The 72,089-nt window shown below is 43.0% G+C and overlaps 1 pseudogene; it reads right to left on the bottom strand.

Moving 5' to 3' along the window:
- Positions 1–33,332: 33,332 nt before the first annotated feature.
- LOC112822992 (general transcription factor 3C polypeptide 6-like) lies at positions 33,333–36,664 on the bottom strand (annotated as a pseudogene).
- Positions 36,665–72,089: the final 35,425 nt, after the last annotated feature.

Below are 72,089 nucleotides of genomic sequence, written 5' to 3' on the forward strand. Positions count from 1 at the left end.
GGCTCCCAAACTGAAACTATATAAGGATGACCCTGAGGACTTGTTAAAACCCAGATTGTTGGGCTCTGCTCAGTCCCTATTTATTATTGAGGAGGCCTCAGGTGAGCTCTGAGACTGTGCAGTTCTAACAAATACTCAGGTGATGCTACTGCTGTGGTCATGGCTGCCCTTGGAGAAGTATGGAGTCAGTGACTTTCCTATCCACTGCTTAGCACATTGCTTACTGACAACCCATGCTCCATGTCCCAGGCCGGTTTAGATCCTCTGAAATAATCACCTAGCTTTCCTTTTGGGGTTGAAACTCCATGAGGGCAGGAAGTGGCCACATTTGATCTTCCGGGCTTGACACAATATAGTAAGTGGGCAATCTTAGAACATAGTGGGTGGACAATCCATATGTGTCAAGTGAATCAGTGCACAGGAGTTACTAGTTTACTGTACTTTTCCTTACAGTGCTAAATTCCATAAGGCTAAGACCTCTAGGTCCCTAAATATCTCTCTTTTCCATCCTTACTGTCACCAGCTGGTCTCTTCACTGGTCTATTGTTATAACTGGTCTTCTCATTTTCACTCTTATCCTTCTTCTAATCCCAGAGGCAGACAGACTGATATTATAATAACATAGATTGTAAAGATTGGCAACTACCTTTATTTCCATCAGTAGGGGTCTGGTTAAATAAATGATCACATATCCACATGGGTGCATAAAAGATTTCCTATTTTTTTCTTATAGTTGCATACCCTCTCTTACTGTTGTCATTCAGTTTAGTTAAATGCTATGGCCTTGGAGCAATAGGGCAGTTTGGCAAGACTAAGTGATGTATTCCAAATCTCTGTTTCATGGATCACATTTCCACCAAAGTTTTTTTTTTTTATTAATTGTCTTTTATTGACATAAATTGTGCCTAGAACTTCAGTAGAATATTTGAGGATATCAGGGTGCTCATTGGTGGGATATTTCTCATGGAAACTGATAAAGAGGCTACAGAGACAGGTCAAGGAAGATTTTGCTGGTTGTGTTAAGAATGTAGACCTTTTCTACAGTCAGTAGGAGATATGAGATGTATAAATTGAGAGAACCATGGTTGCCTAGCATTTTAGAGAAATTCCTCTGCTGCAATGGGAGCTTGGATTTAAAGGAAGGAGAGAGTACAGTCCGGAAACTCTCAATAGTCGGGTGAGCAATGATCAGGGACTTAGCTCAAGAGCAATGGTGGCAGGGTTGGAAAGGAGGGGAGGACATGGTGGCAAAATATACAGGGTTTGGTCTTTGCATATGGGATATGTGTGTGTGCCTGCAAAGTGTGTAAGAGAGAAAGCGAGTGTGTGGCTGTGCATGTGTGTGCACTCACATGTGTATAAGAAAGAAAGCATGCGTGTGCTGTGTGTGTGTGTTTGTGGTATGTGTGTATGTTATGGAGGTGATGCTTGTGAGGTTTGGCATTGTGAAAAACACTTCCCTAGTTCCCGGAGTGTGTAACTGGACAGTGGTTGTGTGGTATGTCTACTCTAAGACTATGGGAAAAGCAGCTTTTGGAGAGGTGAATGTGCATTCAGTTTGGGCCATGTGGCATTTGAAATACTTATAAGAGAAGTCCTGCAAAGAGTTGGATATTCCAGTCTGAGGCTCAGAAAAGAACTCAGAGCAGGATTGATAGACACTTGAGATAATGGGATACTCAGATGGGTCATCCCAGAAGAGCACGGACTGAGATCCAAAGGGTTTGGAGATTACCAATGTTCAGGTACCAAGCAAAGGGCATGGACTCCGCAAGGAGACAGAGAAGGAATCATGAGAAAGGAAAACAAGAGAGTGAAGGCCAGAGGAGGATTCGAAACCAGGGTACTGTGGATGAGGCAGTTGCTGGTAATCGCTGGAGAGAAATCACAGTGATATGGAGCAAAAACAGAACAGAGTGCAGAGAGGAAGGTGAAGCCAGGGAGGAGGTCAACGCTATCAGTAAATTCAGACGCAGAAAGGCAGAGAGCAATGAGGCTACAACTAGATATTTCCACACTGGTTTAACTGAACATCACTCAGTCTTTGCTCCGAAAACTGAAGGATTATGTAAGTACTTTTATAACAACATTTTATCACTGTACTGCTGAAAAAAATCTTGAAATCATTTTTAAAAGATTTTATATATATATATATATATATATATTTATTTATTTATTTATTTGACAGAGAGAGACCCAGCGAGAGAGGGAACACAAGTAGGGGGAGTGGGAGAGGGAGAAGCAGGCTTCCCCCTGAACAAGGAGCCTGATGTGGGACTTGATCCCAGGACCCTGGGATCATGAGCTGAGCTGAAGGCAGACACTTAATGACTGAGCCACTCAGGCACCCCTTGAAATGACTTTTAAAAAATGCAATGAACTTTGGGGCCCCTGGGTGGCTCAGTCAGTTAAGCGATCGCAGCTCAGGTCTCGATCTCAGGGTCATGAGTTCAAACCCTGTGTTGGGCTCCATGCTGGGCGTGGAGCCTACTTAAAAGAAATAACAAAAAATAAAAATAAATAAAAAATGCAACAAACCCCAAACTTCAAAAATAAGGAGAAGAAAAATTCAAGGTTGTCCTTGGATTTTTGTGGTATTTTCTTCCAAGCTGCATGACAATCATCGCAGGGAGGCAGGATGAGTGATCATTTTAAACCCTGTTTTAAGCATCTGCTAAAACTGCCTGGCAGCCAGATTCATTAAGTGTTGGTGTTGCAAGGGGCTGTGTAGATTCCCTCCCTCAACCTCACTCTGCAGCTGGGTGACCTTACACAGTCGTTTTACCTCTGAGGAGGCTGGTGTGGTTTTTCGTTGGTACTAAGAGGCCCTTGCATGAGAGCACCTCTAACAAGGCTTATTATGCCTTGACAGCTGGGAAGGACTCCATTTAGCTCAGCCCCAGCGAGGCACAGCTCAAGAAGGAAGTGATGAGAACATGGGAAATCCTCTCTTACTCACACCTTTGTACTTAATGCAGCAACCTGCTGTTCTGTGGCAGGCACCAAATGCCAGTGTATCACAAGCTGCACAGCTGATTAGATTTCTAAAAGTTCTCTGGCATCTTGCTTTTGCAATGGATTTCTTCAAGGTCAAAATCAAGTGGCTTTCAGAACCATCTGTAGTGGAAGGCAGCAAAAATTTTAAATATATGGATTCACAACTGGATTTCGTTCTAAACTGCTAGTTACAAACCATGGTAAAGCAGTAGTTGTCAATCTCTAGCTGCATCAAAATCACAGAGAGAGCTTGTTAAAACCCAGAATGTGGGGCCCCCACACCAGAGTTTCTGATTCAGTGAGTCTGGGGTGCAGCCTGAAAAATTTGCATTTCTCATGCGTTCGCAGGTAGATGATGCTGATGCTGCTGGTCCTGGGACCACACTTTGAAAAATGCTGGTGTAGAGGAAAGAACCCCCAGTCTTCAGATCCCAGGTGACTCATTGCCCCTGAGCCTCGGTTTCCTGGTCTAGGAAATGAGGACAAAGAGACCCAACAAACTCAAAGCTTAGATTTTTTTTTTTTTTTACAAAACCAGAGAGAGAAAAAAGAAAGGAAAAAGAAAACCAAGGTCATTCTTCCTCTCTTTTCTTTTTCCCTTTGGAATTTTCCTCTAGGCTGTGCACAGAGATCCGGGAAGATGATCATTGTAAGCATGCTCTCAAGCATCTGCTAAATGACCTGGTAGTCACAATTCCTTCAATCTCTGTGCTAGGAGGAGCTATATGAATCACTCCCTCCACTCTCCAAGTACAGCCACGTGGCCTTGGGCAAGTCCTTCACTCCCTTGGAAACCTCTTCTGCCTGATCTCATTGGGCAGAAATGGGTCAGGTTGCTAACTCTAAATCACCTCCACTTAAGGTAAAAGGAAGGGACAGCCTGGGACTGCCTTGTATCAGTTTTTGTTGTGGGGGGTGGGGTGGATATTACAGCACAGTGGTCAGGAATCAGACAAAACTAGTTTCAAATCTTGACTGTGCCTCTTATTACAAACTTGGACAAGTGAACTCATTGAGACCCAGTGTATCACTGATGTGGACGTAGGAATACTACAATGGCTGTGGGGATTGAGTGAAATCAAGGATGTAGACACTTGGCATGCTTTTAGACACATTGTAAAGAATCAATAAATGGTATACTGAGTACTTGGAAATTTTGAAACAGTGAGGTAGCTGCACAGCCAGTCCTGAACTGAATTGTGGCCAAGGGGACAGTTGAAGGTATGACAGAGAAAACCTAGACCCCCAAGAAAAATAACAAAAACGAACCACCCCACCTTTCCTTAGACAAAACCTCCTGAACGTTCCTTTGTGGCAGCACTATGTGGGTACGTGCTGCCCCAGGAAGAGGAGGAGAAATAGCTGGTACGTGACAGGGAGGCACCTGCAAAGCCGTCTGTCCACCTGCAGTAGCTCCCCTTTGCCAGATCCTACAGGCGTAGAAGAATCAGAGGGGCCAACAACGGAGGGGGAGCAAGGAGCGAGGGACGGAGACTTCGCAATTATCTCCCCGAGACTGTTTAGAATGTAATGTTCCTCTCCGCCCCCTTTCCTTTCCAAGTTGTAATTTTCTTCACAGAAAGAACACAATGGAGGACATATTCCAGACTGTCGAGAGCCTGCTACTAACTCCAACAACCCAGACACGGGAACAGATCAGGAGAAAGGAAAAAAAAAAAAAAAAACAGAGGCAGTTTATTATATTTTTTTTCCCTTCAGAGATTTCAGAGATTGAAGCTCAGAAATCCAGTTCCATTTGAACATCGTATTACCCGCCTACCTAATGGTTTCGGTATGATCTGTCCTCGGTGCTCAGTGCTCAGCAAGTTTCAATCCTTGTTTCCCTGCCAGAGGGTCCGAGCTCTACCCTGCGCTTTGTGCCTTAACCCCGATGCACTTGAGAGAATGGGGCTAGCAGTCTGGGTTGCAGGGTTTGCTCCCCCTGCATTCCCATGTAAGTGTTTAATTGTCCAATTTTCTTTTTCCTGGTCTCCAGGAAGTGGGGAGGGACTCATGGCTCAGTCTCAGGGTGCCAAGTGTCCTCAGAAGAGTGCAGAACAGAGGTTAAGAGGGACTCTCACTTCTCTGCCTTCCCCACTGCCTACTCCCTCCAACCCTTCGTTGCCACCCCTTTTTACCCCCTACCCTCTTATTCCCTCCCCTGCCACTCTGTGCCTAGCCCAATTTTTCCCAACCTTTTAATCTTAAACTCAGATGAGCAGCTAGGCTACATTTGGACACATATCACTGACTTGCCCTCCAGAAAGCTGGTGTATTTCCTCCAGCAGAACATAAAAGTCTGTAGAACCAGAACATCTGCTTGCTTTCTTTCTTTCTTTCTTTCTTTCTTTCTTTCTTTCTTTCTTTCTTTCTTTCTTTCTTTCTTTCTTCTTTTTAAAGGATTTTATTTATTTATTTATTTGACAGAAAGAGAGAGACACACATGAGAGGGAACACAAGCAGGGGGAGCGGGAGAGGGAGAAGCTGGCTTCCCAAGGAGCAGGGAGCCGGATGCGGGGCTCGATCCCAGGACCCTGGGATCATGACCGGAGCCGAAGGCAGACGCTTAACGACTGAGCCACCCAGGTGCCCCCAGAACATCCGTTTTCTTATTTTCTTCTTTGTACCTGTCCGTTGGAGCAGCTTTCTCAGGATATCTCTTGGTGCCATTAAATAAGTTCAATGCTCTTCTGCTAAATCTTTGTTTTCCAGAAGGTCCCATCACTTCCAAAAGGCTGCATTAAACTAAACAGTCATCTCAACGGAGGGCTTCCTAGACCAGCCAGCGTCCAGCTGACCCACCAGCTGACCAGCAATGCGTGTGAGTCCAGTCCTGTCCAGATGAGCTGAGCCAAGCCTACTTCCGGCCATCCAACCTGCGGGCTCAAGAGAAGAAAGACATGCGTGTTGTTGAAACCATTGAGGATGTGCCAGAAATCGCTAAATGCAGAGAACACAAAGATGAGCGAAAGATGATCCCTGCTCATGAATGGGTCACAAACACTCACAATGAGATTAAGATGGGAAAGTGCTACAGTATCTAGTTCACGGAGGGGAAAATACTGCAACACTGTGGCTATGCTAAAGGCAGAATCCCAGAATTTGGTCATCCCTGATCCAATCATTTCTTCAGAGGAAAATTGGTCATCAGTGGAAAAACAGAAAAAAAAGGCTTCCTTTCTGATTTCCACCTTTCCCTTCAGATCCCTTTGTAAAAGAAGCCTTTACATGTATTTGACAATGTGGAAAGTATAAAAAATTTGCCCGAGCTTAATTTACAGTTTATTTGGACAGACAGGATACAAATGCCGAGAACTTCAATAAGAATGCAAAGGTTCAAGGGCAGTGTTCATCAGTTAAAATGCAATTGTAATTTCGAATTGTAGTATCCCTCCTCAGATGATAACCCGATCCACTAGACTTTAAACTCCTGAGCTTAGAGACTGTCCTAATTCAAGATCATATTGCAGTGCCTCGCAGGTAAATGAGTAGCCTGGACAATTAGGTATATAATTTGCTTTTGCTTTAAGAAGACCATTTCTAAAAGGTATTTCTTTTACATTTCCTTTTGTTTTGTTTGTCTTGTTTTGACTTTATTTTTTTAATTAAAAAAAAATATTTTGTTTATTTATTTGAGAGAAAGAGAGAGAGGGAGAGAGCATGCATGGGGTGAGGGGCAGAGGGAGAAGCAGACTTCTGCTGAGCAGGAAGCCTGATGAGATCGATCCTGGGATTCCGTGGGGCTCAATCCCGGGACTCCAGCATCATGACCTGAGCCGAAGGCAGATGCTTCGCCAACTGAGCCACCCAGGCGCCCCTTGTTTTGACTTTAATAAATAGGGTCAGCGTTTCACGTCTGTAAAAGGGAGGAGAACTGACATTTGTCAAATACTTGCCATTTTGTAGGCACCATGCTGGGCCTGTTCCATTCCTAGTGATACTTAATCCTCACAGTGACTCTAGGAGGCAGATTTTATTACTAACATTTACAGATGTTAGTAGATACTGGGGCTCAGAGAGGTTAAGTAACCCACCAAAGATCAGACAGTGAGTAAGTGGAATAGAGTTTTCCTATTTAAAACTTACTCTTCCCAATGCCAGTACTCACCTAGGTCAGCCCCTCCCTCAATGACTTGTAAATCTTAAATTTGGTGATAATTTGAAAAGGCTTTAGTTTAGGAAGAGAGGAGGAACATCACGGCCCAGAAGAGGACTCATGCATTTTCAGCTGGAGAACAGTCAGAGTCACAGAGTTTATAGAGTCCCAGTGGGATAGATTAGCATGTGGGGTATGTAATGATAGGGTCCGCAAACATTCCTAGATTGAAGAGTTTATGCATGTCTTCCTGCTTTCACCAGCTGTACTTGCCTCTGACTTAATTATATGCTCAGGGTACAGATGCCTCTAGAATTGCAGGCCAGATCTTGCTTCCCAGGAAGCCTTATTGGTTAGATGACACTCAGCTCATGGAATGCAGGGGGAAAAAAAAAAGATGTTGGTTTGTCCCTTAGTAGTGGAGATATAGTTGAATCACTGTGAGTCAAGATTCATTCATTCACTCATTCAGAAATACTTATTGATTACATATGGTGGACATTTATTATCTTTGCTCACTGTAACAGAAAGGTGACCAGTCAGAGTACTCCATTCTTCTAGACAATGTAATTAGTCTAGGGTTTGGCAGATAACATAAGAGAGCAAGGGTTCAGTATCTGGAATTAACATGAACATTCAGAGAAAGTATCTCAGATCTTGAACTGAAAGGATCTTGAAAGTCTGGGGTTGTCAGGGGCCGTTTCACCCACCATGCTGAGACAGCCTGCCTGAGAAGGAAGCCCACATGGATGAAAGCAGAGTTCAGACATGGAAAGAAAGGAAATAGTTGAACACCTAGATCCTGCCATGCCTGAATCCTTAGATTGGAGCTTCATTGAATAGAGACCCTCGCTGCACTCAGCATTAGAGTTGGGAGCTGGTAATATGAAGACTATGAATTCCATTTCTTTATCTGATTTTGAACTTGTGGAGAGAAGATTCAGAGCAGCCTATGGGAGGCGTAGCTGATGTTATAGAGCAGGCAGAGTGCTTGGATTCAGAGCTGTGGATTTGAATTCTAGTCCTTGCATTTGTGCTTTATAATCTAATTATAGGATCTACTAATCTGGCCCCAGGAGTTGGGCAAGAGGCCACCTTCTCATCCCACAGTGAGCTCCCAGTCTAGTGGGGCATGAGAGCTTACTAACTGGTTGCACAATTTTGGAAAATTAGTTGACCTTTCTGACCTCAATTTCCTTATTTGTAAGTGGAAGCTACTGAGAATGCCTTCCTCCAAGAGTTGGAGTTGGAAGAATCAAGTGAACCAGTGGATATGAAAGCACTTTGTAGATTGTGAAGGGACCATACCCCAAAGCTCTGCAGGGGCAGGGCTGGCCTAGGTCACCACTGAGCAAACACTCACACACTGAAATAAGTACCAAGGGCCTAATGACCACAGGCTTGTGGAAAGAATAAAATAACTTGTATTATTTAGAAAATCCTCTTCAGCTGGATACTCAAAAATTCTTTTTCTTTTTGTAACCTAGCTTAAAATGAATCACTGGAGAGGGTCCAACTTCTTTGGCCATGAGGAATGCTGATCTTGAGTCTCCCATGTCATGTCCATGTTAGACTGTTAACAGTCTAACAAACCAGCACAACATTTACACTGGAAGCAAATCAAACCAAACCAACCCAACTATTTATTAATTGATTGATAGATCTTGAGTCTGTGGGTTAGCTGGACAGTTCTGCTCATCTGGGCTGGCCTCGTCTGGTCTCATCCCTTCTCATGCACCAAGGACCAGCTAGTGGGCCAGCTGGGGAATGACTGGTACAGGATGCCATCAGATGCAGTGTCTACCATTCTTCAGTAGGCTAGTCTGGGCTTCTGTTCATGGAGGTGGCATGTTTCCTAAAGACTGCAGAATTGTTCAAGGTCTCCTGAAGTCTAGGCTCAGAACTGACCCACTTCTTCCACATTCTGTTTTCCAAAGCAAGGTATAAGGCTAGCCCAGATTCAAAGGGGCACCTTCACCTCCTCATGGGAGGAGCTGTAAAGTCGGGTTGGAAGTGGTACAGAAACAGGGAAGATAGAAATCAGAGTATATTTGCTATCAATCTGTCAGATGGCCTTTGCGCCAAGATGGGAAAGTCATTTAATGCTGTAAACTCAGAAAAGGAAAACGTGGCTTCTCTCTTCTCTTTATCTGGCCCATGTTCCTTCTGTCCCCTGACCCTTCAGGGGGGCCTTTCTTGATCTCTGCTGCCTAGACCATCGTGGTAGCTGCCAAGTGATGTACCTGCCTTCAAACCAATCTGACAAAGAAGAAACAGGTGTTCTAAGGATCTAGACCTTCTCCCCTGGACCTCAGCCCAGAAGAAGGTACAGACATATTCTACCTGTAAGGCACACCAATGAATGCTTCTGTGCCTTCTTGCTGCAAATCACCTTCCACTCTGTCACTGAGGTTATTTTAATAAAGTTCTTCACGTTACCTACGAAAGAGTGATCCCACTTCCTAGTCTGGCATTCACAGGTTGTTCCCAGTCTCTTTTCCTAGGCTCTTGCCCTGTTACTTCTGGGTGAGGAACCACAGCTTCCATTTCATCAGTGTTCAGTGTTTCCTCCGGGGCCCCAGCCGTATTTTTTCCCCATGTAGCATTTCCTCCCTCCGCGCATGCTCACTCACACCTCTGCCTCTTGCAATCCCACTCTTGCTATTAAGACCTTGCTCGGTTGCCAGCCTCCTCCACTGAATCCTCCCTTCCCAACTACTTAGAATCAATCTCTTCTTTTTCTCTGGGTCGCTAATCACTTTTTTTTTTTTAACTATAGTATCATATCATATCTTTTTTTTTTTTTTTTACATGTTTGCTACAGGAAGTGAAAGAGGAGGGTTCAGAGGACAGCTCCCACTCCTGGGGCAGCTACAAAGACCCACTCCTTTTTCATCCTCCAAAGCTATCTAATACCACATTCTTGTGCCATGTACTATACTGGATTGTAACCCCCTGAGGCAGGCCTTGGTTCTCTCACCTGGGTATCCATCACAGTACCTGCGGTGTCTGCTTCATGATACAGGTGCGGTCAATGCCATTGACCTGACTTGAGTCTCTCCCAGCCACCCCCTGCCTGCTGTGGAGCACTGCCTCAAATCCTGGAGCTGGCCAGAGTCACGGCCACTTTCCAGGACTCTGAAAGCTGCACTTAAATTGGGATATGCCCTAGGCCACTGAATTGGCATGAGTTACAGGCCTAAAAAAAGTCCTGCTCTGTAGCAGGGGGTCAGTTACTAATTGCAATTCCTCCTCTGGCCGCTTTTCTGAGGCTTGAACTCACATTGCCTTGCTGACTTTATTTTTAGGTGTCTGGCAGTTTAAAAGGGTGCTACAACTATCCTTGGTTTATTATTATACTACGAACAGCCCTTGGAAACCCAGTGCCCTGATTACCATCACACGGCCTGTTCAGATGAGGACTCCTCTTTACTCCAAGTTTGAAACCCCTTGGTTTCGATGACTGGCTTTCAAACTGCTGCGTGAGTAAGAATCATCCAGGCCCTTGGAAGCATGTGGATTTCTGGGTGTTATCTGCAGAGTTCCCGGATTCCTATGTCTGGGCAGGGCTTAGGACTGTGTAATTTTCCTGGGCTCCCAGAGGATTTTGCTGCTGGCTAACCCTACTTTGAGAAAAACTGCTGTAGAATTATAAGCATCCGACAATGAAGAGAAATGTTGGCTGCAGTTGGTTAGCCGATGTGAATGCCAAACTTTATCATCACATCCTGGAGACCAGGGAGGCCTCCAGACACCTCTCCTTTCACCATGCCACTCCTCTGCTCAAGAACATACAGTGGCTTCATCTTTCCTCATCCACATCAGGTCCAGACTTGTCCCCGGACCATTCCAACCCCTGCTCAGCTACTCCTCGATGTTCTCTCCTTTTGTGTGTATTCTGCTTGTTTTGTACCCCCAATCTCTTCTTTGTCAAGAATCCCCAAAGGTTTATTGAAGCCTTCCATGTATCAGGCACCGTCCCATAGTTCATTTAGCCTTCAGATCAGTCCTGGGAGGAGGGCGTTAGCATCATCTCCTTTCCTGCTGAAGGGGAGTTTCTGTGACTTGCCCAAAGTCACCTACTGTTAAGTGAACTTCAAACCCAGAGTGACCGATCTAAGTGCCATTGACCACTTATGACATACTGTGAAGCCTACTTAAATCCTGCCAACACCCTTTCCTGAACTCAGATGTGAACCCCCTTTTCCTCATCTGTGAATTGGGTGTGCATGTCTCACTCAAGGTCGCTGTGAGAATCAAGGCAATAGTCTGTGCATGGCATCTGGCACAATCTGGGGGATTAAGTGGTACTACTAGGAACCCAAGCCAAGTCTCGTCAGGCAGGAGAGATGAAAATCGTGTGGCTTTTGAAAAATGATGAGATTTAGTTATTAGAGTAAACTTCCTGGCATCAAACACAATTTACCCTTTTTCCTGCAGGTCAGAGGTATCCTTCAAGGTTAAAGATATTAGGAACCATCCTTTCTGCTGGAACATTTTTTATTTCCTCTTCAAAGAGTAATCTCAGGGCAGCCATAGCCATGGAAACAGAATGTGGCAGGTGTAGCTGTGCCGTGCATTAGGGCCCGATTTCCCCCTGGCGGGAGGAGAAAGGCCGAGGTCAGGGAAGATGAATGGATCCGGGCGGTTTTGTCACGGTCTGCAAAGAGCACATTCTCCCAGTGCCTCCATCAATCAGGCTCCGGTATTGAAGGCCCTCTGCTATCACTTTTGAGTGACTTGCAGCCCTTTTGTGTCACCAGCGAGGGACTTCTCATCTGCTTGGGTGACCCAGAAGTGTGATGCGGCTGGCAGTGGGGCCAGACCCACAATTAAGGGTATATTTCTTTGTTTCTTTGTTCCCGCCCGGTGGCTGGAAACAGAGGATATGTGGAGATCCCCCTAAGAAGACACAGTGTCGCCGGTCTGGTCAAGCGTGGACGAAGCTGTTGCTACCGTCTCTCATGGGGAAGGGACAGGATGCAACACCAGGGGGACGTCACGGCAGGCTGCTTTCACCAGCCATCGCCGTGGTGGGAAGTGAGGAAGTGGGCTCTGGATAAAGCAAATGTATAAACCACTCCCTCAGTTTCCCAAAACTGTAAAATGAGAGTGACTGTGCCTACCTCGTGAGGATGTGGTAGGGATTAAAAATAGTCACATAAGACGTCTGATGTGTGGATGATGGTGAGTAGCAGCAAAGAACACAAGCCAGATTCAGATTCTATCAGCCTTCACAGTATAAGGTGGCGGCTCCTTCACTTTAGATGAGCAGTATTTATTTACTGGGAACCTTGAGTGCTTTAGGGCCCTGGGTTAGCCTCTGAGGACAAAGATATGATGGAAATCCAGTCCTCATGAGGAGCTCCTAGTGAATCTACAACCAGCGTTTGTAGAACACCTGTGTGGACACAGGACACCAGAGTCCAGATAATTGAAGGAACTCACATGAAGTCCCGGAGATGTTATTTCCAGAATCCATAACCAGGCCTCCTAATACTACATCCAAGGCTTTTCCCATGGACTTATAGCTCTTGTTTTAAGAAAACAACAGGGCCAGTTACATCATTCGGAACAAAGGCTCTGCAAGGGCTGAGCTACCCAGAGACCAGACCGGATTAGTGAATATAACTAACGAAACAAAAGCTAACTGGAAGACTAAATGTGATCACACTGGAGAATAGAGTCATCATTTGCAGGAACTGAATTTCTCATCTGCTGGCTTAGGGAGCCCTTGGCTGCCTCTTCCTTTCCAGGCTGGGCAAACAGGTCATTCTGATAATCCAAGAGATGAGCTTCTGGTGATGTCAGCCTCCCCCTGGGCACCTGAGCCCATTATCACATGCACTTGACTTTCATTCTCTAGCACCCCTGGATCTCAGCTCGGGAGTGACTCAGCAAGGGTGAGACTTTGCTCCTCCTTCAGAGAGGAGTCTGGTTTTCCTCAGGAAGAATGTTCTGAAATGTTCCTGCTGATCCAGATGTATGTGCTTTTCAGCCATTTTGGACCCAAATTTAAATGATGCTGGCACTTTAGGGACAGGAGAATAGCTCACTGCATTTATTTCCTTGAGATTAAATAGGATGAGAATTTGTTATGTGTACTTCTGTGGATTTACTACCTCCCCCCACCGCCACCAATTTCATCATGAAAATGTTCAAACAAATAGAAAAGTTGAAAGCACTCACATGCTGATCACCAAGATTCTACTATCATCATTTCATTATAACTTACTTGCATTACTACATATTTATCCCCTGATCTATCCATTCATCAATCTATCCTATTTTTTAATTTCAAAATAAGCTGCAGATATCAGAACACTCTCCCATCAATATTTCAACATTTTAGAGTTTAATATTTTTTCTGGCCTTTTTTTGAACATATGATGAAATGTACAAATCTTAGATCTATCATTGATGATTTTGATAGATTCACGCACCTGCATAATGTGAACCCTTTATAAGATACAGAATATATCTTATATATTCCAGGACTCCCAAAAGTTCTTTCAAGTCTGTCAATCCCTGCCCCCACCCTGATCCCCATCCCAAGCAAACACTGCTTTTATGTTCTTACTACATTGATTCGGTTGTCCTATTCTGAGCATCATAGAAAGTGAATCATATTGTATGTTCCCTTTTGTATAAGCTTCTTTCACTCAGGGTAGTGTTTTGAGATTCAGGTCCTCTGTGTTTAAACAGAGCCCATGAAGATTGCTGTGGGTCTTAAAAGAGATATGGCAGCCCAAATAATTAAGCACAATGCTTAGCACATGATGGGCATGTCATAGGTGTTAACTACTGTGGCTGTGATTATTTATTGTTTTTATTATTGTTATTTTCATTTCATCATGTCTGCTTATGTTGGCTGTAGTATGGACTGGTCACCAAAGCAAGTTATTTATCTTAATTTCTTCATCTGGGAAGGTGACCTCAGAGAATATTCTAGATCCTAGCATTCTATGGTTCAGAGCTCCTTGGGGCTATTCCCTAGCTTAAGTATATGTTCTCTATGTACTTAATTTCCCAATTAGATCCTAAGCTTTATAGTAGCAGTATGCATTTTGCTTGCACATCTTTATATCCATTCTGATGTTTTGCAACGTGCTAAGCATGGAGGAGATAATTAATACATATATTCAATACGAGGTCAAAAGCAAGGTTCTCCCACTCAGGAGTTGCTTGCCTAGGAAATGGCAATGAGGCCTGTGAATTGTTCTGTCAGTCCTGTGGTAGTTAACCTGCTCAAGTTCACATCACTGCTTTGGGCAGCAAGAGTCTTGGTTGGAATTTTCGTTCTGCCGGGAACCCTTCTTTAGCGGATGGCTTACACAGGATGTATGTCTCTTGATTCTTATCCCAACTCCATAAGATAGATGTTATAGTCTTCATTCTACCAACGAGGAAGACTCAGGGAAGTAGCCAATAAGTGATGGAACTTAGATTTGAACCCAGCCTGTCTGATCTATAGATCCCATGCTCTATTCTTGTCCCATGGTCATTCTGACTGATTTTAGGTACATATGGAGGAGAGGAGTAAAGGTCAAGGAGATGAACACTTGATGAAACTACTGGTATGAGTAGGAAACATGGTTAGTGGTAAATGGCTCCAACATACGTACCCAGTACAACGGACATGTGTCTTGCTTTACCACATTGAGCATTTTTTGGTCCTAAGGAAGTCCTGTGAGGTAGGTGAGCAAACGTTATTGTTTCCACTTTACAGGGAAGAAACCGAAGGTCAGAAGGATAAGTGACTTACACAAGGTCACAAAGCTAATGCAAGACAAGGGTGGTGCGTGGAGGTGAGGGGTAGAATGGGAATTTGTAGGCAGATGTCATGATTTTTAAGTAAGGGTTTTCTGGGCTGCCCTCTTACGTTTGGAGAAAAGTTATGTTAGTAGAAGATATCTGTGAGCAAATACATTTGAAATAAGAGTATGATAAATCCTTACTATTTCAAATGAGGTTGTCAAAATAAGTTCAAAGTCAACACATTTAAGGATGTGCTTCCTGAGCATTTTCTATGTGCCAGGCAGTATGCCTGTTGACTGTCTATTTCCAGCAGGATGGATGAAATGAATTCTACCCATGAGTGATGCTGTGCTACCACCCATCTTTCTTGGGAGCAACTCGAAAGGCCGACTGGTTTATTGCTTTTATTCTCTCAGCTCAAGGCCTGAGTCATTCCATTAAGTGAGGGTTCTGCTTTGGCCTTTTTCAGCCAACAGCTGCAAGATACCAGATTGGCATGAAGCAGGTGAGTGAAATCAGCTTAAATTTAACATCAAAGAAATCTGTTTCTGTGGACTACTGGGGACCACTCAGCATCTTCAGGACAGGGTGGTTACCTCCACAGCCACTGGTCCCGGGAGAACCTTTCAGGTTTTAGCAAGGGCAGTGTGTTTTTCCTTTAGTTATCATCTGCCTGGTTGAATAGCATGACTCAACCCCTTGTTTAGAAAACAGCATAGTGATCAATGGGTAGACCTGGGGCGGGGGCGGGGTACCTGTAGTGAACAGAAGGAGGCTGAGAGAGATTAATGACTTGTCCAGGGTCTACTGACTAAGCCTAAGTGGTGACACAGGCAGGTTTGGAATCCAGCTCTCTTTGGCTTGGAGGCTTCTCTACACAGCTCCCCTAAAAGAGGGGTAGGAAAGGGAAAACCTGACAGGTGTGAGGAAGAGGCAGCAACGTATTTGGGGATGTCACAATCTGCTCCCGGGAGCTCCCTGGGCAATTCCATTTTCAGCCCTTTGGCCTTTTATTCCAAAAGGCCTTTACGGCTTTCTGACCACAGGCAGGATGCAGAGAAGCTGGGAAGGGGCACTGGGAGGGATGCCTGTATGGGCAGCTGGACACCAGGAAGCACCAAGAAGAACCAACAGTGGCAGCCATTATCATCAGGTGCCACAGACAGCCTGGGCCTGGAGTCAGGGCCTTGTGAGAGAGTGCCAGCTCTGGGAGGGCGGGGGCAGTGAGCAACGGGGCCCCAGGGGGACAGGGCTGGACCTTTCCTCACGTGACCCTGAAGTGACAGCCTGGAAAACCTGGCAAGAGTTGCATGCCCTGGGAGTGTCCTCTGTCCTAAGACTGTCCTTCACAAGCGTGTCCATCTGCCCTTTTCTTCCCAGAGCATTTTAACACATCACATTTGAAAGGGGTTGCTAATGCCCTGGGTTCGTTCATTCTCTTATCTAACACTTATTGCATGCCTGTTGCGCCCCAGGGTACCGGTGCCAGGAGTGGGAGATGAATAACGCGTGGCCTTTTCTCTGAAAAGGCCTTCCTTAAGAGGACAGATAAGGAAGCAGCTCAGTGCTGTGCATAAGAGCAATGGGCTTGGAAGTTTCTCAGACCTGAGCTCCCATCCTGGCTCTGTGACCTTGGTCAAGTTACTTGGAATTTCCCCTGAGCCTGAGTCTTCTTACCTGTAAAACGGAGTTAATGATGCTACCTCACAACTGGTGTGAGGGTTACGTGCGATGATAATGTCCAGGGCTAAGTCCAGTGACTGTTACATGGTAATTACTCAATTAAGGAGAGTTATTTTTCCAGCTCTTCCACTTACCAGCACTGTAAGCTTGGGCGAGTCCGAGAATCTTGCTAGACATCGGTTTCCCTTCTATGAAAAGGGAGTAGTAACTCTGTTATAAGAACGTTGAGATGATTAAATCAGGTGGTACATGAAAGCACTTAGAATAATGCCTGGCATACAATATGAACTGAACAGAGAATAGTGATTATTACCAGTACTAACGGTGATACATACCACAGGGATGTGGACAGAGACTAAGATGTTCTAGGAGAGAATTCTAGGAAAATGGGTGGGAGGGTGTGTCAGGGAGGGGCAGCATGTGTAAGATATGGGGGTGTGAAACTGCACAGTGTTCCAGAGAACCGGTGCAAATTGGGAGCTCAGGGTCACACCATGGGCAGAAGGGGGATGGGCTTTCAAATGAACCCAAGTCCAGGTTCTCCCACTTATTAGCAAGGTGACCTTCGGAAAGTGGCTGAATCTGTCCTAATTCCAGCCTCCTCCCCAGTAAGCGAGAGCTCATGCTTTCTATTTTTTAATGTCAGTGTGAGGATGAAATGACATAATGTCTGTAATCGCTCAGCCAGTGCCTGGCACAAAGGGGGCCCCCCATAGGTGGTGGTGAGTAACCGTGGTATTTTACTAGAGGACGTGGTGAAGGGTAGGAGGAGACGGACAGAAGGAGAGAAACGGTGATCGGGTCAGGACAATCTCAACAATGGAGTCTTCCTTTTCTGGAAGCAGTGGGGGTGCACAGTGCTCAGGACCCCTGAGGCTCTCTCTGGAGTTACACTAGCTCCTCTGATCTTGGAGCCCAGCTTCGGAGCCCACATCCCTCAGCTTCGTCAGAGTCTAAATTTACCCTCGTAATTATTCACACTGTGCCTCATCAGCTTGTGAGCAGAATGAGCGGAAGCCAAAACTGGGAGGGGGAGGTGGGAGGGAAGAAGACAGAAAAGAAAGGAAGCTTCAGGCAGCAGGGCTGCCCAGAGTTGCCTGCAAGCTGCGGTATTGGCCAGTCCCCCTGAAATAACTCCTAAGGGCAGAGTTGGCTCATGTGTCTTCCAACGTTAACATTAGAGTGAACTGAGATTAAATGCTCCCGAGAAACTGACCAGCCTAACATTTTTCTCCTCCCTCTCTCTTTTTATAACTATGACCACAGTAGTAATTCAATTGGAAACATATTCTGTCCCTGATTGCTCCAGCACTGGCACTAGATCTTTCCCAGGGTTTGATATTTTTATTAAATGCACACTGCTGTTATTTTCTGCTGGGGCTAAAAATACATCTGACTGCAGCAAAGGCTCAGTTGGGGCCTCCTCCCTGTTCTCTAGGAGGCCAGGACCAGGCAGGACCAACAGATTGATGGGCCTCCCAATTAATTTAGGCAGCACCCTATTTCCAAGGAAAACTGCCCCAGATACTAACATAACTGTAAAAATAAAGATGGAGTTCTGGTCTAAAAGGACACATAATGGGAGCCCACATTCCTAACCTCATTTACTGCCCATCTCCCTTCACTTCCGGCTATCACCCCTCACCATGTCGAAAACTTGTATGTACTTTCAAGCCCCCTTGTCTTTGTAGATGCCGTTCCTTTGCCCAGAATGCTGTTCCTTCCTCTCCTTCTGTGAGTTTGTGATTGTTCCTTAGTCTCAGCTCAAGCACTAGCCCATTTTCTGAGCCCATGCTTTGACCGAGACCCTCTTTGCCTGATTCCCCTATGCTCCTCCTGCTTACACCTTCAGAACTCACCTTTTGCATTACAATCAATGCAATCACTTACGTCTGTCTACCCATTGGATCTTGAATTTCTTGAGGCCAGGGACCGTGTTTTATTGAGCGTTAGAGCCCTAGCACCTAGCCCAGTACTAAGCTCAATGGGCTGGGGCAAGTGAGGCATGGAGGACACAGAATTTGAGGAGGTGCTGCCTTCAGATGCTGACCCTACACTGGAAGGATGCTGACAGTGAGTGCTTCCTCAGAACTCATGCCAGAGGCTCCAGGCTTGCCCCATTTAAGTCCTGGTCCTGGGGCCCAAGGGGCTTGATGAACAATGATCTTGGGGGAAGACAAGTCAATCACCTCTTCCTTTTGGAAGCTCTCCCCTCCATTGGCTTTTATGATGGTGCACTCTTCTGGTTTTCTTCCTAACGGTCCTTGGCTGCTTCTTTCTTGGATTCTTCTTTCTCCATGTGCTCCTGAAATGTTGCTGATGAGATGCTGCTTGTCTATGGTCCCAGTATTGTCAACATACTACCCACCTGCTCATTCAGTCACTCATTCAGTGTTTATGAAGGAGTTACTGGGTACCAGGCACTGTTCTAGGTGTTTCAAATATGGCAGAGAGAAAGTCAGAGAATGATCCAGTCTTCAGGGAACTGACATTCTAATGAAACACACAGAGATTAGAATAAAACGTCTATAATAAAATGTTCGTTGTTACAGTGATCTATAATTAAGTGAAAGGGCCTTGCTTTATTCATCCCTGTATTCTCAGCTTATCACAGTGCCTAGTAACAAATCATGGGCTCAATACATGGATAAATGATCACTTGAATGAATGAATAAAGACCTAGGTTAAATGTAAATCTTCTATAAAGCCTTCCCTAAACAACTCAGGTGAAGTCTAATTAATTAGTCAGTTCATTCATTCAACAAATATTTATTGTATGCCTCCTCTGTGCCTGCCTGAAAATATTTGGGACATCTTATAAACATCTGTCTTGGTGCCTACCACAGCTGATTAAAAAATTATTTGTTTGTTTGCCTATCTCCTGCACTCCTCAAGGGCAGAGGCCTTGCCTAATTCATCACTGGATCCTCCGACCTAATATGGCACTTGGCATCTGTAGGTGCTCAGCAGAAGTTGCTTGAATGAGAGATACATTTTTAATAATTTACAAGGAAGTGAAATTACCATAGCATACTATGGAGGATGGGTGGTCTCTACTTCTCTTCCACTTTCTGTGACTTTAGAACATATTTTTTTTTCTGGAATTACAATGATTTTAGAGGGAAACTTGTAAAAGGCAGGATGTAGCCCTGTCAATCTATGATGCCCCCAGTGCAATAGCTCAGTGGGAAATTTTCTCCGACATCGAAGAATGACATTTTCAAATGGACTATTTCAAACCCTTTGTCTAGATTCCTCACCTATCCCATGGTTGAGATTTAGGCTCCAGTCTTAGACCTGCCACTAACTCATTGTGTGACCTTGGACCAACCACTGTCCTTCTTTGGACTTAATTTTCCTTTTTGGAAAAAGAGACTGTGTTAGTTAATTATGTCAAAGTCACCTACAATTCTTTTTTTTTTTTCTAAAGTTACTTAGAGTAAATCTTTTTTTTTTCTTTTATTTATTCATGAGAGAGGGAGAGAGAGAGGGAGAGAGAGAGAGAGAAGCAGAGGGAGAAGCAGGCTCCCAAGGAGCAGGGAGCCCAATGCGGGACTTGATCCCAGGACCCCGGGATCATGACCTGAGCCAAAGGCAGACGCTTAACCATCTGAGCCACCCAGGCGCCCAGTCACCTACAATTCTGACCCTCAGAGGAGCCAGTGAATCTCCTCCACTCTGGGGGCTGGTTCCTGAGAATCCTTCTTTTGCCTCCTACTTGGTTAATGGACACAAAATTGATACTCAGAGCTACTACTTCTTGCTTTCATAAGATGGCCAGTTCACAGACATTTGCTGAGCATTTACCATGTACCAGGTTCTGCTGAAAGGGAATGTTATTACAGAGATTGCCTTTCTACCCAATAAAGCTATTGTTGAAGTATTTCAGTTGCTTAACCAATTCCTGAGGATATCCTATGATGCAGTTGGTGTCAAATGGGTGGGGAAAAGCTGTGAGCTTTAATCACAGCATCACTGTGTAATTGAGGATCAAACACCACATAGTGCAAGAACTCAATAAAAGGCCTAAAGAGACTCTATTTTATAAACTTTCATTCTGAAGGGCATCTAAGATCCATTATTTAGGAATTAAGAGAGAAAAATTCCCCAAGGACTTGAGTAATTGGGAGAAGGGCTCAGGGTCAAGGTGACACTTGAATTGGACCTTGCAGGATAGGTGACAAGGTTGGTAAGGGGAGGGGGAAGCCTCTGAAGGAAGTAGGGACTGAAGGGCCCTTCTTTCCAGCCTCCAGGTCTGTGTGTTGGTTTATTTGTTCATTAAACCTGCTGATCAAAAGCACAGACCTTCTCTGAATTCTTGGGTAGATCTGAACCTAGGATCTGGGTCCAGTATCCAGGATTGGCTGGGGGCAGAGCCAGATGTCTCATTGCCATGGTGATGTGGTCATATGTGCAACATCCATCAAGATTCTGTGTGGGCAGTGGCCTGTAAGAGCTTTCTCTACCTTCCCTTTGCTCGTGAGTGAGTTTTACTGAAGGGGAGTCTATTATAAAAGAGGAAGAGAAACTTCTCTTTTCTCTCAGAGACCAGACTACTTCACAGAAAGTCTTATTTCTGCTCTGAGTCTGTGATTTTCAAGGGATGTGGAAGGACCTGAAGGAGTGAGTCTTTTGCAATGGAGAGGGAATGGCCTGCCTGCTCATTTGTAAGCTAGCTGTTTGAGAGGACTTGGAGGTAAGATATTCTAGCTTCTATTACTAGAGCCAGCAATCTGGCTTACAAAAAAAGCCTTGCTATAAAATAGTGTTGTGTGTGTTTGTGGTTGAGGAGTTTGTGTGTATGTATGTGTGTGTGGTTGTTATGTTTTTTGGTGCTCATTAGTCATTTTCTTCTAAAATTGATAAAAAGAGAGATATCCAAAATGGTAAACCTCTAGGAAGTTAGAGTGATTTATCAATTTTTTTAAAATCTTGCTAATAACATGTGTATTTTTTATTATGGTAAAAAAGTACATAACATAAAACTTACCATTTTAGGTATTTTTGGGTGTGTAGTTCAAGGGCATTAAGTACATTCACATTGTTGTACAACCATCACCATCATCCATCTCCAGAACTTTTTTCATCTTCTGAAACTGAAAGTCTGTACCATTAAACAATAACTCATTATTCCTCACTATTTCCACCCCTGATAACTAGCTGTCTGTCTCTAGGAATCTGAAGACTTCAGGTACCTCATATAAGTAGACTCATACAGTATTTGTCCTTTAGTGACTTCTTTAAGTTAGCATGACATCTATAAGGTTCATCCATGTTGTAGCATGTGTCAGAATTTCTATCCTTTTTAGGGCTGAATAATATTCCATTGTATGTATGCCTCATTTTATTTATCCATTTATCTGTTGATGGACACTTGGGTTATGACTTCTACCTTTTGGTTATCACAAATAATGCTGCTATGGGCATGTGTATACAAATATCTGTTCAAGTTCTTGTTTTCACTTCTTCTGGGTATATATGCAAGAGTGGAATTGCTGGATCCTATGGTAATTCTGTTTTTAAATTTTTGAACAATCACCGTACTGTTTTCCACTGCAGCTGTGCCATTTTATGATCCCATTGGTAATGTATAGGGTTCTAATTTTTCTACATCCCCACCAACACTTGTTATTTTCTGGATTTTTTTCTTTTTGGGCTTTGTTTTTGTCTTTCTTTATAATATTTATATTAATGGTGTGAAGTCTCATTGTGGTTTTTATTTGCATTTCCCTAATGATTTGGGATGTTGAGTATCATTTCATGTGCTTATTCATTTTTTATGTCTCTGTTTTTACCCTTGATCTAAAACTAAACTTTTTTTTTGGACCACTAAGCTAATTTGTGTTGAAAAGCAATTCGTCTAAATTCAGTATCATTCCATGCAACTCCACAGGTATTTGTGGAGCACTTACCCTGTGCAAGATAGTCTGATCTCTTCTAGGCCTTCATGACTGCTCTTTTGGGGTAATCATTGAATGGGAGAGACCCATAGATACGTAACTTGCAAAGAAGTCAGCCTATGAAAAATGCTAAAAGAGAGGATGACCAAATTATTGTGTGAGACACAGATTATTGGAAGATGTAGATCAACTCTTAGAAGACTCTATGATTCATTCATTGGTTTATTCAGTAAACAGTTATCAAATATCTGCTCTGTTTTGGGCAGTGTGTCAAGCGCAGGAAATGTAGAAAGGGGCTTGCTTTAGTCCAACCTGCTCCTTTACATTGGCATCTAAGCCATCACCAGAGAGCTTACAGTCCCTGGAAGTGGTCTCCTGATCTCCCACCCATCCAACCTCTGTCCTAGCTTTTCTACCTCATTCCACTTCATACTTCACTTCCCCACCTTCCACATCACCTTGACCTAGGGACGTCTAGTCCTATTTTTTCCATCTGGATTCACACTCCCTTTCTAGAACTGACACTAATGGTGTTCTTTGGACCTTAGTACTGTTGTGGTGACCCTCTTTAGATCTGATGTACATTCACCCACTTATCCTTCGTGCAGTGTCTGCTGTGGCTAACTGCCTTGTCTGCTCCAGCAGCCAAGGAGTGGGGACTTCCCCAAAGCTGGATGTCCCTTGGCCTCCAGAAAAGAGAATTTGACAATTCCTACCTCCACATGAACCACAGCTTGGGGTGGCAGCAATGTGTTAACACATCAACACACAGCAAAACATGCAAAATATTAGAATGGAGGAGCATTTGCAGAGTAGTTTAGGAACATAGGGGCCAGGCAAGGAAGTTCTTACCAAGAGGAACTTTAAGTTGAGTTTTGAAGTAGGAGGTGCACTTTGAACTAGCTTTAGCATTTAGTGCTAATGACAGCATAGTGAGGCATTCATAAAATGACATTCTATTTATGGAATAATTCCTAATTTTTATAGGCATTTGCAAAGTCATGAGGCCAGACGTACCTTCTGACTCCAAGCCAAGACCAACTCGCTGAGTGTTATTTTGGGTCAGTGTTTGATGACTTCTGCTAATAGGGATCAAGAGGGATGCACCTATGATCTATATTTAGGCATGCACTCTGCAACATGGGGCTGTCCTCTCAGAGCAAAGCCTTCGGTGTCAGCTGGGGAAGTACGGATGTCAGGATGAGATCTTCTGATGATGTGGCACACAGCTTGGAAATTTCGAATACAAAAATACAAAAGCCTTCTATGCTGTTTCCACACTGATTCCGGTTGTTTGATTAGAAGGTGCAGGGAAGACGTTGCAAGCTGAAAAGCACCACTTCGAATATTTGCATGTGGGTTGCTGTATAAGATTTTTTGTATTTAATGTAAAAATGGAATGAAGCCATAAGAATGTGTATCTGACTCATTTGGAAAGTGAGCACTACATATTTGCCACATGCCAGGAAGCACCTATGCGTTCCTGTACCTCTTCAAGTCGCTGCTTCAGTACCTGTTCTCATCTTAGTATCACTGCTTAATTGGCACGCTTTAGAAGAAGGGTGGAAAAAGCCATTTTGTGGATGTGAGTGGACACCAGTCTGGGAAGGAGAAAACCTACATTCTAGGACTTGCTTCCTCATTGGCTGGTGGCTGTGTGACTTTGGATAAGTCCCAAAGCAAGACGTTGAGAATGAGTTGGCATTGTCTTTTTCTAACTTTTGTCACCAGGAAATGGAAATTGAGTTAAGATAGCAAGAGGTAGGCTGGGCACAAATAGGACTTTGATGTCACAAAAAAATTAAATCCCTGCAGCATACAATTATGGGCGTTCAAATACAACAAAAATATTAATGAAAGAAACCAAATATTAATTCTGACTTCCAACAGTCCCTCAACACGTGTTCTAAAATCTCACAAGAAGGAAGACTGAGGGATTAACATCTTCAAAGCTGATTCATTAATTCATTATCTTCTTAACAAGAACCATTTGAGAGGACGAAATGTTAATTGAGATGTCAAGTCATATGTTAATAGGTCAAGTTTTGACTATTTACTATGGATCAGGTACTTTGTGAACAGTTGGCATTCATCATCTAATTTAATCCTGACTATCAGCCTTATGAGGTAGGTACTATTATTATCCCCATTTTGCAGTGGAGGAAATTGAGGTTTGGCAGGGTTAAGTAACTTGCTCTAAATCTCACAGCTGTTAAGCGGCAGAGACTGAAATATTGGTCTGTCTTATGTCAGAGTTCCTGCTCTCAGGCATTGTCTACTCAATTCCTTACCTGTACAGAATCCTGAAGCATTGGCCTATACCTATGTTCCCAAGGACTTCTGATTTGAGACGGGTCCTTTCATTCAATATCTAACTAATGTATATTTCCATCTTTGTGATCTATGATAAAGCATCTTTCTTCCAAAAAAAAAAAAATCCTTCATCTATCACTCCTTAGGTCAAAGCTTCTTTCTGTGGTTTCCTTTTACCTTCAGGATAAAATTTTGGTTCCGTAACATGGCATTTGATGTTCTTCTAAATCTTTTCCCAGTGTAACTGTCCAGCATGAAATCTGTGCCCCAACACAAACTTCATGCTCCTGTCAGACACCCATAAAACCTCTCTCCTCCTGCCACCCTCCTCACTTTAGAAGCTTTCCACTATTCTCCCCATGTATCTAGAACATGTCCATTTGAGGGTGCCCATTTGCAAGGTCCCTCTCCATTCTCAGTCCTTTGTGTAGCCCTATCCAGCTATGTCCAGACATGTATTCAAATGCTATCCATGTTCATTCATTGTGCATTCATTTACTAATTCACTCAATGTTTATTGAGCATCTACCATGTACCAGGCTTTTATGCTAGGGGTGTCCCGGTAAACCAGATGACATTCCTTGGTAGCTGTTTTTCTTTTTAATTATGATTTATCTTTGTAAAGGAAGAGTAATTTCCTTGATAGATATTTTTTCCAGCTTCTAGAGCTAGACCATTGTACCTTCAACAACCGGCACATAGGAAGTGATCAGTAAATGGTTTTGGGATGAATTTCTGAATCACATTGCCTTTTTACCTTATTTATATAATACCTAGGGGATTCACAACATGCATAAATCAAATCATTGGCAAGAATATTATGCCTACAAAAATATCATTTGTGGGGAAATTCTCAGTTTCAGAAGGTGGTTTTTCTGCTCATTATCCTCACCATACTGCATGCAGAGCACCCAGAAATATGTCACACAAAATGTAATGTCGAGAAGTTATTTCTGGCACCTGTTACTTACCTAGAGGTGAAAAGAGTAAAAACTAGGGGGCGCCTGGGTGGCTCGGTTGGTTAAGCCACTGCCTTCGGCTCAGGTCATGATCCCGGAGTCCCGGGATCGAGTCCCGCATTGGGCTCCCCCTTCTCTGTGGGGAGCCTGCTTCTCCCTCTGCCTCTGCCTGCCACTCCCCCTGCTTGTGCTCACTCTGTCTCACTCTCTCTCTATGTCAAAAAAAAAAAAAAAAAAAAAAAAAAAAGAGTAAAAACTAGGCAACTTGGCATGGCCATCTCCTTCATTGTTTTTACGGAAAAGGTGCAAAATGTCTCTGGGTCAAAAGTCCAGATGGGTTTTGCAGAACTTCAGAAGTTCTTCATTGTGGGAGTTTCAGCCTCAAAGTTGACTTGAAGTACCTTACGTCTAATTCAACTTAACCGCTTGTGGTCACACTCATAGCCCTGCACATGGGATTTGTGACTTAGACATTGATTGACAACATGCTTTCTGGTAATGGTCTCACCCTTAAGGAAATGGTCCAATCAAGGAGACTATAAAGCTGCATCTCCTGAGCAGCATTTCTGGAGGATGTTAGCAGAGGCATCACACACACACACACACACACACACACACTGTGGTATAGGCCCCAGTCCCTGTCTTCATTAGCCTGTGGTGTCTTGGGGAGGTGGATACTCAGGACTGAGATGTAAGCACTAATGAGGAGCTTGCTAGGAGCTGTGAAACAGCACTGTTTGCAGGGAGGTGGGAAAGAAGTAACTGAAATGCATTCTTCAGGATTGGAAGTTGACCAGGGCAATGGTCAAGAGAAGGAGATCGCAAGCCACAGGAGGTGTACGAGAGCCATCAATCAAGATAATAGGATAATTAAGAAGTTTGGTCTGATTAGGATACAAGCTTTGCACAGGGCACTAAAGAAATATGACATGAAAGAAGAAGAAAAACAAGAGCATGAAGAACTTGGTTCTTATTTCCAATCTGATTTTGTCTCTTGCTTTTCCAGAACTGCGCTTGGCAGTCCTACTTGGGTTTTTATACCTTCTTCATGGCAGCAGGGAGGGGAGGCACACTGGGATGATTCAGAAGATGAGAAACCAGGTTCCAGAGTTGTAGGTGTTGGTCAGAACAGCAGGCAGCTGTAGAAGGCCCTGGAAACTCCCCAAAGAATGATGAGTACTCTTGATAACACTTGTTTTCCTTCTATCAATGGTTTGTGATATAACAAAAAAATTCATGCATTTATTCCTACAACATCCTGTTCTCCTTCAGACGTGGGCATTATGCTCATCATGACTCTGCTTGGAAATTATTGTGAAAGTGATTTCCATGTCATGAACTGTCATTATTGACAAGGGGCAAAGTTGAACCCAAGGTTCTTTCTCTCTCTAGATCCTGGCTGTGTAACAATGCTTCCTACAAATAATTGTAATTCCCCCTTCAGCTATGTATGTATGTTTGTAAGATTATAAGTGAAATAAAGTATTATCCATAAATAGTATTATGTCATCAATTCCAAGAAAAAAAAAGCACTATAGCAAAATGATCTGGAAAAAAGAAAACTCTGAAAGTTATTTTTCCTTCGTCTATTAAAAGACGGGGTGGACTAGTTGGTTTCTGAGGTCCTTCTAGCATTAATATGATGTTCTTGGAGTCTATGGGAGTTGTGGACAATTGTGGACAGCAGATGTGCAATATAATTGCCTCAATAGGGTATTTGTCTCTCACTGACTCTTTGGAAAATGGTGGGCATGTATTTTGTTTGTTGTTATGACTGGAAAATCTGAGCCATAATTATAGTAACATCCACAGAATTTCCCCTGTGGTGTAAAATACAGATAGACTCTTATAAGACTCTTATAATATTATCCCTTGGTAACTGGTATTCATGATGGCTGGAAATCTCTATGTGGCTCACTGAGATTGGGACTGGGCTTCTTGTCATCTGGCTCTACTTGTCTGTGGAATGCCCAGGCCTTGGGGTTGGTTCCAACAATCAATTCATTCATCCATCTGACAAATATTGATTAAGCACCAGCCAAGTGCTGAGCATTATGCTAAGGACTGGGGACATAGGATGAGTAAGAGCTTATGGTCAGAAGGGAACACACATATGCAGTGCATTCTGTATTGGGTGCCTAGAATGTGCTTGGCTCTTGACAAACAGAGACAAATAAGAATGAGAAAAGTAGGAACAGACACATGTGTTCAAGTTCTGAGGTTACTAAGCTATGATATCTAGGGCCCAGAGGCTTCCTAGAGGAGATGGCATTTATTTGTAGAGCAGAGTAAGGGATTACCTAGTAGCTAAGAAGACGGCCATCTCAGGTAGTTAGAACAGTATTCCTCAAATTACAGGGGCATGAAGCACATGGTGTAGTGAGCAAGTTGCAGGTTGCTGGGAGGGCCTCAGTGCTTAGAGCCTTGAATGAGCCTCCTATGCCCATCTAAGATATCTCCTGCCCAAAAGATTGTGGCAGGAGAACGACAAAGCTGCTCTTCTGCAACTCAACATGGATACAATTGGTATAAGCATCGGTAAGAATAATAGCAAATATTGATTGAAGGCTGCCCATAAACCAAGCACTGCTTTAAACACTGTGCATGTTTTATCTCATTTCAATGTTACAACACTCCCAGAGTAGGTAGTATTATTGTCCCCAGGTTACAGATGGGGAGATGGAGGCACAGAGAAGTCAAGCGGACAGACATCACAGAGTAATTGAGCAGAAGGGTCAGGAATTGAATCCAGGCAGTCTGAACCCAGAATCCTGTCCTCTATTATAGTTTGTTCATTACATTTTAAACTTTGAAAAATCAGGCAATGAAACACATGTGGAGAAGTGCACAGATCATAAATATACAGTTCTATACAGCATAATAGGGGTCATGAAACTGTGGCTCACGGGTCAATTCCAGGTTGCCATCTGTTATTGTAAACAAGGTTTTGTTAGAATACAGCAATGCCCATCATCTACGACCTGTCAGTAGCTGCTTTTGAACTTCAGTGGCAGAGTTGAGTGGTCAAGACAGATGCATATGGCTCCCAAATCTTAAAATATTTCCTCTAGGACCCTTTACAGAAAAAAATATCTGTGAATCCCTGTGTTATCACACTGTGAGCATGGCTACCACCCAGGTCCAGAAATAGAACGTACCCAATGCCCAGAAGGCCCTGACATGCTCCTTAGGCCCGACCACTGCTCCTTCTCCTACCTAATGATAACCGCCTCTACTTCTCACACTGTGGATTGGCTTTGCCTGTTTTCAACTTTATGTGAATGCAGTTATACTGTATGTGAGCTCTGCCATCTCAATTTCTGGGCTATGCTGGGGTGCTTAGCATAAGACCACAAAAAAATGGGAAGCCAGTCTCATTTGCCCTGAGCACTCAGTAGGTGAGTATCTAGGAGACAAGGCACACTGGCCCATGCCTTGCTCTTCTGGGAGGAGGACATTTGGTGTTCACCATTTCTTGGTCCCAAGTTGAATTGCAGCTCTTTTTGACTACCTCTACAAGTTTTCTACTGCTGCTCTAACAAACTACCACAAACTTAGTATTTCAAACAATATGGAATTTATTTTCTTCTGGTTCTCAAGGTCAGAAGTCCAAAATGATCTCACTGGGCTAAAATAAATGTCAGTAGGATCGTGTTCCTCTGGAGGCTCCTTGGTTCCCATTCTACACACTCTTCCCGGATGATGCCTGTTACTTTCATGACCTTACTTACGGTCTCTGTGCTGATGACTTGCAAATCTCTACCTCTTCCACCTCCCTTCTGACCTTGAGACCTGCATCTCCAATTCCTTGACTGCCTGTCTGACATCTTCTCTTGAATGCCCCCACACACCTTGAACCCACACGTCCGCACTGACAGGACTTCCAGGGTTTACCCAGCTCCCAGACTGGTACCACTTTCTACCTAATTGCTGAAAGCTGATTTCCTAAAACTTTCTGGATTTTTATCTCTTATTTAACCTCGAAATTCAGTCATTTATCTCATTCTGTCCATTCTGTATCCTTAGTGCTTTCTGGGTATATCCATGTCTCAGCATCTCCACTGTGATGGCTCTAGGTCAGACTTCCTGATTTTTGTCTAGATCACTCTGCCTATATCCCAGCCATGGTCTTGCCCCTTCCACATGGTAGCCAAAATGGTTTATCTAAAGCACAATCTAAGTCTCTCTTTTCCCCATAGAGTTAACCCTTCAAAGACAGGTTTGTGCCTTGTTCACTATCATGCTCTTGACACCTAGCAGAGCACCTGTAACAGGAAACTCTCAGTAAATACATGTTAGTTAATTGCAACTCTGACCTATCCATCTGCTGCAGGCTCTTCTTTCACATCCTCCCACCTCATTGGGCTTTCTCCGATTCTAAAATCCTCTATCCTGATCTGGGTTTCCCTTCTCCTTTCTCTCACCTCTGTGATTCAAGAGCATCTTCTTTCCAAGAGTGATCTCTACCTTAATCACAGTGCCTGGTCTATAGCAGATTTCTAATGTATGTTTGATTAATTAATGAATGCTTACATGAATAAAGAAATGGAGTCACGAGGCTGTCAGGGATCATTTCCCAGAATTTGCAAACATGCTCAGACTATTTGTATCATCCAATCGAATATTGTAGGGCAGGAAATGAACAGCTGATTTGGGCCAGGAGGGACTAGGAAAGGTTATCTGGTCCAGTCCCTTGACTCAAGGCAACATTTCTCAAAGTATGGCAAGTCCTGTAAGATACTCTAGGAATTCAGTGAACTAGGCCACAATTCACCTTCTGTTGGGGACTGACATTGCATTGTAGCATACCGAAGAAGAAACAACTCGACAGTAAAAAGAACTCCTCAACTTTTACCCTTTGAGTTTTTACTTTTACCCTACTGTTTCTCAAACAGAGGTGCCATGGGGCCCTTTCTTTCCGGTAATAGTTACTGACATCCTGCAGATCCAGTGTCCCAGTTGATATACTGTGGGCACTTGTCAGCCTAAACAAACCTTGACTTTTTGTGTGACTCAACTTTTATAAGGTGAATAGAATTTATTTCCAAGAATATTCTCCCTGCAGTATGAGTTGATTGTGTTCAGAGGAACCTGAAAATGACATATTTTTTTTTAACCTGCCAGAGTAGAAGCAGGTTTTAATGTTCCCTTTGTCAAAGTGAGCTTTGCCTTTAGTTGGAGGGGAGGAAGAAAACCCAAGTAATTATATAGTGACGGGGACTGATCTTTTTTCTCCCATTGAGTACCAACGTCGGTCTTCTCGAACAAAGGTGCTATTGAAATTGTGAATCATAAAATTGATTTTTCCAACTTCTGGGCACCAGCTGGGCTCAGTAGGAAAGGGTCTCTAGTACAGAGGAAGGCATTTTTTTGCCAGAGGTACCTTATTGTGTCCTTCAAGGGCTTCATACAACTATTCTGCATGCCATTTGTTCGTTCCACAAACATACATAGAGCCTCCATTCTGGTAGGTGCTGGCAATATCCAGATTAACAAAACTCACTTGTGGCCGCCCTGAGTGAGTAAAGATGGAATAAACTCATATGTCATTCTTCTCCTCCGTTTTTAGGGCACTCAGTATGGACCAATAACCATGCTAGGTGCTTTCATTGTCTTTTTTTTTTTTTTTTTTCAGAATATAAAACTTTATTATCCTCCTTAATTTAAGGTAGAACTACATCAGTCTAGATCAGTTTCTTTAGCAAGATTACAAATCTCAAGAATCTTCCATTCTACTTCCTTATGCTTCTCTCTGTTTTTCAAATGCATAATTATTAAACAGGATTAAGTGTGGCTATTAGAAGAGTGACTTAAGAGACAATCTATTTCTCTCACATCAAGGCCAAAGGTAGGTAGTGGCAGTGCCTTCTCTGCCTGAATAGCAGCAGTCACAGGTTTGGAAGGACATTCACACTCACAGGACCCAATAAGCCTTATGGGACTGAACCCAGTACCAGACTCACTTAACTTCATAGGAAACAGCACAGCAGTGGGGTGCTTGTTTCAACAGGAGGTTTTACTCTGGTTCCCAACTGTCAGTTCAGGTGTAAGGACATAAGATCATTTGGATGGGTGCAGAAGCCATGCTGGTTTAGAACCTTCAGGCTTCCCAAGAACCAACATCTCTTGAAATAGCCATGACAGTAGCTTTCAGGAATCTTTTTAATAAGAAACACAGTCCTTGGGGTGCCTGGCTGGCTCAGTCAGTAGAGCAGGCAACTCTTGATCTCAGGGTTGTGAGTCCAAGCCCCACATTGGGCATGAAGCTCACCCAAAAATACAAACAAACAACCAAACAAAAAATACACAGTGCTTAAGTAAGTCCAAAGTCTGTATTTTCCAATGGGCATTTATAGCTGTTGTAGTCTTCCTGGTCTAGACACAGTTTACCAATAAGGGGTCTTTTTTTTTTTTTTTTAAGTAGGCTCCATACACAGTGTGGAGCCCCATGCAGAGCCTGAACTCATGACCCTGTGATCAAGACCTGAGCTGAGATCAAGAGTCAAACACTTAACCAACTAAGCCACCCAGGTGCCCCAATAAGGGGTCATTTTTAATCACAAACAATATTGCCTGACTTCACAGTTGACATTCTATTATTATCTTCTCTAGCATAAAATCCAGAGAAACAGTACCAAAAGGTAAACTTGAAGTCATTTCACCAGAGAGAAAAAGAAAGGGTTTATTATTAACCTTCTTTATGCTTGGCATCATATCAGGATCCAATCTTTTATTTTGTTGCCCTGTCCCTCATGGCTCCTATTTCCAAGATTTCTTTACAGTCCAAAAAGCCTGCTGAAGCTCTAGCCACCACATCCATGTTCCAGCAGGAAAAAAGAGAAGATCAACGGGCCCATCTCCCTTTATGCTTTAAAGTTTAAGGAAACTTTCCTGAAGCATCCACCACTCAACACTTATAATTCCATGTCACTGGCCAGAACTTAGTCATATGGCCACATACCTAATATATACACATATACGGGCACATGGCTAACCTGAATAAATCTGGGATGGTTACAAAATAAAAAAGAAAGAACATGTCATTAGCAAAATGGGTCAGAGATAAGATGATGGAAGAAGCAAGAGATTTACTGGCTTTGAAGAGAAGAGGACCATAAGCCAAGGAATGTAGGCAGCCTCTAGAAGCTAGAAATGGCCATTGGATGACAGCAAGAAAATAGGACACTGATGCTTCAAAGTGTCAGTGTTGGCAAAGAATTGAAATCTGTCAACAACCAAATGAACAAGGAAACAGAGTCTCCTCCACCCCCAACCTCCAGAAAAGAATGAAGTCCTGCCAACTCCTTGATTTTAGCCCCGCCCATGTCAGATAGCTAACTTACAAAGCTGTAAGATAATACACTTGTGTCATTTTAAGCCCCTAAGTTTGCAGTAATTTGTGATGACTGCAATAAAAAACTTATACACTTACCTTAATAAAACTTCCAATTTAAAGGACTTATCAGAGAAGGGTCCCTATAGTCATTTATACCAGATTTTTAAAAATTCAATTCATATCGGGTCCTTAATGATGGGTATATTAAACTATGTTATAATCACAAATGCATGTATAATCAGCAAAACTAGTAAAATAGTGAACAATTGAAAGCTACATGGTCAATTATTTTATATAAAAACTCCAAAAAGTTTGTTACTAGTTATAATGAGAAATACTTCATCTAAGAGTGATTTCCAAGGCAGTTTCCATATGGAGTTTCCATAAAAAACATAACCTTCCATCTCAGAAGAAAGGATATCAAGAAGAGGACCAGAATTCTCTACTTCCGAGTTCAGTGATTCACCCTGTTCGTAACTCAAGTTTGAATTATCTTTCCTTTGAATGTCTTGCTCTTCCAACTCCAAAGATTTATCTGAAGCTGGAGCTATAACGGTGTCATCTTCATTTTCATGCAGAAAGCTACAAATCATGTTGGGTCTATAGGAGAAATCATTGTCCTTGATTTGCAGCCATTTCATACCACTTATGCTTTCTTCTCCTTCTTTCTTTTCTGTCAAAAAGTTCTTGTCATGCTGAGTTTCTTCATTGCATGGCATTTATATTTTAGTATTGTTTTATTACTGCCTTCTGCATCACAACGTTCAACATTTACTTCAAATGTAACATAGGTTCCACGAGTGTCTTCATACTCTCCAACAAGGACATAGCTGCCCACTTGTAGAATGGGCCTCTCACATCAGGGAAATCCAAATCAAAACCTCAATGAGATACCACCTCACACCAGTCAGAATGGCTAAAATTAACAAGTCAGGAAACGACAGATGTTGGCGGGGATGCGGAGAAAGGGGAACCCTCCTACACTGTTGGTGGGAATGCAAGCTGGTGCAGCCACTCTGGAGAACAGTATGGAGGTTCCTCAAAAAGTTGAAAATAGAGCTACCATACGATCCAGCAATTGCACTACTGGGTATTTACCCCAGAGATACAAATTAGGGATCTGAAGGGGTACGTGCACCCCAATGTTTATAGGAGCAATGTCCACAATAGTCAAACTGTGGAAAGAGCCAAGATGTCCATTGACAGATGAATGGATAAAGAAGAAGTGGTATATATATACAACGGAATATTATGCAGCCATCAAAAGGAATGAGATCTTGCCATTTGTAATGACGTGGATGGAACTGGAGGGTATTACGCTGAGCGAAATAAGTCAATCAGAGAAAGGCATGTATCATATGACCTCACTGATATGAGGAATTCTTAATCTCAGGAAACAAACTGAGGGTTGCTGGAGTGCTGGGGGTGGGAGGGATGGGGTGGCTGGGTGATAGACACTGGGGAGGGTGTGTGCTATGGTGAGTGCTGTGGATTGTGTAAGACTGTTGAACCACAGACCTGTACCTCTGAAACAAATAATACATTATATGTTAAAAAAAAAAAAAAGAAGAAGATAGCAGGAAGGGAAAAATGAAGGGGGGGAAATTGGAGGGGGAGACGAACCATGAGAGACGATGGACTCTGAAAAACAAACTGAGGGTTCTAGAGGGGAGGGGGGTGGGGGGATGGGTTAGCCTGGTGATGGGTATTAAAGAGGGCACGTTCTGCATGGAGCACTGGGTGTTATATGCAAACAATGAATCATGGAACACTACATCAAAAACTAATGATGTAATGTATGGTGATTAATAGAACATAAAAAAAAAGAATATAAGGAAATGGATGGAATAAAAAAAAAAAAAGGAATGGGCCTCTCAGTGTCAAGTCCCCAAATCTTGCATTTATTTTCACATTTTGATGGAAAGTCTGACTCAAAAACTCTGGACAATTCCATCAGAACCAACTGCTCTACTTCTTCTTCTTACTCTTTCCTGTCCTGCTGGATCCACTCTCAGTTGCCGCCATGATTCCACAACATTTTCATTGTATTGATAAATCCTTAAAGTTACCTGGGAGATGGTTATCACAACCACATTATAATTCCAGAAACTGAGGCTAAGGGACTGAGTCACATGCCACAGTTAGTAGGGGATAGTGTCAAAGTTTGAACCAGGCATGTCCCCTCCATGGCTCATTGCTCTCACAATTGGACAACGTGATGTTATTGGTGGAAAGTTTAAAGGTTAAACTTTTGCTAAGGGTCAAGGGTGAGCTGGGATAAAACAAATAGCCACCAAGTACGGTGTGCCTGTTTTTTAGGAGCTATCACTCAGCTGCAGCAGCAGCAGAAAAACTTTTCCATCCTATCTCAGACCTCATGCAAATTCCCTCACAGCAACATTGGCTTTGTGAAGAATTACATTTCCTGCTGCAGTGATTAGATAGACAGGCTCCTTTAAGTCCTATCAGCCAGAACTTAGCCCTGTGTTTTGCTGGTAAGTCTTTGAATACACCCTTCATGCCAGCTTTCTCCCTCTTTGCAGTGGGATAATAATGCGAGGCTCTGTGTCTTTCATTCACTTCCATCTACATCATTTCCTTTGAAATGTACCTATTGCCCTGTTAGCAAGACAGGTGGTACTATCCTGGTTTGTGAGTGATAGAACTGAGGACCAGAAGAGCCCAAGGCCATGGTTGAAGGTCACACAGGTTAGCACCCCATAAACACTTCCATCCGTCCTAGTACTGACAAATGGTATGATATACTTTTCTGTGTATCTGTCTCTTTTCCTCATGGCAGAGTACCTTGAGGGCAGAAGCTACGTCTTCCACCTGTATTTTTCTAAGGTATAGCCAAGAGTCTAGAGCATATCAGTGTGTAACACATTTAAAAGAGTACGTCCTTGAGTGGAATCTGGGATTCCGATTACTCCTGAATGTTTACCTCCAGCCCTCAACACACCTTGCAACTCAAGACATATCTAAATGCCAACTTGATATCTCTACATGCATGCTGCAGGCATCACAAAAATAATGTGACTAAAGCAGAACTCTTTATTTCTCACTACAAACCTGCTTTCCCTGGGTTTTGCTATCCCAGTAAGTAGCTTCATAGTGTTGTACACCAGAAACTGAGTTATCCTTGATCTTTTTGACTTTTTTTTTCTTTTGTCTACTAACTGGTCACCAAGTCCTCTAGACTTTATATTCAGAATGCATCCAGAATTGTCCACTTCTTCCAGCAACCTGTCTTTACCCCAGTCCAAGCCACCATCTTCTCTTATCTGAACCATCGCAAATACCGTCCCCACTGGTTCTCTTCCACTTGTGTCCTCTTGCAATCCATTCCCCAGGAAGCACTCAGGGTGATCTTTTAAAAAGGAAAATAAGACCAAATCACTCTTCCACTTAAGACTCTTTGCTGGCTTTCTTGTCATTGAAACAAAGAAATAAACAGACAAATTCAAACTTCTGTCCTTGGTTTGCAAAACCCCTTGTGATCTGATCGTTCCACTCCTGTGACTCTATTCATTACCTCTCTCTGTGTGTTCTCCATGTTCCAGCCATGCTAACCTGCTTGATATTCCTTGGACTTCCCAAGTTCACTCAAGCTGAAAGGCATTTGCACTGGCTATTCCCTTGGTCTGGAGTGACTTGTCTCTTCATCCTGTTTACATGGCTGGTTTCTCCTTGTCATTCAAACCTCAGCCTACATGTGACCTCTTCAGAGAGGCCAGCCCCAACCACCCATTTTAGGTAGCCACATATCTACTCTCTACCAAATTATCTTAAGTCTCTCTTTGGACAACATCTATTCTGATCTGAAATTCTTCTTGTTTCTTTTGTCTGTTTCTCCCTCTAGCTTTCCACCCTCTGGATTATAAACTCCAGGAGAACAGGAATCCCCCTGTCCTTTTCAATGCTATGTTCCTTATATAGTGCCTGAAATATAGCCTGAGTCCCATGAATATTTATGCAATGGCTCTCAGAGGTGTCACTTCACACTGTATAGTGATTGTTGGTGCTTTCTGCAGGGTGGATGGTCAAGGATTAGAAGGCTGTCTAAATTAATTCTTGAACAGCCTGGAATGAGATATGTTTTTATACCTTGTTTTTCAGAGGAGTCAACTGATGTTCAGAGAGGTTGAGCAAGTTGCTTATGGTTAATAGTTCATCATGACTAATTAGACTTAGAAGGCGAGGGAAAGAAAGGAATCAAGGATAATTCAGATTTCTGGTATGAGAAAACATGGAACTCTCTCCTAAGATGGGAAAATCTGTGTGAAAACAGGTTTTCAAAGGGAAATCTAGAGTTCTCCTTTGGTCATGTTATTCTTGTAGTGCCCAAAGACGCCTTCTTCTTCCCAATGATAGGGTCAAGATTTGAGCTCCTGCTCTGAGCCCCAAATGTCATGCTGTCTTCCCCAACAGTGTTTTGAACTTTCACAGTCTCTTTCCTTCCCTGCAACTGGGGTGCTCCATCTAAGTGATTTTCCATCCAACTTAGAGAGGTGGTGGGCCATGCATTTCTGCAGTCTTGAGATAAGGAAGATAATATTCCAACTGGGAAGTGTAAGTGATACCTCTTTAAAAGGAGGCCAAGGAGGCAGTTTGCTTTGTATGTTGATGACTGATAAGTGGGGCCTTTGAAGGTTTGGGGGAAGAAGTGAATTTCATGGTCAGAATGGGGAGGAGGGAAAGCACAGGAAGGGCAACCTTTGCCTACAGCCAGGTCTGTGATAATAATGTTACCCCCTAACGTGGACAGGACTTTACAGTTTCCAAAGCATTGCACATTGCTTATCATTCATGAACCTCACAACAACCTGCAACATGGGATGTTTATTCCTAATAAACAAAAGAGGGAACTGAGGATCAATAGTATTAAGTAGTTGTCCAAGGTTATAGAGTTACAAGTGAGATGAGGCAGACCTCAAAAGCTGGTCGTCCAAGTAACATCCAGGCTCCACATGCCACCCTTCTCAAAGAAACCCTGTGGCCCTTCATCTCCATCCCCATGTGGAAGACCCTATCCCTCTCTCCCTTCTACTTGCCTCTATATTTTGTCCACTTCAGTTCTGAAGTTCACTGTCTTGCCAAACTAGCTGAAAAGCTGAGTTTATTACGATTTGGGGCATCTGTTGAAGAATTAGCTATCAGTCAGTTTCGGGAAGGTTATTGAGAAAGAACAAAGCAGTGAGGGTAGTCGGGAGGATGTGTGTTGCTTGGTGGAACTCATAGATCTGTTTCCTGTGCTTGAGGTCAATGATTCTCAAACTTTAATGAGCTAGAGAATCATGTGGAGAGCTTATTAAAATGCAGATTACTGGGTCCCACCTACCAGAGATGCTGATTGAGTAGATCTCAGAGGTAGAACCCAAGAATCTGCATTTCTACGTAATGCTGATGATGCTGGTCCAAAGACCACTTTGAGCAGCACTGCTCTAAAGCAGCTGCACCTGCTTGCCCTCCTTGGTGAAGTCCAGCTGAGGGAGATAATCTCAGGTGGTGCTGATAGAAGTATCTATTGATAGGGGGAGCAATTGGCAACTCCAAATTCTGAAAAGTGTGTTTTGACCAACAGTTCCACTTCTGGGAAATTTATCTTAAGGGAGTAATTAAGAATATGAGCAAAAATTTAGGTACTATGTGCCAGGCATTTTTTAGAAGCCCAATAAATCTTTGTAGAATGAGTTGAAGGAGAAGATGCTCATTACTGAAGCATTTATAATGGGGAAAAATTGGAAGCGATCTAAGTGTACAAATGTCAAAAAGGATTGATTGATGACCTTAACATACGTATTCTCAGTTGGAAACCTTTAAAATGTTAGAAAGGATCGTGACAATATAGGATATGTGAAAGCAATCAGCATGACTTCATTTTGTTACATATTTTCAAAAACAATAGTGATGAGATAGCAGTTAATTCATGTTGTGATGAATTGTGTTTTTCTGCTTTTTGCTCATGATAAGCATGTATCAATTGCATCACAAAATAAAACGTCTAGAATCAGCATAAAAGTGTAATTCTTTGAGAGCTCAATTCTCTGATTCAGGACTTTTTCCTGGATCTGCCATCTTGGAGAAAGCAGGAATTTTTAGGTTGGAGGGAGGAATGTTCTTTGCCTTTGAAGAGGCTGTTGCAAACCCAGTTAATGGAAACCAGATGTGTTTGAACCTCGGCTTTCCGGCTGGGTTGCTCTTTATCTTGGAGCCCACCCTTAACTCTGGCATGAGCTATCCTTTCCTGTGGGGCTGATGTGCAAGGCTGGTTTTTAGTGGAGGTGAGCACCTTAGGGATGTAAACATTAACTGGATTGGGCATTATTTTGAAGTCACCTTGGGCAAACTGTATACATCTCCTTTGAAACTTTTAAATTAATCAGTCAGTATTAACCAGCAATGATTGTTAGATCAACATTTCAGTGGATGTGATTGATTGCTGTTTGATAATTGAAAAAATAGCAAGAGCACTGGTATCCGCTTTCTGCATGAAAAGAAATGTTACCACTGATAATCTCTATAGCAGATATGATGTTATAAGCATGAAAATTTATTCATCTGGACTGTTAAAATGAACGACATTGTCTCTGCTTGGCTGAATTGTGGGTTAATCCTCTTTCCATTTTGCAAGTATTTTCATGAAATAGGTATTGACTTTCTAATCACTCACTAAAAGTGTAATAAAATAGGAACTAGTTAAGAAAGATGTTGCTAGAGGGGAAGATGCAATTCAGTAGGTGGGAAATTTAGAATTTAGAGATGGGCGTGCAGAACCTGGCAGTAATCTGTGTGATTATTGATAAATTGCTTCAGGGATCTGCCTTCGTTTCTAAATTTTTGACTTGTGTGGATTTTGAAGTCAGACATTTAAGTTAGTGTTATGTTTATCAGCTGTATAACCTGTGGGGGGTGGGGGAGGGAGGAAATCCTCCATCTTTTTTTTTTAATTTGAATTTTATTATGTTATGTTAGTCATACAATACATCATTAGTTTTTGATGTGGTGATCCGCGATCCATCGTTTTCGTATAACACCCAGTGCTCCATGCAGTACGTGCCCTCCTTAATACCCATCACTGGGCTAACCCATCCCCCACCCCCCTCCCCTCTAAAACCCTGTTTGTTTCTCAGAGTCCATAGTCTCTCATGGTTCATCTCTCCCTCCAATTCCCCCCCTTCATTTTTCCCTTCCTTCTCCTAATGTCCTCTCTGCTATTCCTTATGTTCCACAAATAAGTGAAACCATATGATCATTGACTTTCTCTGCTTGACTTATTTCACTTAGCATCATCTCCTCCAGTCCCATCCATGTGGATGTAAAAGTTGGGTATTCATCCTTTCTGATGCCTGAGTAATATTCCATTGTATATATGGACCACATCTTCTTTATCCATTCATCTGATGAAGGGCATCTCGGCTCTTTCCACAGTTTGGCTATTGCAGACATTGCTGCTATGAACATTGGGGTGCATATGGCCCTTCTTTTCACTACATCTGTGTCTTTGGGGTAAATACCCAGGAGTGCAATTGCTGGGCCATACGGTAGCTCTATTTTTAATTTTTTGAGGCACCTCCACACTGTTTTCCAAAGTGGCTGTACCAACTTGCATTCCCACCAACAGTGTAAGAGGGTTCCTCTTTCTCCAAGTCCTCTCCAACATTTGTTGTTTCTTTCCCTGTCCATTTTTGCCATTCTAACTGGTATAAGGTGGTATTTCAAAGTGAATTCGATTTGAATTTCCCTGATGGCTAATGATGATGAACATTTTTTCATGTGTCTGTTAGCCATTTGTATGTCTTCTTCAGAGAGGTGTCTTTTCATATCTTCTGCCTACTTTTTGACTTGATTATTTGTTTTTTGGGTGTTGAGTTTGAGAAGTTCTTTATAGATCTTGGATACCAGCCCTTTATCTGTAGTGTCATTTGCAAATATCTTCTCCCATTCTGTGGGTTGCCTCTTTGTTTTGTTGACTATTTCCTTTGCTGTGCAGAAGCTTTTTATCTTGATGAAGTCCCAAAAGTTCATTTTTGCTTTTGTTTCATTAGCTTTTGGAGATGTATCTTGAAAGAAGTTGCTGTGGGCGATGTCAAAGAGGTTACTGCCTATGTTCTCCTCTAGGGTTTTGATGGATTCCTGTCTCACATTGAGGTCTTTCATCCACTTTGAGTTTATCTTTGTGTATGGTGTTAGAGAATGGTCGAGTTTCATTCTTCTGCATGTGGCTGTCCAATTTTCCCAGCACCATTTATTGAAGAGACTGTCCTCCATCTTTTTGGATTGCAGTTACCTTGTTGCAAAAGACAACCTAGATCCTCACATTAAATAGGTCCTGCTCAGTACATGTTTGTTGTGGTAATGATGCTGATGGTTAATACCAAATCTCAGCAAATCTTCCACCTATGCACAGATTCGACCCTATTTGCTAAGCCAGAGAGTGAAAATGCATTTATACTCATTAGTTTCATTATGAGAATGATGACATAACAATCCATTGGAAAAGAGTTAAAAAGAAAATGTTCTGTAATCCCAACACTTCAGCACAGTCATTGATGGATACTTTTTGTAGTGAAGGTCAGCAAGGTTAGAAAAATAAACACTTTGAGTTTCAGGTTGGAGGTTGGATAAGAAGGCTCTTAATTTCTCTTCGACTCTGAATCCCTTGATTCCAAGGACCTACAAAGTTAATTTGGAGATACCTTCTTTTCCAAGTAGTTTTGAGGTTTAGCTGAAAAAATAATGAAATACTCTTTAAGACATTGAACCTCAGCACTAATCTTTATGATAAGATATTGGAGATACAATAGCTTCATTCATTCAACAATTCAACAAATATTTAATGACTTACATGGAAGTGACAATGTAAGTCATGACTTACATGACTTACATTGGAACTATGTACTGGGGGTTACAGTGGTGAACAACAGCAATAAAAAACACAGTCTCTGCCCTGGTGGATGTTACAGGCTGATTCAGGAGACAAACTTTAAACAAGCAATCACATATATAAATACAGAGCTCCAAATTGTCATAGGGATTCACAAAGACAAGTAGAGAGTTCTAAGAGGGGGTGTAATTGGGAGCCTAGTTTAATTGGGGAGTCAGATAACATCTTTTAAGTGATGCTTATGATGGCGGATGGGTAGAAATCAATCAGCTTAAGGGACGGGATGGGTGGGGCTTAAGGAGTATGGGAGTGAGGGCTCCAAAGTGAGAAATAACTTGGTCTTATTTGAGGATATGAAAGAATAGCGTCGTAGTTAGGGAGGGAGAGGGCGCATGGCATAAGATGAAGCTGGGGAAGTCAGCTGGGTCACATGGAGAGGGATTTGCTGCTATGGCAAACTATTTGGATTATCCAAAGTGCAAAAGGGGACACTGAAGGGTCTGGAGAGGGCAAGTGGCCTAATCTCTCCCTGCTGTGTGGAGTTTGGATTAAAGCAAGGGGTGGTGGCAAACGGAGAAGCAGGGAGGAGAGATAGAGGCCCCTGGAGTGGTCTAGAAAAAAAGACGATGATGTCATGTCATGACTTAGGATAAGGTCAATGAAGGGTTGAAAAGTGGGTGATTTGAGTATTTTTGAAGTCAACTTCATAGGACTTGGTGAAAAACTACTGATAAGAGTTAAGGAGAAGGAGGGTCAGGAGTGGCTCTCAGATTTCTGGTCTAAGAAACTTGACAGAGGGCAGTCCCGGTCCCTGAGAGAGGGGAAGCAAAGGGGAGATTGGGGTCAGATTTTTAACAAGTTGATTTTGAGATAGATACATGTGAGACATTCAAGTGAAGATGGCAAGTAGGCAGTTGAATATACAAATCTGGCAATTGCATATGGTTCATTTCTTTTGATGATTCTAAGAACCAATGAACTTCTCTACTGCTTTTGCAGTTTTTAGTTCTTGTCCATCTATGAGGCATCCATGAGGCAATACGAGGTGATTTCTGTATTACCTTACTTAGCCCTGTTATGCAGTAAACTGTTGTTCTGTTCTAGCTAGCTATCTCTATCATCATCTTTATTACCTTTTATCACCTGTCTACTGAATTTAGTTTTCTGATCTCCATCCATCCACCCATCCATCCATCCATCCATCCATCCATTTCCCCAGAAATAGACATATGCCCAAGATCAGAAGGGCATGTACAAGATCATTAATCTATTCACTGTATAGATAAGAAAATGGAGGTCCAGTGGAGAGAAACTTCTAGTCCAGAGGCACTTGGTGCCAGTTAAAATTCCACTTCTGCTTGTTGCATCTACTCCATTTCCTGAACCAGTATTTGTCATCACCGTGGCTCCTTGGAGAATGGCTCTACCAGAAGGCGAGAGAGAACACTGCCAGGCCTTACTAGGTAGAGTGTGCCCCAGTTTCCAGCATTTCTCCCCCATGGTGTTTAAATGTGTGGGGCTCCCCTTTGAAGTCCTGCAGAGTGAAAGCGCCAGCAGGCGGCCTCTTCCAAGGAATCTGCAGTCAGTCTGCTAACAGGCAGCTTGTCTCCCCTGCTGCTGGGGCAGGACAGAGAACAGGTTTATAACAGGGGACAAGATAATGATCAAAGGACGACTTAGACTGATGGTTTCAGAAAATCTTGTGTGATTGATTTAGAGGTGGAGATGGAGGGACGTGATGGCCTCTGAAGGTTGCAGATTTGGAATCTGCCAGGAGTTAACTCTTTGGGAACTGCTGTACCTCGTACCCCCAGAACAGATGGAATGAAGCATCAACAGGGTGGTATCAAAGTCTACTTTCTTTTAACAAGTTCTGCCTGTCCCTGACTTATCTCTGCCTTGAAATCACCCCAAACTTTGATGATGGAATGAAATAAAAAAGGAGGAAAGTCAAAGAGGATAAATCTACTGCTAATTTCTATTCTGAATACATTAACCCAGGAGTCAAACTGATCCTAATAAGCTCAGTGGTTATGTTTCTTGGCCAATCACTGTAGTGCATATTTATTAAGTGCCTGCCAAGTGCTAGGCACCGCTGGGAGCTTAGGGGCTCACAAGTAAGAAGATGGGTTTCTCTGTGTTGTGGCTCTGGGCTCCACATTTAGTCTTATTATCCCTCCATTCTCCCCATCATGAGACCACACGCTAGTCTCCCTCTGACCGCAGACCCTGGCCTCTCTTGCCAAGAAGGTCCTGCTGCCCCCTGGTCTGTCCTTTGAACATTTCTTTATCTTTCAAGTCTCATCTCAAGGGATGAGTCCCCAGGCTTCAGAGAGTGACTGGCTGTGTACTTGCGGGGGGGTGAAGCCCAAAACTATGGAAGCCACCTGGAGACATCCCCTTAGAAAGGTGACAAGAGCTGTCCAGCATTAGAAATTGCTGCTCACTGGCTCTGCAGAAGTGGTGTTTGGGGGTGAGGTGGGGTGAAGGGTGGTGGCAAATGTGTATGAACTGGAGGAAGGCATGTCACAAGCAAAATGTAGCCCCTTCATGACCAGCCTCATGACTGTTCATCTCCATCATGCTTAGTTTCTTCCTCTGTACAGTGGGAAGAAAACTGCCTCCTCTCCAGGTTGCTAGGGTAATAGAAATAGGTGATGATTATGAAGCAAAGAGCATCCCTCTGCCCACCTCTGTCAGTTTCGGTTTTCTGGAAAGCAGCTGCGAGACAGAAATAAATGGGCAAGAGCCTTGTTGGGGGAAATGCTGGTGCAGGACCAAAAGGAGAGTGAGTCAGGGAGGGGGAAAGAGGCTCCTCCTGCGCCATGGGCCTGGCCCTTGGGAAGTAGGGGGAAGTAGGAGGAGGCAGGAAGAGCTTGAGACCCCACCGCAGCTCTGATGAAGTCTCAGCCAACAGACGAGGGAGCCAGAGCCGACTGTCCCCTCAAGGCCTCCTGCACTGAGAGGTGAAATGGCCTGGTCCTAGTCTCCCTGCTGTGCTCAGTCATCAGCTGGGAGCAGCCCTGAGAACAAGGCCCTGGGCCCTTGGCGCGAGAGTCTGCCAGATCCTCACGATGTGGCACTGGAGGCTCTCTGAGCTCCTTCCAGCAGGTTCTCTGTGGAGAGACATCTGAGAAGCAAACTACCACAGCGGCCACACACCCCTCTTTCTTCTTCCCTTGTCTGGGTGCAACTGGGCTGAATATTTCTACCACTTACTGTATCAGTCTGCCAAGACTGCCATAACCAAATACCACAGAATCAGTGGCTTAAACAACAGAAATTCACCTTCTCACAGTTCTGGAAGCTGTTGGCAGAGTTTGTGTCTCCTAAGCGCTCTCTCCATGGCTTGTAGATAGCCATATTCTCCCCGTGTCCTCACGTGGTCTTTGCTCTGTGTGTGCGTACCACCGCTGTCGCTGCTTATAGGGACCCCGTCATATCGGAGTAGGGCTCCACCCTATGACCTCATTTAATTTTAATTTCCTCCACAAAGGCCCTGTCTCAGTACAGTCACCTTGGGAGTTAGGGCTCCAAAATATAAAATTTGGGAGACACAATTCAGTTCGTCACACTCCTGAACTTCACCCAGTTGTCTCTTCCCTCTCTTCATTCAGTTAATGTTCCTCCCCTCTCTTCCCTCTCTTCATTCAGTTAATGTTCCTCCCCTCTCTTCCCTCTCTTCATTCAGTTAATGTTCCTCCCCTCTCTTCTCCCTGCTCCCTCCCTCTCCCTCTCCCTCTCCCCCCCTCTCTCTCTTCCCTCTCTCTCCCTCCTTCTCTCCCTCCCTCTCTCATTCTTCAAATTAAGAGCCTGTCATATTTACCCAGTGTGCTAGGGATGGAGAGATAAAGATGCAGTTCTCTCCCTCAGGAGATGACCACTTACCGGCAGGGCGCTAGTTGGGACTGCCAGGTGCTATGATGAGAATGAGCCTGCAGGTTGGAAAAAACACAAAGGAGAGATCTCTGATCCAACCTGGGCTTGCTGGGGGTAGTCCAAGAATGCTTCTTGGAGGAGGTGGCATCCAAATGAGTGTTAAAGAATGGGTAGAATTTAGCCTGGAAAAAGATGTATGTACAAGTACAAGGGGTCCTGAGAGATTATAACCTGTTCAGCCAAGCGCTGTTAGTCCAGCGTGCCTGGGGCATAGGGCAAGCACTGGGAAGTGTGGGAGCCAGGAAGAGAGGGGTCGTGCTGGTACTGGTGCTGGCACGGAGGGACTGTAGATCACACAAATCCTGATGCTCTGCTTGGAGCTTGAGTTTATCCTGAAGGCTGTGACAATGTCCCTTTCCCTCCTTCCTTCCTTCTGGTCTTTAAATATATTAACAAACCAGCTCTCCATTTCAGGGTGCCAGGACTCGATCTAAGGTTCACGGTGCTTTTTCTCATGTCTTTGCCAAATCACAGATGCAAATGATGCTTACATGGAAAAGGCATCTTTCCCTTCCCTCCTGTGCCTTCCTTGCCCCCACCTGCCCACTCCGAAGCTAGACCTGCTGCTCACAGACATGCAGCTCTCCCTGTGCTATCAACAGGGACACGCCACCATCCCCGTTATTAGTGTAGTTGCTGCGCACGTCAAGCAAAGGCCTTCCTCTTAGGAGCAGCATGCGAAATGGCCCAGAAACATCATATTAAGACCTGAAAGATGCAATTTAAATTTTCTGTGGCTGTGGAGATACCACCGACATGGTGATTACATATGTCGAGCAAGTGTAAAGCAGCAGGATGCCCTGTAATTGGGGATCCCAGACTGTGGGCTGTAGTTGGGGGTGAAGACCCGGTGAAAGGGGCATGCACTGCTGGACAGTGCTCCTGTACGATAGACGTATCACACAGGTTCTCGGGGTTATTCATCTCCCATGCAAAAGCAGAGAGCAAGCCCTGAGTCCAGAGACCTGGTTGCTGCTGATGAGGAAGATCAGGCGCGGGAGAAGTGTTGGTGTAAGGTCATTATCACACAGCTAGTTCGTTGCAGAGTCAGAACTAGAATTCAGGACACTGAAATGCAAGTCCAAATCCCACTTACTTGTTCGTGAAGCATATTTTCAATGCTTACAAAGTTCCAGGCTCTGTAGAAGGGAATTGGGACACACAGGGAATGAGGAAAAGGAATCTCCCACCCGGGAGTTTATAGTCGGACTATGTCCTAGAAGCATCCTGGTATTTAACAGAAAATACCAAAGCCTGGCCCAAACCCCAGAAATTTTGACCTAATGGGACTTTGGAGGGGCATAGGTATCAGCATTTTCTAAAGCTCCCCATGATGTAGAACTGTTCGTCCAGAGTCATGCTGTCCAGCACGTGGCTATTGAGCATGCGCAATGGGCTATGAGACCAAGTTCGAGCAAAAGAATAAAAAAAAAATCTCAGGAATAATTTCTTATGTTGATGCAACACTGAAATGATAATACTTTGGATATGTTGGGTTCAGTAAAATATATCATTAAAACTAGTTTCACCTGTTTCTTTTTACTGTTTAAAAATGTGGCTGCTGGGGCGCCTGGGTAGTACTGTCGATTTAGTGCTGGACTCTCGGTTTCAGCTCAGGTCCTGATCCCAGGGTGGTGGGATCGAGCCCCACATACGGCTCTGTTCTCAGCTTGGAGTCTGCTTGAGGCTCTTTCTCTCCTTCAGCCTCTCCCCGCCCCCGCCCCTAAAATAAATAAATCTCTTCCAAAAATGTGGCTGCTAGAAAGTTGAAAATACATATGTGGCTCATATTAAGATTCCACAGGAGAGCCCTGGTCTATAGACATTAACATTTTCTTTAACCACTCTACAATCTCTCTCTCTCTGGTTCATACACACGAGGACACAGAATGGTCTAAATAGAATGACTCCTGATCATATCTTGGGCAGAAGTAGAAAGAAACTTTGCCCTCAAGTCACACTGCCTGGGTTCTAATCTCAGCTTCAACGATTATTTGTTGGATGACCTTGGGTAAGTCAACTCTCTGTGCCTCTATTTCTCCATCTGTAAAATGAGGAGAATGGGGTTATTTAAGTTTTCATTGAGATAATGTTAGCTATTATTATTACTCTTCCCTCTCTGGGTCTTTTCTGTTGAAATTTGCTTCTCAAACCCCGTTCTGTGACCACTTGCCACCGAACTGAAACCTTGTCGTAGTCACTTACAGAATGCATAATTACTTCTAGCTAATCGCAATCTGCAAGCATCAGTTTAATTTCATATTATAATCCATTGTCATAACAAAAAATGTAGCCCCTTCTTGGACACCTGGGTGGCTCAGTCGGTTAGGTGTCCAACTCTTGATTTTGGCTCAGGGTTGAGATGGAGCCCTCTGTCAGGCTCCGTGCTCAGTGGGGAGTCTGAGGATTTTCTTTCTCTCCCTCTTCCCCTCCCCCTGCTTATACTTTCTCTCTCTTTCTAAAATAAATAAATCTTTTAAAAAAGGTAGCATTTTCCCCTTCTCACTGCCTTTTTGTTAACGTCCAAGGCAAAGAGAAGTTAGATGAAAATAAGATGAGTCAGTGCCCCCCCGCCCCAGTTTCTTTACCAGCTTCAAATGACACTTTGAGCTGGGGAGCTTACCAGTGGAAGCCAGGCTAAAATATTCAGGCAGATTTCTTTCTGAATAAGTTTCATTGAGACTTAGGAGTTTATCTTTGGTGGCAGGGATGTCTGGGTGAGGACTAAGTGCAGGACTGACTAGACAAATCTTTGTCCGACCTGTGGGGGCATTTCTTCCATCTTCAGGCTGTTGGGCTCAGAGTAAAGATAGTCCCGTCCCTTTAAGATCCTGTACTGCATGCTTCGCTCCACACTAACGGAAGTCTTGACACAGCCCTGTGCTGCCAATATCCCAGTTCCTTTAGAAGATCAAAGCATTGCAAACATTTTTGGGGGGTGCAGTAGGAATGAAAACGAGTTATTATTTCATCAGAATCTTCAGAAGTTCTGGTCTGGGACTCATCCTGGGATGAAGGGGATAGACAGCCACATACCCGGGGAATGAGTTTGGAGGGAATTCTCTTGGGGTGGTTTCACTAGAAGAGAGCACATTCTGTATCATGGATGTTTTTGGCATATTCAGAGCTAGCTAGTGCCTGACACCTGAAAATAAGTAATCCACCCTTGAGGATCTGTGGAACCACTGAGAAAAGTCTAGTGACCACCTATCAACCGGGCAACAGCCAGAGGAATCCAAAAGAGACACATTTGAGACTTGAGTCTTGCACTAAATATGTGGACACAAGAAAACCACTTACCTCTCTCAGACTCCTTTTCCTTATCTGTAAAATGGGAGCAATCACATCAATTTATAGGGTTGTTAAAAAGGTTAGATGAGAGGATGGGCATAAAAGTGTCCAATGAAAAGGCTAAAATGAAGCCTGCAAAGACAAAAGGGGGCTGATAATTCTGAGCAGGCAGAAGGTAATGTGATGGGGAGTCACCAGAGATTCTGGCAGAGGAGCTGTGCTAGACACGATGGATTTATTGGGTTCTTGATGATTTTAAAATTTTTATCTTACTACAATAGTAATACTTGCTTATTGTGAAAAATATGGGGGAAGGAAGCATAAAAAATAAAATAATTTGTAACCTTACCACATAGAATGAATAGTCCCTGTTAATTTTTTTGGGAAATCTTCATCACATAAAAGTTAATTTTGTGAAATAAAAGAGAAAGAAAATTCCAGTCATTTAATATTATTTGAACACAAAGGCATGGCTTGAGCAAGGAGGACATCTGGGTCAGGGGTGGGGAAATGTAACGGAAGGTAAGGCTGGAGACATACCAGATAGATTTTGTATGCAAAGGCATTAGTGATCTTCCATTTTTACTTTCTTTTTTCAAGGAAAGTCGTAAAACCTTAACTTTCCTTTTTTTTCAAAAAGATTATTTATTTTAGAGAGAGTGCATGTGCAAATGGGGGGAAAGGCAGAGGGAGAAGAATCTTCAAGCAGACTCCCCATTGAGCACAGAGTCCAACTCCTGGCTCGATCCCATGGTCCTGAGATCATGACCTGAGCCAAAATCACAAGTCGGACACTTAACTGACTGTGCCATCCAGGGGCCCCATAAAACCTTAACTTTCTCTGCCTCCTTTTCCTGCTCCCACATCTTCTGATTTTCATCAATTCCTTCAAATACATTGGCATGATTTGCCATGGGAAATGCATACTCTTGCCTAACCAAGAAAACAGAGGGCAGGGGGTCCCTTCCATCCCTGCGGAGTTGCTGTGCCAGAATGCCTAGTCACCTCATGTCACGTGAATTGTGTGCCTGTGCTGGGGTCCCATGTGGGCTGTCCATTGGATTATTAATGATTGGAACATGGTGGAACCTTCAGGCCCTCAACACTGCTGTACATATAAACCTTCTAGAGTGCATTTTCCAGCTTTTGGCTTCCTGGCCCGGACATCCTCCAAATCTCCTGCATCTTTTAGAATGAGCTCTGTCCTTTGTGTCACGTGGCTGAGAAGTCAGTGGATTTAGATACTTTCCTGATTCCAAAGGCGAGATGAGGTAATGGAGCAGGAGAGAAAGATGTGTGTGTGTGTGTGTGTGTGTGTGTGTGTGTGTGTGAGAGAGAGAGAGAGAGAGAGAGAGAGGGAGGGAGAAGGAAACTGAGCAGAGAAGCATGAAGGATAAAGAAAGGAAGGAACTAGAGAAACAAAAAATCGAAGGTGTGATGAAGAACAGACAGGGAAGACAGAAGAGAGAGGAGGAGGAAGGGAGACAGAAAAGGATGCTTGAGTGACAGAGACAGAGTCAGTGCAGGGGAGAGACAGTCATTACCACTTAATGATTAATACAGGATTTAAGTGAAATATTCATGAAAGGAAATTGGAGCTATAGACAAATCCAAAGGCCACCCCCTGATCCCACCTCCCCCCTTCCTATGTGTGCTCTCTCCTGGAGATCCATGCTTTCTGCTGGTGTTACACAGAAAAAACTGATGGCTGCTACTGGAAGGGGCAGTTTGGTCCTTTGATGGCTTTTGGCTCCATTAAAAACTTGTCTGCTCTTCTGCGTGGGTGGTTCCTGAGCTTCTGCGAGGGTGAGGCCCTTTAGAGTAGCCTCTTGGCACCTTGCAGGTGATCCAGACGGCTTCCACTTTCTCTGGACTCTGTCTGTGGTCAGGCTCCAAGGGTTCCCTGAGTCAAGGTCTTCCTCTCCTGCAGGAGATAGCTGGAAACATCCTTGAAGGTAGTGGTAGAATACTTCCCTGCAGAGCCCCGTGCTGGTAAGTAACAGAAACTCAATAAATCCATGTACACTGCCGTGGGCCATCTCCCCAGCCCAGTAAACAAGAAAATCGTGCCATCTCTCTGAGCCTCCATGTTCTCATCTCTTTGTATATGAATACCTGTCCTGCTAATGGTGTTACCCATGCCTGCCATCAGAAGGGTGAGAGTGCTCTCCCAGGGCTTGGTCCAGGATGGAAGACTTGATGCTTTCCCCTTCACTTCCTCCTTCCTTCCCTTGTTTCTCATCAGCAGGGAATGAAACTCAGACCTCTACTGGGTCTTGTTCCCTGAGGAGCCATACCAAAGCCTGTGATTGGGAACTGGGGTCCTTCACTGTTCCCAACCCATAGCCGGGGATGCCCCGGGGAGGTTTTGCCTTGGGGAGGTGGGTGTGGATGCTCTGCTTTTCTCACCCCCCACACCTACATCTACCTGCCTGGGGAACTTACTGTTTCCACGCTAAGTTATATATGGGTTAAATTGCTTCTTTTGCCTGTTTTTTTTTTTTTTTTTCAAGTACCGTATTTCCTCAGGCCTAGAGGAGCTGGGAGGTCAATCCTTTGATTATAAAAATAACTTGAGCTGTCAATTTCCCATTATAATGTTGTCTCAGATGGTCTCTTTCCCTTCTGACTTTCCTTATTTAGTCTTTGGATGTTGGTTTCTTTGTTTAAGATGGAGATGATAATATTTATTTCCATGGGGCCATTTGAGGCTCAAGGGAGGGCTTTCTGAAGTGTTAAACCTATTCGGGTGTTGAATATGGTGACAGTGCGTGTGCAATCTTGCCTCCGTTGAAAGCTTTGGGAACATAGGAAGCCCTTCCATTCGTTTAACGCCACATAACCAGTACCCTTGCAAAATGCCAGGTGCACACAAGGTGCTCGGTTAATATTTTCTGTACAAACGACTGACCTCAGATTTCAGAGACTAATCTTTATTGTCTCCTACCTATTTTCATCACTATTTAAAAAAATTTTTTTATTAGAGTTCATGGCTGCCAACATCACACTCCACCCACAATTCCCAGCCTCTATCCTGCACTCTGGGGTAGAATTGATGGATAGCTGAGCAGTTCAGAGCATGCATTGGGTCAGCCAAGACTAGACGATAGGGATTTCAAGAGGCAAATACAAGGAGACTGGACCACTGCAGGCTGATTCAGAGCAGATGAAATGCCTGTGCTGGCCTCAGGAATAGGGGGGCATTTTGTCTGGCTTCAGGAAAAAAATAAGAGGCAGGTCCTAAACAACACAGTGGTCTAAAAGTAGCAACTGCATCTACCAACGATGGCTGGCCATAGTTTCACCTTTCTGGGTGCAACCTCAAGTGATTCAAACAATGTTGGGCTCATTTTACAAATAGGAGCTGTAGGCATTTCCCATATTGTCTTGCTTATTGCACCTAAGCAGGACATATATTTCTGTTTAAGATAGCAGGCCTGGCCTGACTCCCTATGGGTATTCAGTAGAGCTGACTGATTAGATGAGAACATGCAGGAGATATCTTGCAACGTCTTTTCTCTGTAGGTCTTAATACTCTTCAATAGGCCACCCATGTTCCTTATTTATCTTGCTTATTTACATGTTTCCCCCCAACTCTGTAAACTACATGAGAGCAAAGATGTTTATCTTTTTGTTTGTTTGTTTTTCAGTTTTGTTGTTTCCCCAGCTATATGCCCAGGCTCAGAGCACTGCCTGCTATGTATTAGGCAAGCACTAATTATTATTTGTTTATTTAGTTAACTAATTTCCTACATAAGCAGTGCTTATTCCTTTACATAGCACAAAACCAAAACACAAATATTTAAATGCATCTTTTTTTTTCCTGATGGAAATGCCTTAGAATACATTACTTGATCCCCTGACTTCCTAAACAGAACTGAGATAATGATAGGTGATGTTTTTAGTACTTTCACTTAAACAAGTGCTTTATTTGATTGGCTCATTTAATCCTTGTGATATGTTTTTTCTGTAGATGAAGGAAATGAAGCACAGAGAGGGGAAGTGACTTGCTCAAAAATCACAGTGATTAAATTACAGACCCAGCATTTGAGCCCAGGCAGTCATGGTCTGAGAGCCTGAGGGCTTAACCATCATACTATATACTCTGTCTGAATATGAGGTAGGTGGTTTGCAGAGAGTCAGTGCCTCCGCTCTGAAGGTCAAATCTCCTATTACAGTGATTCCCTGAAGGGATCCTGAGATGGGAGTGCCTTCTTGTCACACAGACCACAGAATAAAATCTAGTTTTCTGATCTTCCTTCTCCTTCATCGTTAGTTGTTACTAGGTGATGTTGTCAGAGGTCCTGCTGTGATGATGCTTAGGTTCTGCTATATCCTAGAGGAAACCAGATGGTGAGGATCTTGTTTTATGCCCCGAGGGGATTAACCTACTAAATCCTACTAGCAAACCACTGGAGAACTCCAGAAGTAGAAAATCCAACAACTTCTGAAGTGCAACCTCTCTGCAGAATGTCCTCTCCATAGTCTTTGGGGACAGAGGTGTCCTGGCACTGGGACACAAGTACCCCTCCCCCCCCCGGGAGGACTGATGTCTATGTTGCTCAGGGCCCTTTATCCTGAAGCTGTGATTGTATTGGTGCGTACTTGGTTAACATTCATTGTGTGTGTGTGTGTTTTGTGTCTTAACCATCATCGGTTTTCTATTCTTATTGTGTTCCAAAAGGGAAGTGATCGCTCAAAGCAAATCGATGTGACAGTTGCATCTTATTTATGAAGCACAAAGCCCTCCCCTCGCCCTTGGTGAACTAGAAGAGAGTTTTCATCTTGGAGCTAGATCAGGTCCCAAGAATGCCATGTGTATGAGTTTTTCTGTACTGAAGCAATAATACAGGCACTGAGGTACTCAGTATCTTTTGTTGGCATGAACTAAAGGGAATAACACACATGAGCTCTGTGACAGCCAAAAAGCATTTGCCCTTGCACCTGAATTTGTGGTTGGGGGTGGCAGAAGACTGTTACCTACATAGGCTATACAAGTTTATGGGAATCAGCTCACTCATTTGAATTGACCTCATAAAGTCCATTCTCCAACCAATAAGCATTTACACTAATATTTATTAAGACCTAGGTCAAAAACAGATATAAGGCCACATGTTCATTTCTTAAGCTTATTTTTTCCTCTTAAGAAATAAATATTGACAAGTATGGCAAAAAATTCAGTGGTCATCCATATCTTCATTAGTCAGAATCAAAGATCCATCCTATAGGTAACATGTTGAACACATTTCACACTGGGTACAGTACTAAGTGCTTTATTGTACTTATTGTACTAATTGTACTTTATTGTACTTACTGTACTAATTGTACTTTATTGTACTAATTCATTTAACCCTCACAATGGAAATATAAACCATGGATATAAAGAATGCAGAAAGAATTTAAAACAAACTTCTTCCTTGCTCGATATTGGAGAAGCCAGCTTTGGGGAAATCTATAAGTATTCTGTCTGAATAGGAGTCTCATTCCTGATTTCCACTTTGAAACCTTCAGTTCATCAGATACGACCTCCCGCATGAAGTCATTCTGATTTCTCCTCAAACATGCGAGTTTTATCTCCTCATTTACACCTCAAAGCCATGAGACTGTACTTCTCTCGAGGGCACTGATCCTATTCCGCCAGGCACCATGGTTCTCTGAGGAGGTTGGGTGTGCTGCAAGCAAGGGATTTGGAGCCAAAAGACATCTGTTTGACTTTTCCCCAGCTCCCTGGGTAAGTGCTACTAATCGCAGTATTATCTTCCTCAGGGAACTTATGAGACCTAATGAAAACACACATAGATAGTACTTTGATAACTGGAAGCACTCGTTACAGCGTTTATTACTATCACTGGTGTGTAAACACATCAAAAGGAATGCTGGCGTGAGCCATCTTTGTGTGTTCTCTGACACCTTGAGCATTGCCTGGGAACTAGCAGACATCCTAGATGTGTTATCAAAGGAATAGTTTTAGGCGACAACCAACTGTCTTCTTGGCAGCCCATCGCATGAAACATCTCAAGAGCACCTTCCGCCCAGACGCAGAAGCAGGCTGGACAGGCCCTTAGCTTGGGCTGGATTCTTTAAATCCAAAGAGGCAACTTGTATCCTTTAGCTAGCCGAGAGGGGGCAAGACTGCTAGAGAGGCTATGTCGGGAAAGGGGAAACTACTCTTTAAAAAAAGTCACCTTCATGTGACTGACTCTTTCATCGTGAGGTCAGAAGACAAAGTCAGAGATGCAAGAGGTATGCTCTCCATGGGGCAGCATGACAACCCTTCAAGTTTGATTCCCAAATGCAGACGTGCTTGGCTGTTCTGCACTTCTGGAAGGGGGAAGGCTGTATTTGTGAAGTGATGGAATAATTTCCATGGTAACAGACTGTCTGGTGTCAGAAGAACAGACATGAAAGCTCCACGTGCCAAGTCTGTATTTATGTGATGCTTATCTCTCTGCCTCCTGCAACGCAGAGGGGGCTTGATCTTTCAGCAGACATCCTTTACTGTCCAAACGATGCCAATGTAGAAATCATGCCATTTCTATCAGACTTCCACATCTAAAGGTTGAGTGTACTATTTCTGTCTTGGTAAAATTTTTAGTAGCCTGAATGGAGTTGTCAGGGTCTTTGTAAACAGATCTTGCTGGACCCTCAGGGGGTGACACGGGGGTGATGAAGGAGGTATTTAGGGCCTGGGCCTTGGTCTCCTAGGGAATGTGGCATTGCCACCTGCCCAGCACCTTGCTGTAGGATGAAGGAAGAGAGGAGGTGTAGTCAGAGGACCAGGACGGACCCTGACTCCGGAAGCCTGGCCAAGCAGGGTAGAACTGGGCAGGATAGGGGCTCCCTGTTGCTGTAGGCATCTTCCTGCAATTGATAGCCCCTGGGAGAAGTTCTGCTCTTATGCCTGGCTCCTAATCTCTGATGCTTCCCAAGACTTTCTCACCATAATATGTGCACCGGAGACCTCAAACCAAAGACTGCTCTTGGCTCCTTTCCTGACCCCAGGCTTCTCCACAAACCACAAAACCCTAGACTTTGCTCCTTAGGACTTAACCCTTCCTAACTCTTTCCCATCTGCCCAAACCACAGGCCAAGTATATCAGGAGAAGCCCAAATACCTTTGTCTTTTTCTGTACCTCCGAGACTGGGGATCAAGTAATGTCTCCAAAAGGGAAGTACCTTCTTCTTTTTCTTCTTCTTTTTTTTTTTTTAAAGATTTTATTTATTTATTTGAGAGAGATCGAGAGAGAGCACACAAGCATTGGGAAGGGGCAGAGGGAGAGGGAGAAGCAGACTCCCCACTGAGCAGGGAGTCTGACAATGGGGTTTAATCCCAGGATCTCAAGATCATGACCTGAGCCAAAGGAAGATGATTTACCAACTGAGCCACCTGAGGCGCCCCAGGGAACTACCTTCTATAACTGTGGGTCAGCAAGATGCCCACAGGGAGCATGTTGATAAACATTTTTAAATGCTTAGTATTGACTAAAATGTTCTCAACTTACCTGTGGTAATGGTTGTGCATATCTGTGAATATGTTAAAAACTATTCCATTGTACACCTTACATAGGCAAATTATATGGTACATGAATCACATTTCAATAAAGCTGTTTTAAAAGACGAGTTAATAGAAAAAGTACAGTCTTCAAGATCAAATTTTAAAAATAAATGTATTTAGATTGCAACAGATTTAGAGGGAAAAAATACTGTATACATCATAGAACAAGTGGTATGTGGATATAGTAATGAACGTTTAGAGAAACTGGTATGATAGGAAAAGCTTGGGTGTCCTTCTGGTAAATCTTTCCTACAGTCCTTGTTAGAGTATGTGCCACTTCTAAGTGTTCTGTACATTGTGGACCTACCCTTCGTAAGGCAATTATCATACATGATGGTTGCTATCTGTTTATATTGTCCTTCTCCCTCACAAAAGCTTTTGTGTCAAGCACTGAGTAGTCCTTCTGTGGGATCCTTGGCACTTTGTACGGTGTCTGTAGGCAGTGTGTAGACTAGAAGTCAGGGTTTCTCAATCTCAACACTATTGGCACTTGGAACAGATAATTCCTGATGGTCCTGCACGTTATACGATGTTGAGTAGCAAACCCAGTCTTTACTCACACTAGAATACACCAGTACCCCCCTCAGGTATGATGAAATAAAATATCTCCTGACACTGACAAATATCCACTGGGGGCAAAATCACTCCCCATTGAGAATGACTGCTCTAAGTCAATAATCACTGAACACTGGATAGATATTTATGGTCATCTTTGATGAGCCAGGTACTATTCTAGGCAGCAGGGACAGAACAGTGACCAAGATGGACAAAGTTCCTGCTCATAAGAAGTTTATATTCTAAAGAGGGAGATAGAAACCAAGTGAGCAAATTAATAAACATGCCTATTCAGATGGTGATAAATACTAAGAAGAAATTTATCAGGGTGATGGAATTGAAAGTGGTTGGTGGTCAAAGACAGTCTTTCTGAAGAGGTGACATGGAAGTGAGAGCTCAGTATCTAAAGGAGACAGTCGTCATAGGAAAGGAAAGGGATTGCCTTGTAGGCAGAAGGACAACCAGAAGGCAAGTCCCAACGGAGGGAATGAACTTGGTGAGTTTGGGGAGCAGAAAGGAGGTCAATATGACAGAGCCCAGAGAGGGAGGTCATGTTAGGCATTCCAGGACAAGATGCTTGGGTTTTCTTCCAAGGGAGATGGGAAGCCTCTGGGGTGCTTAAGTTGGCATGGAGTAATTTGTTTGTAAAAGTTCATGTATTCAGGCTGCTGCATGCTAATGGTCTACAGGGGTGCATGGAGGGAAGAATAAAATCAGTGAGGGGATAGCAGCTGTGGAAGGTCTGGGGGAGCTTGAACTAGGACAGTGAGAGCAGTAAAGACAGATGGTAGTGACTGAGGGAGGGCAATCCCCGTCATAGAAAAGGTGAGTGAAGACCTCAAGATGGCACAAGAGCCAGAAAAAGGGAGAGACTGAGTTTCTCTCTGAAACTGGGAGTCCATTGGTCTTGAAGGGGCCAGAGTTGATTGAGAGGAGAAACAGTACTGGCTAATCAAATTAGATTCCATTCTCTTGAGATTTCCCAGCCTGTGGTTCAAGCTGGGTTTCTTTTATGGAAGGACCATTGTTTTGTTCCTATAAAGGGGGTTAATAGACTGTAACACCAGCTTAATTATAACCTGCTTCCTTGACCACTTTCGTTGGTTTAATATTTACTCAGCTTAGCGTTTATCATGGATCTCAGCATAGGGTGGGGCCATTGAAAAAAATCCCTGACTACAAACCTTCAATAGTTCAAACCCTGCATTAAAAATAGGCCAGTCTTTCATAGCATATCTTAGAGGCCGAGGTGGGGGGAGGGGGTGGCAGCATGGACAGAGTCTCCAAGCCTTCTTGGGCCTCTGATTATTACTTCTCTTCAAGTTTTATGAAATTGATAGTATTGATAACAACAATGTGATAACTACAACTGCCATTTATTGAACCTACTAAGCACCAGGTCGTTGGTATTGCATTAGGTTTAATTCCCATTACAACCTTACAGGGAGGTGTTACAGCTCTCATCTAACTGATGGGGCAGCAATGACTCAGAAGGTGAAGTAATATCACCAAGATCACACAGTTTGTGTGTTAGTTTTCTAGGGTTGCTGTGACAAATGACCATAAACTATCACTGCTCTGGACACCAGAAGTCTGAAATCAAGGTGTCAGCAGGGCCACATTTGCCCTGAAGGCTCTAGGGGAGATCCTTCCTTGGCACCTCCAGATTCTTGGGGCTCTGGGCGCTCACTGGCTGTGGGCCCTGCTTAATTCCAGCCTCGGTGTCCAACTTCACATGCCTTCTCCTCTTCTCCCTGTGTCTGCCCTTTTCTCTTATAAGGGCACTTGTCATTGAAGATAGGGCCCAACCAGATAGTCCAGGATGATCTCGTCTTGAGATATGTAATGTAACGACATCTGCAAGACCCTTTTTCCAAATAAGGTCACATTCACAGATTCCAGGGGTTAAGAAATGGGCACATCTTTTGGGGCCACCATTTAACCCACTACAGCTGATGACTTGTAAGTGGCAGAGCCTTCCCTCTGTGCTGCAGAGCCTCAAACACACTAAATTTGCATCATAAAAGAAATTGGTGTGCCCAGCCTTTTCTTTGTTAGTCTTCATAGCCTCATACATTCTTACAGCCTGTTTTCAGTGTCTATGACCAAAGAGCCAAAGGATTTTTTTCATCTAAAATAAACTAAGCAGCATAATACAGTAAAAGTTATAATTAAAGGTTTCACAAGGATGGAAGCTTTCAAAATGGTGGCAGGTATTTAAAGAACACTCTCGTGTTAAAAGATGCCGGTCTTGCTAAATCTAATTACAAAGGAGGGTAAATAATGTCAAAATACATCTTGGGAGTTTTCAGTGCAATAAAAAGTAAGCGTTAACAGCCAAACAGCAACTGACATCTGGATGGATTGATGATACAGCTTTTTTCTTTCCTTTTTTTTTCTGCTATTAATTAAAAGTTAGTAGTACCAATAGAAAGTGAGGCCAGATTTTTAATCTCTAACAGCTTCTCAACCCTTCCCCTCATTCACATTAAATCTGAAGTCTAAAGAAAACCCACAGCAGCTGGGTCTGTGTGTTACAGGGGGAGGCAGAAAGTAAATGAATCACCTTCTAAAGTGATGGGGCATTCAAGCAAACCAAACATTCTTGGTTCAGGGGAACACCAGGCAGTTGGTTGCATAAAGTTAGCTGGGTCTGTTAGTCTGTAGATAAAGTGATAATCTTCAAGACAGTTGGCCATTTGTTGCTTGCTTTGCAGAGACCCTCTCTCCCTCAGCGATGTGAGAGGGTTTTTTTCTGGTAATGGATGGGGCTGGAATCTCCAGGGAATGAAGAACCATCATCCTCCCCTCCATTGTGGGAATGTCAGCAACCCCAGGACTGTGTAATGTTTCAGTGAGAAAGGAAGGAAGGACACTGAGCACAGCCAAGGTGAACCTAAACTCTTGACTTGATTGACCTTCAAACTCAATGGTCTGAACTGGTTCTTGATGGAAAACCAATAAATATGTGTCATCCTAAAACATGCAGAGGATAAGGAGGTATTTGGAAAATGTAAAAAACTGGAAGAAATATTGCTCCTTGATGATACTATTTCTTTGATTTTATAGTCTGCTTTTGGACATTGTACTATGATAGGATGTGGAACAGTTGGAACCATCACACACGGCTAGTGTGGAAATGTAAAATGGTATGGCATAGTCACTTTGGAGAAAACTTTGGAAAAAAGTTTTGCAGCTATTCAATTAGTGAAACAAGGAGTTACCATATGATGCAGCAATTCCACTCCTAGGTAACCACCCAAAAGAAATGAAAGCATACGTCCACACAAAAACTTGTCCCTGAATGTTCATAATAGCATTATTCGTAATAGCCAAAAAACGGCAATAATACAAAGTTTCATCAAGTGAAATGTGGGTTAGCAAGGTGTGCTCTATCTGCCCAAGGGAATATAAGTCAGCAATAAAAGAGAAATGAAGGATCTGTGCTAAAACATGGGTGGACCTTGACAACATAAAGCTAAGTGAAAAGGCCACATACAAAAGGGCGCACGTTGCATTATTCCATTTTTATGAAATGTTCAAAACCAGAAAATCTATAGAAATAGAAAGGAAATTAGAGTATCCTGGGCCTTAGGGATTGGGAAACATGGGGATTGTCTGCTGGTGAGTAAGGTATTTTTTGGACGGGGGGTGATTATAGGTTCTAAAATTGATTGTGGTGATATTGGAGAATTCACTGAATATACTAAAAACATGGGATTTCACATGTTAAAGTGTGACTTGTATTGCATGTGAACTTTATCTCAGTAAAGCTGTTACAACAATTTTAAAAAAATAAAAATGTAACATTATAAGCCCCTTTTAAAAAATGTTGCAAGATGCATCATTTAAATTGCTCTCCACAGTTCTGCAGAGGAGGTCTGCCACAATTTCACCTCCTTCAGCATAATATGTTTTTTATTTGCATTGTTTGCTCTTCTTTGCTCTTTTAAGTAATGCCAGCAAGAACATCTTCATACCTAAAATGCCTAAGCTTTAAAAAGACTCTATCATCTGTCTATCATCTATCATCTATCTACCTATCTAATCTACCTTCCTTCCTCCCTCCCTTCCTTCCTTCCTCCCTCCCTTCCTTCCTTCCTTACATTTCTTATCTTTATTATCTAGCTATCATCTATCTATCTATCATCTATGTACCTCCTCCCTAGGGTTGATTCCTAGGTCAAAGGGGACAAATTGACCTTACAGGACCGACTGGATAGAACTCTGTCTTCCTCCCTACCTCTCCTTTTTTCTCTTCTTCTTTTCTTCCTTCCCTCCTTCTTCCCCTTATTCGTTTATTTTTTCTTACTTTACAAACTTATTGAGATAATCTCTCCCTAGTAATTCTGGAACTTTGACTGCTAGGAATAGTCTAAGAGATAAATATAAAAGTCATGAGAAGAATTTTTTTTTCCTGTATCGACACCCAAGAACTTACACATACAAGTGATTCAGAGTCTTAAGGCTGGATCTAGCAAGGTCTTTGCTCATAGTCTGCATAGAGTCTATCGCATTTCCTTTCCAGATCTCTCCTTTTCTTTAGCTGCTTAGTTTCCACGTGGTTTTAGGATCTACTAAGTTGTATTCTTGTCTTCAGGCCTCGCCTGTTCTTGCTCACTTGCCACCAATCGGATTCATTTTTTTAGCCGATGCTCTGGGGCACCCGTGATGGGTACAGCTTGCTCCATGCTCGGGAGGCTCCTTCTGATCCTGGTTGTGCTTGCTGCAGCAGCAGGTGCCAGAGTGCTCCTTGCCTGTTGGAGGTACTGTCTTGTTTCGAGGAAATAGGACATCAAACTTGGAAAAACACTTGGGAACAATACTAAAGTACAGCCAGAGACACTAGCCATGAGTGGACACTATTATAAATGGAAGCTTTGCTTCAATTGCCTCCCAATGACCCTCAGGCCATTTTGCAGATGAGAAGACTGAGGCTCGGAGAGCTGTTTTTGCAGAGTGTATTCACAGGAGCGCTCGCTGGCTCTACAAGGAGGATACTTCATTCTTCATTTATTCCAAAGTCTTTTTTTAAAGTTTTTTTGTGCTTTGCTTTTGCTTTTTGATTCTTTGGTTTGTTTTTGTTTGTTTTAAGTTTTTGGAGGAACTATCAAGCCAACATGTGCCAAGGAGTGTGCTGACACTTGAGAATACAGAGAGGAATTAAAATATATATATTCATTCCTGGGGCGACTGGGTGGCTCAGTCAGTTAAGCAACCAACTCTTGATTTCAGTTCAGGTCATGATCTCAGGGTCCTGGGATGGAGCCCCTGGGTCAGGTTTCCTGTTAGCGGGGAGTCTGTTTCTTCCTCTCCCTCTGCCCTCCTCCCTGCTCTCTCCCCCTAAAACAAATAAATCTTTAAAAAATAGCCCTAATATCATGAAACTTACATTCTGAGAGAAAAATACACAGATGGATGAATTAATGCATAATTTCACAAGGAAAAATGAAGCAAGTAGGGGCTAGAGAGCAAGCAGACAGGGAGTAAGGACTCCTTTGATTCAAGTGACATTGTGCAGAAGCATCTGGAAATGCTGCCGGTTAAGTGGTATATGCAAGGTATTCTCAGATCCCGAGATTCATGAATGAGTAAAATTATGGAAAGAACTGATGGGCAGACATAGGGCTGGCAACATTTTAGTTTAACAATTAGAAAATTCATCACAACATTATTAAAACCCAAACAACTGCTATATCTTATCATCATGAATTCAAAAGGACACCTTGACACCAAGTTTTGTCACAGATTGGTGAGTGCTTGATCATGTATTAGCACTTGGAAGCCGCGAGTTTTGCCCATAGGTGTTCTGTGTTCAGCTAGGTAGATGGGTGGTACCAGACTTTTTTTATTGGTGGAGAAACTGGGACATTAAGAGGTGTAGTAAATTTCCAAAGACATATAACTAATAAATGGGAGAACACAGTTCGAACCCAATTCAAGCCCCAACCAATTCTCTTCAACAAAGGAGGGATCTGAGTTTAGGCTTTGCTGAGTGCAGAGAGGGGTTGGAAATACATTTCAGTGTTACGTTGGCTCTGTAGCTTCTCGTACATTGGGGATACATCATCCATTCCCTTTGCATTGTTCTGTAGGTGGATGTCTCCTGTTTAGCCTCTCTGTGTCCCGTCTCTCTATTTCCAGTGATAGCACCCTTATTGTACTTTGGGGGCTACCTCATCCCACTGACTACTGTCTTGGTGGGGCTAACTCATAGTGCCCTCTCTCCCCTGGCCAAGGAGAGGGCAGGTGATGTGAGTGAGGCCAGAGTCTTGGCATGGAATTTGATTCTTGAGCAGAGTAACACAAATGCTGAAAACAGATGCCTCCCAGCTCCAGAACCCTCCCCGAAGAAAAGGCTGTTTGTTAATCCTTCCTTCCTGGACTCAAGGGAGTTGCTTTGATCCCTGCCTGTTCCTTTTTACTTTTTTGGGATTTTTTTCTCCTTACACTCATCTTCAATCCTTCCAATAAATTTCTTTCTTTTCTTTCTTTCTTTTTTTGCTTAGGTGAGCCAGAGTCAGTCTCTGTTGCTTGCCACCGGGTGGCAGAGCCTGGAGATTACAACCTAGGTTTTAAATCAGATGAACCTCTGTTCTTATCCCAAATCTACTATTTACTAAGTATGTGACATTGGACAAGTCACTTAATCTCTCTAAGTATGTTTTTTTTTACCTATGGAGTGAGGATAATAGGGTGTTGAAAAAGTGAGCCACCGCATGTAATTTGTTTAGTGGAGAGCCTGGACTCAATCATGCAATTTGCTTAGCAGAGTGCTCTTTCTTATCAACTCCTTAATAAATATTAGCTGTTCTGATCTGCTTTGGCAAACCAAAGAGAAGTATTTTCTCCCCACCTCAAACCAGGACCAGATAGTTTGTACAATACTAAATATAGACAGATATTGGGGGGAAAATCACAGGGATGGAATTTTACAAAATCAGAGCCAAAGATAAACTGAAAACATACCAAAGGAGAAGAATCTGGACAATTTATTGGACCAGAGATTTTCAATTTCAGAGCATAAAGAACTCAGAAAATCGTAGGATTCAGTATCTTGATTTCGAGTATTTAAAAGATTCTTATTCCTGTTTTACAGTGGAAGTAAGGGCTGACCTTTCATTCCACAAATATTTATTGCATGCCTACTGTGAGTTTGGCATCATGCTGAATCTTGGGATAAAGAGGAGGAAGATACAACAAGGGTATCCAATATGGGTATTCCTGGTTAAGGGTGGGTGTTTTCCATCTGATGATTCAGTGACACAGGCTTTTTTTTCCATCTTGTGGAATCACCATCCTCAAGGGCCTCAGCATCCTCTGTCTCTAGTCAGATAATGGGGGAAGGGAGATTGGAGAAGGTACAGCTGCTTCTTAACCTAAGATGGTTACAGTGGCCCCAAAACTTGGAGATGACACTCATGACTTACCCTCCCCATTGATTGGTGTGATCACATGACCTCACCAGGATGGAGAGGATGGCTTTGCTTGTTCTGTGGTTCTAAAGTTCCTGAAAATTAAGAGGTGGGAGATTTTTACCCAACTCACCAAATAGAAGGTTCCGTTTATCCATAAGCTTAGACATGCACACACACACACACACACACACATACACACACACACCAGTTGAAAACAGAGAGAGTACTGAATCATCATATTATATTACTTTGGTCATTCTTTGTAGCCTTTATCTAGAACATGTCTGCATACCTAATTCAATATCACACACACCAAACCTTGAAAGGAGGATATTTCACATTTATAGAGATTTGCATATGTTGGAGGATGTGTGAAGTTTGTTGTACCTAAGGAAATTTTGGCCTTATTGATCTGGAGGGAAGGACAAAAGATGAAGATACGTTGGCTGTCATTAAAACTATAAGCTTGAATTCTGAAGTTATTTTTTTCCTCTTCTTATTCTCTTTCTCTTGTTTCTCCTCTTCTCCTCCTTTTTTGTTTTCTTTGGTAGCTGAAGAGAGACCTAAATCAACTGGCTTTGTGAAGATCAGTTCACACAATGTAAATCAGGAAATGTGGATTTCAAGTGTGGGTCTTTGAGTATGCAAATCAGACTGGGCTTTATATAATGTCAAATATCTAGCAAGGAAAATAAAGGGAAATTAAATCCTACTTTCAAAATCTTACTTCCAACATTTCCCTGCATTTGTCCTTTTGTGCATTGGAACTGAACATTTGTTTTTACTAGTGTTTTCTGTGCTATGTGGACTTGACCTCTGTATCCTGCCAATATTTTCAACCACAGTTTGTATAAACATTGCACTGTCCCATGTGTCAGTCCAAATCAAACTTGAACACAAAACTGTGATGGTGAGCAGTCATTTTCTTCTATGACAACTGGTTCACTCAATCGTTGACCCAAAGTTTGGAGATAGAGGTGACAATACTGCCTCTGGATGCCTATATCTCCATCCCCATCTCTACCTCTCTGCTTATCTCTACTTATAGATCTACATCTGTAACTATCTCTGTACATTTGGCTAGGATTGCTTTAAATAATATGTAATAACATAATGCACCATGAATTGGCAAATATCTACGAAACCAATTTCCTTTTCCTTTCATGGCCATGCCTACCATGTACAAGTATGCTGTAGGTGCTAGGCAATTAAACAGCAATACCTCTACCCTTCCACAGTGGAGACAGATATGCAAAACAGAGGTCCCAAAAGTTAAGTGACATCCAAGATTACGATCCTCTAGAGTCACAAAACCAGTATGTCAGAGTCTATGTTATTAATGATTACTCCTCTGTTTGACATTTGTGTTGAGACAGAAATGATGGTGAGGAGTATAGCATTAACAAGGCAGAAGGACAGTGGAACAGCAAGTATAAGTCCTTGGAGTGGTACTGCTCTGTTAGAATCACAGAACATAAACATCTAATCCTGGGAGGGCTTCTGAATCCACTCCATCCATTGCTCTGAGTTAATAGATAGGGTGAGAGAGGTGTGTCAAGGGGCGGGTCACCCACGATGACACTAGAATTCAGGTTTCCTTGTCCCCAAGGCAATGTATGCTCCATTATTCCAGAATCAACTCATGACACCAGAGGTAAGAGGCTCTTCCAAGCTCTAGGTTTTATTTACGAGCTCTTTGCCTTCTTTCCAACAAATCATCAGTTTGACAGTGTGGGCTTTGGCCTCAAACCATCTTTATCCCTGCTCAGGTCTTGGTTTACTCCCTGGGATGGAATCATTTGCTCATTCGGTTTTCACTGCGTACCTGTAGGCCTCATAACCTGAGCCTGGGGCAGGAGATGGGTTTCCAGCATGTGGGTAACAGAGCTGGCTCTGTTGCTTACTAGATATCTGGTTATGGGAGAATCATTTAATTTGGGTATTTTCTTTTGTTTCTCCCACCTCTAAAACGGGGCTGAGACTATTTATCTCATAGGGTTGTTGTAATAAGAAAATGAATTTTATATGGAAAGAGATTTATCCTTACTTAAGGAAGTTATAATCTAATGGAGGAAACTGATATTACAGATATTTACAAAACTAAGTAACAAGTGTTGTGTAAGAGAGAGACCCAGGCTTCTGGGAGACTGTACAAGACAGCGATTTTCCCTGGGCTGGAGGGTGTGGGGCCTCTAGGAGTCCAGGAGGATGTCTCACCTGGACCAAATCCCAGGGAGGGCACTCTGGGCCCAGAGGGGAGGCCTGCAGTCAAGACAAGCACACTTTCTAGGCACAAGTAGCCCCATGTGCTGCTCCTTTAGAAGCAGAGTGATGGGTGGGGAAAGGGACAGGAGTTGGATGAACCAGGAGAAACACACAGAGGTCAGATCACATGGGGCCTGTGCGTCATGCTAAGAAGTTCGAACTTGTTCTTCAAGCCAAGTCAGATTGTTTGCAGAATCATTCAAAGCCACTGTTCTGTGATGGGAGCATGGGAAAGAGAATCAAGATTCAGTGAATTCTGGCTATGCCCTATGTGCTTTATTTAAATTCTCTAATTTAATCCTCGTGACAGCCCTCCATAGGAAGCATTATTACAGATGAATACACTGAGGCTCAGAAAGATCAACTTCCAGAAGGTTACATAATTGGTGGCAGAGCTGTGATTTGTAGTATTCTGTCAGACTGTGAAACTTTCTTCTGTCATGCATAATATATTAATTCCCCCCCTCCAAAAAAAAAAAACCCATATAAAATCTGAAAAAACCTCAAACTTTGCATGTGCTATGGAGGAGTCAGGTTCCACAGAATCCAAAAGCATTACTAAAATTCTTGATTATGCAATGATTATTTAAAACATTAAAATTGGTTTGAACATTAAATGCAAATAGTTCTACTCTTATGTAATTTCCTGCCTCAAAACTCTGATTTTTTTTTCAGCTTATTTAAAGTGACATTTGGGAAGGAGAAGAAATTTATTTTAAAATGTAGGAAAATGACTGGCTAGTGGTGATTTTGCAAGAGACTCAGTAGGGAACTCAGCGTGAGGCTGCAAGGGTGGTTTCATAGGATTTTACAAGATTTCTTTAAATATTTGTGAGGCAAGACTTGAGTAGAGGACTATTTCTCCTCTTGAGAAGGGAGCACAAAGCATGCTCAACCCTAAGAACTGTTCTCTTGTTCCACTTCCCTGTGTTTGGAATTCTGGAAGGGGTTTTGGTGCCAATTTTCATCATTTCCATACTTTTTAAGATCTCTCCACATCTTTCAATAAGGCTCATCTTTCAATACAGTCTTAGATGATCTATTTGCAGAGATTCCTATATGCTATTTAATTTGGTACCTGTTCTTCACGATTGAAGAGCTCGAATCCATCAAAGATTCCAACAGAACCAGAGATTCCCTGCTATGAGCACAGCAAGTGGTTTTTATCTGTGTCTCAGTTGTTTAACTGCTGGTATCAGGGCTTTCATTTTTCCATTTCTTACTTATCTTTATAAAACATTAGGGAAAACTGTAGCAAAACATTGAAATAATTGCACATGCATGGTTGCAAAAGCGGGTGATGCTGCTTATGATGTCTGAATTCCAAAGATGAGGTTGGTTTAAGGGTGCCCATGTGAAAATCAAGATTTGCTTTAACAAATTAATTCAACAAGTGTACTGTCTTAGAGAAGCTTATCTAGAAGAAGATTCTCACACAAGGATTTGTATAAATGACTGAAAAAACCTTCAGGGGATTGAGAAAGTGGGACAGGAAATGAAAGGAAGCCAGTCACTGGTATTGGGCATCTACCATGGGCACAATGAAGAAAATAAGCAAGAAGGGTCCCATGGAGGGAAGCTGCTTACTTCTGCGGGTGAGCACTACAGATAATGTAGATCATACCTCAGAGTTGTCCTGATCAGGGGAATGGGAGCTGGAGTATTTATACCCACCGTCTCACTCCTTGGTCATTGGTTAAAGCTCTACAAATTCCCAGTCTTCAGTTCTCTGTGTTTTGGTGCAGGCAGCTCCAGCTGGGCTTCAGCAGCCTCTGGGCAGCCCTCCCCAAAGAGAAGCAAGTACTGGCTGCTGGGAGTATGAGCACTTTGGGCAGAAATATGCACAAAAATGGTAATGGGATCCAAAGGAATGTGGGCAAGACTCTGCCAGGCACCCTCCTTGGGTGCAATGGAGAAGAGGACACACATTGTCCCTACCTACTCTCACAGAGCTTACAGCTGGGTGGCAGGGAAACAGGCAATACCAAACCAATCGCAGCTTGTTATACAGGCAATGAAAAAAATAGGCAGGGGGCTGATATAGACAAAAAATAAGCAATCTACTGTATAGAGATGGTCAGTAAAGGGTTCTCTCTGGAGATGAATTTTTAAGCTCAGGCCTGAATAATGAAAAGGAGTAAACTATTCGACAAGTCAGGAGGGGAAACTTTCCAGGTATGGGTCGTACAAATTTAAAGTCCCTTGGGTGGGAGTGACAGTGGTGGTCTCCATGAACTGAGAGACCAGAGAGACTGGAACCCTAGACTGGAGGGTGAGGGTTGTTCCAGTTATCTGTTGTTGCCCAGCAAACCACCCCAAACTCAGTATCTTATAAGATAAGTCTTGCAACTGTAGTCATTCTGGTGGCTGGATTGGGGCTGGCTGGTCATAGATGACCTTGTTCTGGCAGCTGCTACTGGGTCTTGGCTGGGCCACTTTTCTAATAGACTCATTTGTGCTTCTTCACTGGGAGGCAATATTTAAGAGAGTGAGGGCAGGAAGCCGCAAGGCCCCAGGAGGCTGTGTTTCAGGAGGTATACAATATCACTGCCACCAAATTCTCCTGCTCAAAGCTAGTCACAAGGCAGATTCAAGGTATCCGGAAAACATCTTCATCTTTTGATGGGAGGAACTGCAATGTATTGGTGGCCAGTTTTTAATCTACCAAAGGAAAAGGCTATGATTTGAGATGTGCTGGGGGTCGGATTAAGCATGTCATTGTGGGCCACATTAAAGTGTTTGGATTTATGGATCTGAGTGTCCAGTAGCCAATACCCATTGTCATCCTTGATCAAGATCTGAACCAATACAGAAGCAAGATGAAGGTGTAAGATGCATGGAGATCAAGTTGTTCCTTTATCTTTTAGACTGTGGTTTATATTTGTGGACAAGTAGAATATTTAATAGAGCACCAAAGAAGAAAGCAGAATTACCCATCCAGTCACTGACCAGGGTCTTCAATTACTAGATGCATGGTCTTGAGGAAATAGTTTGACTTTCTTGATTTACTGAGAATAAAATGAAACACTTGCCAAGTGTTTAGTCTGGGCCATGGCAGGAAATGAGTGCTCGATAAAGTTTGCAATTGTTATTAATAAAAACAAGTAGCTCTAGGTGCCTGATTTGCATAAGGTTCATAGAGGATATCATACCCCCTGGTCTTTCTTTCCTTATCCCCATTTGAAAAGACCTTATTCACCCTTTTATCAAAACTTTTCCTTCCCTTTCCTCCAACCCTTTTGGCATTTCCTCACATAGATCCTTCGGCATAAGAATGAAGGGAACTGCAGCCGAGAAGGAATTTGTAGATCTTGACAAGTAGACCTTCAGGGTTTATTATCTTAGTGAAGTTGCAGATGAATTTTAGTAACAATAACCAACAAATCCCTTTTATTCCTCTGTGAAGATAAAACTGATGAGAAGTGGTACTTGGTGTCATCTGGTGTGACCGTTTCTAAGGAGATAGACAATGAAATATTTTCTTTCTAGAAGATTCCATTAAAACACACATATGTATACGAGGGCAGGCTCTCACACTAACACATCCAAATAACTGATTGTTTCTGTCTTTAACACTTCGCACAGAATTGCAGGCAATTCACAAATTCCATAATTTATTGACTGTCACTGCTTATACAGAAATGGTGGTCATTATCTCTGACATATTTATGGACCTGGTTAATACCAAGTATTAAAAACGTTATTGGGGATTTAAATCTAAGCAAGTGATTTCCATCCAGCGCTGAGAGATCCACAATTTGCTGGCTCCCCTTCTAGAGGGAGCTTGCCAGATATGGAAATATTATTACATGGTTGAATGAAAAGGAAACTGAATCGCAGAAATAACCTCCATCCCTAAAGAGCAATGACCTATGAAACAGCTAAAGGGAATAAGGAAATGAAGTTTCTCAATTAAAAAAGGGAAGGAGGAAGAAAGCACACAAAGAGAAGTAGATGGTAGACCTAGGCACCGGAGACTGGAAGTCCATCAAGAGAATAGCAGTCTTGGAATTCAGCTTCCTGTGGACACCTGCTTTACTTCCATCTCTTGCCTAATTTCCTCTAACTGCTTCCTGCGAGAATATGAGCTTATTTTAGAATATCCTTTTATACCATACATAATGCTTTTATGTTATTTGATTTGATTTTCACAGTCTCATGAGTTTGGCCTTGTTTCTAGCTCCGGCTTGCACCTGAGGACACTGAGGCTCTGAATAGTTAAGCGACTTGCTTCTGCTATGGGACTGGTAACAGACACAGCTAGGAATTACTCTCAGAGCATCCAACTCAGGACTTGGTGTGCTTCTTACTGTGCCGAAGTATCTCTGACATCAATACCTCCCCTCCAACCATGGCTCATATGAGTGGAATAATTATGGTTTAAACTTTCATTGGTATTCTCTAAAGAATCTTTTCACCTACTGAGCTCATGGATAGAACTCAGTATGCGTTGATTAATGGAAAGTTTTGTTGCCTGGGAAAAAAAGGACACCGCTTTCTTGATTTCCTACTTCTAGTTCCCCAGTTTTTGGTACCCACATCTTAATCTTAGAAAATTTCTTCTTAAGAAGAATGTTTATAGCTAATGTAGTGCAGGGCCATGATTCACATCCAGGCAGCAGGGTGCAGAGCCCATGCGTTCACCACTCCGTTCAGGCTCTGTGTCCTTGTTTAGTTATTAAAACTCTCTGAGCCCCAGAGTCTGTCATCTTTGGGGCTACTTTGCTTACCTCAGATAACTGGTATAAGTTTGAAATCCAATTATAACCTAGCCCCTTACTAAAGTTCCCAGAATTTAGTGGGTACTGGTTACATGGTAGCTACTCTTATTATTGTTGGACTGGTAGGAAAGTGCTCATTCATACCATTTGACATACTATCCTTAAGTTTTGTTATTAACCTGCCATAGAATCTTATACCAGTCCTTTAACATCCCTTGGATATCAGTTTCCCCAATATCTATCTGCCTTTGCTAATAGGGTTGCTTTGAAAGTTATAAAACAAAACAGGTATCAGAGTGGTTTGCAAGTAGCTATTTATCATGTGTGTATAAGATATTAATGTTGCTATTGTGATGATCACTATTCAGTGTCATCCATGACCTACAGATTTGTTTTCAGGCAGTACTCCCATACCA

The sequence above is a fragment of the Callorhinus ursinus genome, unplaced genomic scaffold, assembly GCF_003265705.2.
Source record: "Callorhinus ursinus isolate GAN/ISIS: 27379988/994484 unplaced genomic scaffold, GSC_fseal_2.0 scaffold5, whole genome shotgun sequence".
In the NCBI taxonomy this organism is placed as follows: Eukaryota; Metazoa; Chordata; class Mammalia; order Carnivora; family Otariidae; genus Callorhinus; species Callorhinus ursinus.